Source organism: Ranitomeya variabilis, chromosome 2 (genome assembly GCF_051348905.1).
Source record: "Ranitomeya variabilis isolate aRanVar5 chromosome 2, aRanVar5.hap1, whole genome shotgun sequence".
In the NCBI taxonomy this organism is placed as follows: Eukaryota; Metazoa; Chordata; class Amphibia; order Anura; family Dendrobatidae; genus Ranitomeya; species Ranitomeya variabilis.
The window spans coordinates 234,883,479-234,955,567 of NC_135233.1; the positions used below are offsets into that span (position 1 = coordinate 234,883,479).

The 72,089-nt window shown below is 46.6% G+C and overlaps 2 protein-coding genes and 1 pseudogene across 2 annotated transcripts; all 3 read left to right on the plus strand.

The window, feature by feature from the left end:
• Positions 1–21,968: 21,968 nt before the first annotated feature.
• Positions 21,969–30,677, plus strand: LOC143809286 (immunoglobulin lambda-1 light chain-like). The gene is made up of 4 exons (XM_077292387.1): positions 21,969–22,181; positions 27,952–28,080; positions 29,257–29,610; positions 30,203–30,677. Exons 2-4 carry the CDS (start codon positions 28,032–28,034, stop codon positions 30,529–30,531), a joined length of 732 nt encoding a protein of 243 aa, XP_077148502.1. The 5' UTR covers positions 21,969–22,181; positions 27,952–28,031; the 3' UTR covers positions 30,532–30,677.
• On the plus strand, positions 25,339–26,059 carry LOC143809285 (NADH dehydrogenase [ubiquinone] 1 alpha subcomplex assembly factor 4 pseudogene; annotated as a pseudogene).
• A 4,067-nt stretch (positions 30,678–34,744) lies between the features above and the next one.
• Positions 34,745–38,030, plus strand: LOC143809287 (endonuclease domain-containing 1 protein-like). Its single transcript, XM_077292388.1, has 2 exons — positions 34,745–35,098; positions 37,411–38,030. Exons 1-2 carry the CDS (start codon positions 34,805–34,807, stop codon positions 37,972–37,974), a joined length of 858 nt encoding a protein of 285 aa, XP_077148503.1. The 5' UTR covers positions 34,745–34,804; the 3' UTR covers positions 37,975–38,030.
• The last annotated feature ends 34,059 nt before the right edge of the window (positions 38,031–72,089 follow it).

Below are 72,089 nucleotides of genomic sequence, written 5' to 3' on the forward strand. Positions count from 1 at the left end.
ATTTCTGTTAATGTTGATGATTATGGCTTACAGCCAGTGAAATCCCAAAAGTCATTACCTCATTAAATTAGAATACTTTATAACACCAGCTTGAAAAATGATGGTAAAATCTGAAATGTTGACCTACTGAAATGTATGTTCAGTAAATGCACTCAATACTTGGTCAGGGCTCCTTTTGCATCAATTACTGCATCAATGAGGCGTGGCATGGAGGTGATCAGCCTGTAGCACTGCTGAGGTGTTATAGAAGCCCAGGTTGCTTTGATAGCAGCCTTCAGCTCATCTGCATTGTTGGGTCTGGTGTCTCTCATCTTCCTCTTCACAATACTCCATAGATTCTCTATGGGGTTAAGGTCAGGTGAGTTTGCTGGCCTATCAAGCACAGTGATACTGTTGTTTGTAAAAGAGGTATTGGTACTTTTGGCAGTGTGGACAGGTGCCAAGTCCTGCTGGAGAATGAAATTTCCATCTCCAAAAAGCTTGTCGGCAGAGGGAAGCATGAAGTGATCTAAAATTTCCTAGTAGACGGCTGCGCTGAATTTGGTCTTGAAAAAACACAGTGGACCTACACAAGCAGATGACATGGCTCCCCAAACCGTCACTGATTGTGGAAACTTCACACCAGACCTCAAGCAGCTTGTATTGTGGCCTCTCCACTCTTCCTCCAGACTCTGGGACCTTGATTTCCAAATGAAATGCAAAATTTACATTCATCTGACAAGAACACCTTGGACCACTAAGCAACAGTCCAGATCTTTTTCTCCTTGGCCCAGGTAAGACGCTTCTGGCGTTGTCTGTTGGTCATGAGTGGCTTGACACAAGGAATGTGACACTTGTAGCCCATGTCCTGGATACGTCTGTGTGTGGAGGCCCTTGAAGCAATGTCTACAGCAGCAGTCCACTCCTTGTGAATCTCTCCAAAATGTTTGAATGACCTTTTCTTAACAATCCTTTCAAGGCTGTGGTTATCCTGGTTGCTTATGCACCTTTTTCTACCACACTTTTTCCCTCCACTAAACTCTCCATTAACCCCTTTACCCCCAAGGGTCGTTAATGACCAGGCCAATTTTTACAATTCTGACCACTGTCCCTTTATGAGGTTATAACTCTGGAACGCTTCAACGGATCCCGGTGATTCTGACACTGTTTTCTCGTGACATATTGTACTTCATGATAGCGGTAAAATTTCTTTGATATTACCTGCGTTTATTTGTGAAAAAAATGGAAATTTGGTGAAAATTTCGAAAATTTTGCAATTTTACAACTTTGATTTTTTATGCAATTAAATCACAGAGATATGTCACACAAAATACTTAATAAGTAACATTTCCCACATGTCTACTTTACATCAGCACAATTTTGGAACCAAAATTTTTTTTTGTGAGGGAGTTATAAGGGTTAACAGTTGACCAGCAATTTCTCATTTTTACAACACCATTTTTTTTTTAGGGACCACATCTCATTTGAAGTCATTTTGAGGGGTCTATATGATAGAAAATAACCAAGTGTGACACCATTCTAAAAACTGCACCCCTCAAGGTGCTCAAAACCACATTCAAGAAGTTTATTAACCCTTCAGGTGTTTCACAGGAATTTTTGGAATGTTTAAATAAAAATGAACATTTAACTTTTTTCACAAAAAAATTAGTTCAGCTCCAATTTGTTTTATTTTCCCAAGGGTGACAGGAGAAAATGGACCCCAAAAGTTGATGTACAATTTGTCCTGAGTACGCCGATACCCCATATGTGGGGGTAAACCACTGTTTGGGCGCATGGCAGAGCTCGGAAGTGAAGGAGCGCCGTTTGACTTTTCAATGCAAAATTGACTGGAATTGAGATGGGATGCCATGTTGCGTTTGGAGAGCCACTGATGTGCCTAAACATTGAAACCCCCCATAAGTGACACCATTTTGGAAAGTAGACCCCCTAAGGAACTTATCTAGATGTGTGGTGAGCACTTTGACCCACCAAGTGCTTCACAGAAGTTTATAATGCAGAACCGTAAAAATAAAAAATCATATTTTTTCACAAAAATGATCTTTTCGCCCCCAATTTTTTATTTTCCCAACAGTAAGAGAAGAAATTGGACTGCAAAAGTTGTTGTACAATTTGTCCTAAGTACGCTGATACCCCATATGTGGGGGTAAACCACTGTTTGGTTTGGGCGCATGGCAGAGCTCAGAAGGGAAGGAGCACCATTTGACTTTTCAATGCAAAATTGACAGGAATTGAGATGGGACGCCATGTTGCGTTTGGAGAGCCCCTGATGTGCCTAAACAGTGGAAACCCCCCAATTATAACTGAAACCCTAATCCAAACACACACCTAACCCTAATCCCAACGGAAACCCTAACCACACCCCTAACCCTGACACACCCCTAACCCTAATCCCAACCATATTCCCAACCGTAAATGTAATCCAAACCCTAACCCTAATTTTAGCCCCAACCCTAACTGTAGCCTTAACCCTAACCCTAGCCCTAACCCTAGCCCTAACCCTAGCCCTAACCCTAATGGAAAAATGGAAATAAATACATTTTTTTTAATTTTTCCCTAACTAAGGGGGTGATGAAGGGGGGTTTGATTTACTTTTAGAGCGGGTTTTTCAGCGGATTTTTATGATTGGCAGCCGTCACACACTAAAAGACGCTTTTTATTGCAAAAAATATTTTTTGCGTTACCACATTTTGAGAGCTATAATTTTTCCATATTTTGTTCCACAGAGTCATATGAGGTCTTGTTTTTTGCAGGACGAGTTGACGTTTTTATTGGTAACATTTTCGGGTACGTGACATATTTTGATCGCTTTTTATTCCGATTTTTGTGAGGCAGAATTACCAAAAACCAGCTATTCATGAATTTCTTTTGGGGGGGCGTTTATACCGTTCCGCGTTTGGTAAAATGGATAAAGCCGTGTTGTTCTTCGGGTCGGTATGATTACAGCAATACCTCATTTATATCATTTTTTATGTTTTGGCACTGTTCTGCCTTCCTCCACGTAGGATGCTGTGTGGATTCCAACATACGGCTAAACCTTCATCCACATCCCAGTAAACAGACTGTATTGAAGCTCAAGTCTTATTTATTAGGGTGATAACATAAACTATAACGTTGAACGACAATGGTGGATAGTATTCATAGTAGATGATCGAATAGTGAATGATGTTGATGTACAAAGTAGATGTTCAGTGAATAATCATAGTGGATGACTGGTGAAAAACTGTAAAGAATAACAGCATATCAGTATATGCACATACAGGGTGCAATCATATAAATAACTGGGACATTACAGCAAGAATTGTACAGAGTGCATTACACAGTAATTCTAACAGCACTGCCCTATTCTATACAAAGATGCATCTGTCTACATGCAGAGTAAACATACATTAACCTAACTGCAAGCTGCAGAGCACAATCTGCCTAACTATATCAGACTATAGGAGCTGCATAAGGCTCAGATACTAACACAAACATAAGATGCATTTAACCCTTTATAAACGTACCGAGATCCGTTAGGACAGGGGTAGGAAAGTAAGTGAGACAGGAGCACGTGTGTCTCTCATCAGACCTGAGGAGAAATGGCTACTGAAGCTCATCTTCAACAAGAAGAATGAGGGCGGAACTTACCCAGAAGACACTGCTCTTCTGGGGAAAGAGTTGGTAAACAACATGAAAAGTAGGCAACTGATGACCTCCAGTGGCCACAACTTGAATAACATGACAATTAACTTATTGCACATTAAGATGGGCAGAACATTCCCCGCTTGGCGTCAACAGATGCCACAATTAGGTTCCTTTGGGGGAAATAATAATACAAGCTCGGTAACGGGCCTGAGGAACAGTTTGTTCTCCCCAAGGTTGCACACTCTGACCTCTACTTTCCCATCTTTGCTGGGAAGGGTCTTGATGACTAGGACGAGTGGCCACTCGTTCCGATGTGACTGACTGTCTTTGACGAGTACAACATCGCCAGATTGAATGTTTGGGTGGTCTTTCTGCCACTTTGTCCTGGTTTGCAGAGTGGAGAGATACTGTTTCCTCCATCTATCCCAGAAGACGTTGGATACTCTTTGTACTTGCCTCCATCGTCGTCTGTAGAGGTCTTTGTCATTGAATTCTCCTAGTGGAGCTTTCGGGACACAGGTTTTCTGTGTGAGTAACATCGCCAGAGTAAGGATGGATGGATCTCCGGAATCACTAGAAAGTGCTGTCAGTGGCCTGGCATTCATGATGGCTGAGACCTCTGCCAAGAACGTGGTTAAACTCTCTTGTGTAAGTCTGGTGTTAGTTTGCAAGAAGATAGAGTCTAGTATTTTGCGTGCTATCCCTATCATCCTTTCCCACGCACCTCCCATGTGTGAAGAGTGTGGTAGATTGAAAGTCCTTGCTCACCTAGATACCTTTCCACATTAGCGATGTCCAGATTGGAAGGGATTTGGAGTTCTCTTGCCGCTCCGACGAAATTCGTACCTCGGTCAGAACGAATATGCTTCACAGGACCTCTGATTGCGATGAAGCGTCGAAGTGCGTTTATAAAACTTGATGTGTCCATCGATTCGATTACCTCAATATGAACGGCTCTGATGGACAGACACATGAATAGAACTGCCCAACACTTTGCTTCTGTAAGTATTTTCCTAGTCCGTCGTGTAGCCACAGACCAAGGACCGAATACATCTAGTCCAACGTTGGTGAAGGAGGGTTCAGTACTGAGTCTGTCGGGTGGAAGATTGGCCATCTTCGGATTTTGGAATGTGCCCCGGAGTTTGCGACACTTAACACAGTCGTAGATGAGTTTGCTCACACTTCTCTTTGCTCCAACTATCCATAGTCCAGCCGCCCGTAGGTTTCCTTCAGTAAACAAACGGCCTTGGTGTCTCACTAAGACATGATGATGTTGAATCAGCAGAGTTGTTACGTGATGACGTCCAGGAATTATTATCGGGTGCTTCTCTGAAACTTCTACCTCAGCTTCTTGAAGACGGCCACCGACTCTCAGCAGCCCATCCTGATCGACAATCGGATCGAGCTTCCTCAGCCCACTGACTTCAGGGATGGGTTGTCCCTTGTTGAGGTTGTCTATTTCTCTGCCATAGGTTTCTCTTTGTACGACACGAAGTATTATAACCTTGGCTCTTTCCAGGTCGGGAGCAGTAAACGCAAGCCTGCAGTGATGCCAACCTTTACAAGGTCTCGGGCTATCAGGTAGTGTTGACTTGTAGGACTGGGTTACATGAAATAGACAAGCTATAGCTTGAACAAGTGACTTCCAGGTGGAGAACCTGCTGAACCAGTGAGATTCGAGGTGACAGCTTGAAGTCTCTGTATGTAGAGCAGACACTTGAGGTCGGATCTCTTCATCTGTCTCTGGACCCACTAGTTCGAAAGTATCAGGCCTGCTGATGTGGGGCATCGAACGGTACAAAGAGGGAGGACCTGTGAACCATGTAGTGTCCTTCAGATAACTGGGTGCAATGGATCTAGTCTCGTGGTCCGCAGGATTGTGGTGAGTAGGTACGTAGTGCCACTGATTAGGGCCGGTGGATCTTCTTATCCGAAGTACCCGGTTGCTGACGTAGACGTAGAAGCATCGCGTCTCCTTACAGATGTACCCCAGTACCACCTTGCTATCGGTGTAGAACTCTGCATCCTTCTTCAGACTCATCGCATCCGAGATCAGTTCGGTCAACTCAACTGCAAGGACAGCAGCACAGAGTTCCAGTCTGGGTATCGTGTGTTCACGAAGTGGCGCCAATTTCGTCCGGCTTATAACAAACCCGATATGGCATTTTTCGCTTACGTCTGTGGTTTTGAGGTACACTACTGCTGCAATCGATTTGAGTGATGCATCACAGAAAATACAAAGTCTTTGCGTTTTGACCTCTGTGGATGGCACAGGAGCATACGGTCGTTTCACACGAAGGTTTGTCAGGGCTTCAAGAGACTTCTGAAGCTTGTGTCTTAGGAAGATGAATCTGCTGTAGACCAATTCCCTGTTGTTGGGTAGGCGTCTCCTCTGAGGTAGAAATGGTAGAGTTGCGACCCAACTATTCGACGTATCCTTGACTATTTGTTCATCCATGATGTCCAAGAACATCTTGTCTTCTATAGACATCGCTACCTTGTTGTCTTCCTTCGTCCTGTGGAAGACTGTACATCCTATGTGGTCTTGTTCACCTTCACAGGCGTGGTCTTCGTTGATAGGAACTGAGAAAGGGCAAGGTAGGGGAATGCTGCTCGGTAGTTCCTTTACCAGCAGACTATTGTGACACGGCTGGAAGAGAGATGGACGTCCATTTTCTAGTGTGCTGGTAAGCATACTGTTGACTGAGACCGGCTTGTGTGCTCCTCCTAGGCAGACATCTCCTACAATGACCCATCCAAGGTCTTGCCTCTGGGCGTATGGAGCATTCCGGGAGCCGTTGATGTATTCTCTAGTCTTGTGGACTCGTAGTATATCTCTTCCCAGAAGTAAAGCTATTGGGGCTTCTGGTTCCAACTCAGGTATCAGGGGGGCTATACGCTTCAGGTGGGGGTGATATGTTGCCACCTCTGGTGAAGGTATCTCAGACCTGTTGTCGGGAATCTGGTTGCACTCCAGGATGGTCGGTAGTGACAGGCAGGTCTGGCCATCTATGGACTCCACTTTGTATCCGGTTGCTTTCCTCCCCGCCATCTCAACGGTACCTGAACATGTCCTAAGGGAGTAGGGAGAACCGGGGCCTACAATGTTGAAGTTGTCAAAGAAGATGGACCTGGCTAAAGACCTATTACTTTGGTCATCCAGGATTGCATATATCTTGAGCGCTTTGTCTCTGTGGCCTGCTGGATTGACTCGGACAAGGCAGATTTTTGAACAGGATTTTCCTCCTGTGAGTCCCTTACAGATCTCCGTACATTGAGCGATAACCGCAGGGGTGTCTTCGTCGGTGTTCTTCTGCTTCTCATCGTGCTCCTCTGCCTGTGACAACACTCGTGGAGGTGGTCCAGGGTGCAAGGCTGTATTGTGATCCGTGCTGCTGCATTCTGCACATTTCACGCTGGCTTCACAGTTCCTGGCGAGGTGAGAGGTTGTAGCACAGCATTTGAAGCAGATGTTGTTTTCCTTGAGGAAACCTTTGCGATCCTCTAAAGTCTTCTCCCTGAGGGCTCTGCACTTTAGTAGAGGATGTGGTTTCCTGTGTAGAGGACACTGCTTACTGACATCCTGAGGTTTGCTCTCTTCCGTAGGGGGCTTAGTTGTCTTGTGAGGAGGACCTGTGGAATCAATATTAGTTTTATGGACTGCCACGGGTGTCTTACTGGGTTTGACACCAGGGGTAGTGGAACATGACGGAGTGAAATCAAAACTAGGGTCATTTCTGATCCTGGCTTGCTGGGTGACAAACTCAACAAATACAGTAAAAGGAGGGAATGGTACATTATGAATTTGTTTATACCGTGAACCATGTATAACCCACCTTTCTTGAAGATTGTAAGGAAGTTTTTGTACTATTGGATTGACACCCCTAGCAGTGTCTAAGAATGCCAATCCGGGCAAGTGACCTTCCTTCTGAGCGACCTGTAACTCTATCAATAAATCACCCAATTCTCTAAGCCTTTGATAACCTTTGGGCCCTATCTTAGGGAAATCATCAATTCTTTTGAATAAAGCATTCTCTATTACTTATACGGACCCATAGCATTCATCAAGTCTTTCCCACACTTTACGTAGACCTATGTGTGGGTGTTCTATGTTAATGTCTCTTAAGGTACCTTCACACGAAGCGACGCTGCAGCGATAGCGACAACGATGTCGATCGCTGCAGCGTCGCTGTTTGGTCGCTGGAGAGCTGTCACACAGACCGCTCTCCAGCGATCAACTATGCCGAGGTCCCCTGGTAACCAGGGTAAACATCGGGTAACTAAGCGCAGGGCCGCGCTTAGTAACCCGATGTTTACCCTGGTTACCAGCGTAAAATCTAAAAAAAACAAACAGCACATACTTACATTCACGTCCCCCTGCGTCCACTTCCTGACTGACTGAGCGCCGTACAGTGAGAGCAGAGCGGTGACGTCACCGCTGTGCTGCTTTCACTTTCACTTTGCGGCGCTGAGTCAGAGGAGGAAGCAGACTGCAGGGGACGCAATGTGAGTATGTGCTGTTTGTTTTTTTTACATTTTACGCTAGTAACCAGGGTAAACATCGGGTAACTAAGCGCGGCCCTGCGCTTAGTAACCCGATGTTTACCCTGGTTACCAGTGTAAAATATCGCTGGTATCGTTGCTTTTGCTTTCAAACACAACGATACACAGCGATCGGACGACCAAATAAAGTTCTGGACTTTATTCAGCGACCAGCGACATCACAGCAGGATCCTGATCGCTGCTGCGTGTCAAACGAAACGATATCGCTAGCGAGGACGCTGCAACGTCACGGATTGCTAGCGATATCGTTATAATGTCGTTTCGTGTGAAGGTACCTTTAGTCTTTTAGCATGCTCGACCGATTCAGTTCCAAGCCACATTACCAGGAGATCTAACTCCTCACTACTAGAAAGGTCCAGTCCCTGAATGGCGTTCTGGAACAAAGCTCGCCATGACCTATAGTTTTCGGCTTTGTCAGTGAACTTTACAAGTCCTTTTGTTACCAGTTCTCGGCGGGCAAAGAACTTTGCCAAGTCTATGGTGGCTTGATCAGTGTTGGTACGAGCCGGTATGTTATAGTCATGTCTAGTGTGTGGTGCATCACCATACCTGTGAGACGCTCTTGGCTTCGGACAGTCTGCATAGTACCTTTCTGGTGAAGATGTCTCTTTAAGGTGAGGTGGGAGCTGTACCTTCTTCTCAGTGGAACGGTAGCTGTGGTCGACATCTCTGTGCTGGACGTCTTCTTGTTTGTAGTAGCGAAGTTCGGGGTTGGATCGATGATAATCGGTGTAGGCTGATCGATGTAGTCTGTCGAGGGTGTTGTCCATGCTGGAGTGTCGATGGACGTACTCTGCAACGCGCTGAGCTGGATCTTGCTGCTCTAGATCTGTTCCAAGAACGTTGCTGCGTCTCTCATAATCAGGATCCTTCATGGCTTCCAAGTACTCTGCCTTAGCTATTGCAGCTGCTGTCTCTTTGTCTGCCATAAGTCTTTCTAGAGACAGTTGCAGGCGCGCACTTTCTGCCTCTTGCTCTGCCTTCATCCACATCCCAGTAAACAGACTGTATTGAAGCTCAAGTCTTATTTATTAGGGTGATGATAACATAAACTATAACGTTGAACAACAATGGTGGATAGTATTCATAGTAGATGATCGAATAGTGAATGATGTTGATGTACAAAGTAGATGTTCAGTGAATAATCATAGTGGATGACTGGTGAAAAACTGTAAAGAATAACAGCATATCAGTATATGCACATACAGGGTGCAATCATATAAATAACTGGGACATTACAGCAAGAATTGTACAGAGTGCATTACACAGTAATTCTAACAGCACTGCCCTATTCTATACAAAGATGCATCTGTCTACATGCAGAGTAAACATACATTAACCTAACTGCAAGCTGCAGAGCACAATCTGCCTAACTATATCAGACTATAGGAGCTGCATAAGGCTCAGATACCAACACAAACATAAGATGCATTTAACCCTTTATAAACGTACCGAGATCCGTTAGGACAGGGGTAGGAAAGTAAGTGAGACAGGAGCACGTGTGTCTCTCATCAGACCTGGGGAGAAATGGCTACTGAAGCTCATCTTCAACAAGAAGAATGAGGGCGGAACTTACCCAGAAGACACTGCTCTTCTGGGGAAAGAGTTGGTAAACAACATGAAAAGTAGGCAACTGATGACCTCCAGTGTCCACAACTTGAATAAAATGACAATTAACTTATTGCACATTAAGATGGGCAGAACAGGCACTTTTATACGATAAAAACTATTTTATAGAAAAAATAATTATTTTTGCATCGCTTTATTCTGAGGACTATAACTTTTTTATTTTTTTGCTGATGATGCTGTATGGCAGCTCGTTTTTTGCGGGACAAGATGACGTTTTCAGCGGTACCATGGTTATTTATATCCATCTTTTTGATCGCGTGTTATTCCACTTTTTGTTTGGCGGTATGAAAATAAAGCGTTGTTTTTTGCCACATTTTTTTTTAACGGTGTTCACTGAAGGGGTTAACTAGTGGGTGTCACGCTTGCGCCCAGACTGGTTGGCGTGGGCGTGCGGGGGTGTGGCCCCACTGGACCACAGACCAAACTTCCCTGGAAGGGGCGTAACTAAGTAGCTTCCTAGGTGTTCGCTGGTGCCTCTGATGGTCAGACTTGTGCAATAGGAAGCTACCAGATACCACTCCAGGGTGGTGTCTGGCTGTGGCTGCTGATCCCACCGGGGAACGGAACATAGACAGGCAAGCGGGCACGGCTGGCACTCAGGCAGACAGGCGGGCACGGCTGGGACACAGGCAGGCAGATGGGTACAACAGAGACAAGGTGCAGGCAGGCGGGCATGGCTGGCTCTCTGGTGGGCAGGCAGGTACGGCTGGCTCTCTGGCAGGACAGGCGGACAAGACTGGAACACTGGAAGAACCGGTTGGGACCGGTCTGCAGGCAGGCATGTAAAACAGGTAAGAACCTGTTCAGACAGGAGGACTTAAGGATAGGTAGAGAAAGACCACAAGAGCGATTGCAGAGCGAAAGCACAGGAGCTAGAGCCAAGAACAGAAACGCAGGAGGCGCAGCCAAGAGCTGTAGGCGGAGCCAAGTGCATAAACGCAGGAGGCGGAGCCAAGAGCTGGAGGCAGAGCCAAGTGCAGAAACGCAGGAGGTGGAGCCAAGAGCGGGAGAAGTAGAACCGCAAGGAGCGATGCCAGGAAGAACCGCAAGGAGCGGAGCAAGGTAGAACCACAAGAAGCGGAGCCGCAGAGCGAGAGCTGAGCGGAGCCGCAGAGCAGGGCCACAGAGTGCAGAGTAAAGTCAGAGTACAGAGCAAAGTGCAGAGTGCAGAGCCGAGAGCAAAACCACAGAGTGCAGAGCAAGGTCACAGAATGCAGAGCAAGGAGCAAAGCAAGGTTGCAGAGAGCGGAGCCAAAAGCAGAGCAAAGCAAGACACAGAGGGCAGAGCAGGGCAAAGCAAGACACAGAGTACACACAGCAGGGAAAGGAAACCAAGGCAGGGATATAAACGGACATAGGAGCAAGACTAGGCTAAGACAAAGTCAGGAACCGGACAAGACACAATGACATGGACACAAGCCAGGGTACGACGCCCCTCTGGGTGGCAGACATAGGCCAGGGTACAAAGCCCCGCTGGGTGGCTACACAAGGACATAGACCAGGGTACTAAGCCCCTCTGGGTGGCTACACAGGACACAGAGTAAGCGAGACAGGGCCTGGCACCTCAGCAGCAAGAACTGACTGAGGGAGTAAGTTGTACAGGCCCCCACTGTTGTGAATTCTGCTCTTGGGCTCCCTCCGGTGGTTGTTAGTGGTAGTGCAGTGGTTTCTGGATTATATGCCAGGGAAGGTGTTTCTGCTTATTGCAGCTCTATTAGGTATTTAGGTTTGTAGGATCCATCAATCCCTGCCAGTTGTCCATTGTATCTTGGAGGGATTGCATCCCTGTCTGGCTCCACTGCCCTGCTGTCATTTCAGCTAAGATAAGTGCCTTGTTTTGGTTCTCTGTAGCACGCATGCAGTGTGCTTTTATGTGCAGTGCAATCTATTGTGTTTTTGTCCAGCTTGACTTGTTTGGATTTTTCTGTCATGCTGGTTTCTCTGGAGAGGCAGATATACATCCTATGTCTTTAGTTAGATGTAGTATATAGTATTTTCTGCTGTGGAATTTTCTAGTGTTTTAATACTGACCGCTTAGAACTCTGTCCTATCCTTTCTATCTAGCTAGTAGGGCCTCTTTTGCTAAACTCTGTTTTTTCTGCCTGTGTACGTATTTCCTCTTAAACTCACAGTCAATATTTGTGGGGGCTGCCTATCCTTTGGGGCTCTGCTCTGAGGCAAGATAGGATTTCCCATTTCCATCTTTAGGGGTATTTAGTCCTCCGGCTGTGTCGAGGTGTCTAGGCCTGGTTAGGTACATCCCACGGCTACTTCTAGTTGCGGTGTCAGTATTAGGATTGCGGTCAGTACAGGTACCACCTACTCCGGAGATAGTCTCATGCGGCTCCAGGGTCACCGGATCATAACACCCCACCAATGGGTGGGAATGTCTTAATTACAGGAAGCCTCATGGCGATTGGCCAGGGACACCTTAGCAAGGTGCACACAGTCACTATAAGAAACAGGAGTTGCCGACGCCCCCCCTATGCACACAGACAGAGCATGCACAGAGCAAACAGCAGACATGAGGCACACAGCATGGATCTGGCAGCAGAGAGAAGTCACAACAAGGCCCAAAGAAGTAAGTGAGTTTGAGTGTAATGCAGGTGGGGGATGGGAGGCCATGCAGTGATGCCAGCAGAGTTGTTACAGTGGGACAGTTTTATAGGTCGGGTCGTTATATATGCGGCGATACTAAATATGTGTACTTTTATTGTTATTTTTTATTTAGATAAAGAAATGTGTTTATGGGAACAATATATATATTGTATATACAGTATATTTTTTTAGGAATTTTTTAATTTTTTTTTACACATGTGAATGCAGCGCCCCAGAGTCCTGGTCGTTGCAGTACTGTGGCTCCGCCACTATGGGGAGCCATGGTGCGTCCGATGGCACTGAAGGAGTTCATCTGATCAGGTATCACAGACACCAATACATTTCACAGCCGGGCCTCCGGGGGGAGCTAAGGGTTCTATTCATTAGGCCACTCCCCACCATAGTGGGTAAACTGGGGGTCAGGCAGGAAGTTAGATCAGAAAGCTGACTGGATTGGACGAAGCAACACCTAGTGGCAGAGGGTGTTGTGGAGGAAGAGACAGTAGGGTCTCTGTCAGGGGTGGGATCCTGACAGAGGCTTGGCATTGGAAAGAACGTAACGGGTCCGCGCCAGCTCCGGGAAGCGGCGGAGCCCAAGAAAGGACTAGAAGCGAGATAGATTGTGCTGAGTGAGAAACGAGATCAAGCGATAGGAGAATTCCAGTAGGGGTCGTGCTGTAAGACCGGAGCAACACCCTACTGAGGCGCACTACCGGTGGCCGGAACGCCGAGGGAGTATTATAACATTCAGCTTCAAGCAATACTCTAAACAGCGGCAGGACAGTCAGTCTAAGGCGGGCTGTCTAACACATATCACCTATGAAGTCTTGGGAGGCAATTGCGGGAGAGGGGCGTCTCTAGGGTCCCGGAAGAACTCCAGGCCTACCCGACAAACGGGTGCCGTTCTAACTGTAACATCGGGAAGGGACGGACGATTAGAAGAACATCATTTAATCGAGTTGTGAGGGAACTTAAGAAACAGACACAACGGTTGTGGGGTACTTTCCGTAAGCACAGCAGGGAAGGACTACAACACATAGCGCTAAGAAGGAAGGCACCGATTTCCACCTGTGAAGTGAACTCTGGAAGTGCCATTGGACCGGCCGGACTTGCGCAGCCTGGTGAACCGTATTCTGGACTGAGGACTCAGAGATCTCCAGTAAAGAGGTAAAGAGACTGCAACTTGGTGTCCTCGTTATTTACCGCGACCTGCACCCCACAACCGCACCGTTACAACACCAACATCCACACCTATCATTCACTGTGCGCCCCACGGCAGGGTCACGGACCGGGGCCTAGCCGCCGTGACAACCCCCAGAAGCAGAGACTCGTAGGCCCGGTACCGGGTACCCCTCGGCCCTGCGGCGGTGGGGGCGCTACAACTTGGCGTCACGAACAGGATCTACTTAAGCCTGAAGAATCAGGTCATGTGTGCCTTGGAACTGTGATTTACTGTGCTTGGACTGTATTATGTTGCAAAGACTGTGTCCCGACATTCCCCGCCAAAACCGCCGCCATTATAACACTATGTGGCGCGCAGGGAGCATGGGGCGTGTCCTCGTGGGCGTAGCTTGGAAGAGTGGCGCGAAAATGGAGCCCGCCCCTCACCGTTATTACTATGTCCAGAGAATGTGCCCATCAAGGAGAAGGGCCCGCCTCCTAGTGTGGGATGGTGGAGGAGAGAAAGGCCGCCCTCCGGACGGGGAGGGGCAAGAACTGCTGGAGACCACGAGGAAGAATCCGATTGGCAGCATGGAGCGCGGAAGCCATCCCGGAGAGGGAGAGGAGACCTGTGCCAGGTTCTACCAATGGGAGCCGGCGGAGTCTTTACCAGGCTGCATCACTAATCAGGAAATCCTCGGGGCAGAAGTGGAAGAGCTGTGCCGGCAGTTCCGGAGTCTGTGCCAGCGAGCAACCATCCCTGGCGAGGAGCCGCACCAGGCATCGCTCTCACCATCGACTACAGAGGAGACCGACACCGGAGATGCGGCGGGAGCAGGTAACGGCGCCGACCCGGGCGTGGCGATTGAGGAGCCCCTATTGGTGGATGTAGACTCGCCCCCACCACGACCACCCGGACGGGTGTGTAGCCGCATTGAATGCGAGAGGCCCTGGGAAACTCTGCAGACGGCCGATCGCCCCCTACAGCCCATTAAACAACCCACGCAGCTCCAGGGAGAATGGGTAACCTTCAAATGGACCCGCGCGGCCACTACCAATCTGATGGGGTTCCCAGGGGATGCCCAGGAGGAGGGGGAGAGTGTCGAGGTCATCCGCCAGAGGGAATACCGCCGATGGCTGCGGCAGCAAGAAGAGGAGTGGGCCCGCAAGAAAGAGCTCCGACGTCAGGCTGAGCGGGAGAAAGACCTTCAGAAGAAAGCCCAAGTCAGGCAGGCTACTGAGGAGAATTGGGGTCCGCAGCGATATGGCGTGGTCAACACCTTCCGGATGCAGGGAGGTTGGGGCTTTATTAAGGAGCCCGGTCTCGCCTTGGAAGTGTTTGTAAACCGGCGGGATGTAGAGGCGCTTCTCATTGAGGGACACCCAGGCCGGGATCTCTATCCAGGAGACCGAGTTAAATATACCCGCCACTGGGGGGATAAAGGGTGGTATGCCTTGCATGTACGTAAATACAAGCCGGAAGTGACACTACCACCCCCTGATGATTCCCCAAGACCTGCGGCCATTCCCCCGATCTCCCTGTGTGCCAAGTGTCTGCGGACCATCACTCCGAGGAGAACCGTGAGTACTCAGACCCCTATCCAGGGTGCAGATGCCCTTTATGTGGTGGCGGGAGGAGGGCAGTACTCACGGAGACCGCCCCCAGACTTGGAAGAATAAACCTCGATACCATGAATCTGTAAATAGTTACTGTTTTCTGTTGGGCTGCTAAACCCGTTCAGGGTAAACTCTTAAAGGGATCCCTTTGTTGACCCGGGATCCCTATTGTTTGTTTTTTTTGTTACCAAAAGTTTTGCACAAGTTTTAAAAACTGCTGAATCATGAACTATGCATGATCCGAACTCTTTTGTATATAGTTTGCACCTTATTAAAGGCGCTCCCTACTGGTTTTACTTAAACAAGGACTCTTTGCGAAGATACCGCACTGGAACCTTTGATGAGTATGGACTGGTAGCTTGAGAAGATGTGCTACCTCACAGAGATTTGGTCCCCTCTTAAAGGGGATGTTCATTTGTTGCACGTAAATGGTGATATTGCTTTAAGACCGGTAGCAATAATGTCAATGGAAGAAAATGATGATAATATTTACATGTAAAAGTTATATGTATGCCATTAGTTAATTGTAAAGGAATGCTGATAATGTTCTCTGAAAGAAAAAGTAAAAGGAAGTAATGAGAAAGTTTAATATTGTGAAAAGAAGATAGTTGATAATGTTGATAAGAAAAGGGGGGGGGGGATAGAAGGTAAACCCTGCGTTCCCCATCGAAAGTTAGTAATGTGTTACTAAGGACAGAAAGTGAACCCGTAAGGGTTAGTGGGTGAGTCCTTATAGGAGCCAAGTAGAGCCGGCTCAGTGTTCTCAAACTGAAAGAAAAGTTATGTTCTATACTGTGTATAGTAGTTGAAAAGGCAGTAGGCCCTGGCTGAACGGGGCGGTCCTGTAACAGAAAGGAGAGGCAGTAGGTCTGGTGCCGATAGGACAGGCGGTCCTGCAGATCCAAAGTAGGAGAATGAAAAAGTTAAAATACCTTGTAATGTGATTATAGGAAGGTCTTTAGCGGATTAAGAGTGTATATCCTTAAAGGCAAAGTTAAATTATTGGTTAATAATGTTTGCACTTAGTAGAATACCCGGTTGGGTAAGAAAAGTTAATTATAGCATGTTGCTATGATATTTTTGCCATGTTTGTAACGTTCAAGTGTCCTTACCTCCCATAAAGGGAAGCCTGTTCAAGTATACTTATTGTCATTGCACTCAACAAAATTGTATGTCTTTTTGCTAACTTGTATTGTTGTTTTCTTCCCAGTCCCGGAGTACTGTGTTTAACCAGGGGGGAGTGCAGCGCCCCAGAGTCCTGGTCGTTGCAGTACTGTGGCTCCGCCACTATGGGGAGCCATGGTGCGTCCGATGGCACTGAAGGAGTTCATCTGATCAGGTATCACAGACACCAATACATTTCACAGCCGGGCCTCCGGGGGGAGCTAAGGGTTCTATTCATTAGGCCACTCCCCACCATAGTGGGTAAACTGGGGGTCAGGCAGGAAGTTAGATCAGAAAGCTGACTGGATTGGACGAAGCAACACCTAGTGGCAGAGGGTGTTGTGGAGGAAGAGACAGTAGGGTCTCTGTCAGGGGTGGGATCCTGACAGAGGCTTGGCATTGGAAAGAACGTAACGGGTCCGCGCCAGCTCCGGGAAGCGGCGGGGCCCAAGAAAGGACTAGAAGCGAGATAGATTGTGCTGAGTGAGAAACGAGATCAAGCGATAGGAGAATTCCAGTAGGGGTCGTGCTGTAAGACCGGAGCAACACCCTACTGAGGCGCACTACCGGTGGCCGGAACGCCAAGGGAGTATTATAACATTCAGCTTCAAGCAATACTCTAAACAGCGGCAGGACAGTCAGTCTAAGGCGGGCTGTCTAACACATATCACCTATGAAGTCTTGGGAGGCAATTGCGGGAGAGGGGCGTCTCTAGGGTCCCGGAAGAACTCCAGGCCTACCCGACAAACGGGTGCCGTTCTAACTGTAACATCGGGAAGGGACGGACGATTAGAAGAACATCATTTAATCGAGTTGTGAGGGAACTTAAGAAACAGACACAACGGTTGTGGGGTACTTTCCGTAAGCACAGCAGGGAAGGACTACAACACATAGCGCTAAGAAGGAAGGCACCGATTTCCACCTGTGAAGTGAACTCTGGAAGTGCCATTGGACCGGCCGGACTTGCGCAGCCTGGTGAACCGTATTCTGGACTGAGGACTCAGAGATCTCCAGTAAAGAGGTAAAGAGACTGCAACTTGGTGTCCTCGTTATTTACCGCGACCTGCACCCCACAACCGCACCGTTACAACACCAACATCCACACCTATCATTCACTGTGCGCCCCACGGCAGGGTCACGGACCGGGGCCTAGCCGCCGTGACAACCCCCAGAAGCAGAGACTCGTAGGCCCGGTACCGGGTACCCCTCGGCCCTGCGGCGGTGGGGGCGCTACATGAATATTCTTTTTTTTACACTATAACATTGCCCCGGGGGGGCATCATGTTATAGTGTAAGATCGCTGATCTGACACTTTGCTGTGCACTGTGTCAGATCAGCGATCTGACTTACAGTGCTGCAGGCTTACCAGTGCCTGCTCTGAGCAGGCGCTTGGTAAGCCACCTCCCTGCAGGACCCGGATGCAGCCCCGCGGCCATTTTGGATCCGGGGCCTGCAGGGAGGAGGAGGTAAGAGACCCTCGGAGCAACGCTATCACATCGCGTTGCTCCAGGGGTCTCAGTGAAGCACGCAGGGAGCCCCCTCTATGCGCGATGCTGCGCGATGCTGCACGATGCTTCCTTATACCGCCGGAACACTGCGATCATGTTTGATCGCAGTGTGCCGGGGGTTAATGTGCCGGGGCGGTCCGTGACCGCTTCTGGCACATAGTGCCGGATGTCAGCTGCGATAGTCAGCTGACACCCGGCCGCGCTCCCCCCGAGAGAGCGGCCGATCGCATATGACATACTATCCCGTCGGTGGTCATATGGGCCCACCCCACCTCGGCGGGATAGTACGTCATATGTCAGAAAAGGGTTAATATGCTTGGATACAGCACTCTGTGAACAGCCAGCTTCTTTAGCAATGACCTTTTGTGGCTTACTCTCCTTGTGGAGTGTGTCAATGACTGCCTTCTGGACATCTGTCAAGTCAGCAATCTTCCCCCATGATTGTGGAGCCTACTGAAACACACTAAGGGACATTTTTAAACGCTTAGGAAGCCTTTCCAGGTGTTTTTTTATTAATCACGGTATTCTGATTTACTGAGATAATGACTTTTGGGCTTTCATTGGCTGTAAGCCATAATCATCAACATTAACAGAAATAAACACTTGAAATAGATCACTCTGATTGTAATGACTCTATATAATATATGAGTTTCACTTTTTGTATTGAAGCACTTCTATGCAGGGAACTTCCCTGTAATAGATGCCGTCTTGATGGAGCAGATTTTGCTATATTTCCTCTATATAACGCTTAGAATTGATAGTGTCTTTCATATGTGAGCTGTGCTTGCCACTGCCAATAATGCAGCCCGGACCATCAGAGATGCAGAACTGTGCGCTGGATGCTCCTTCTCCTCCTGAGTTTGCATCACGTGGCTTCCTTGGTTTCATAAAGAGTTTCAGATTTTGTTTCCTCCAGCCTCATAACAGTTTTCCATTTTTTCTCCATCCATTATAAAAGGAAGACGGCAGCGTTTATGGATTGTGCTGATATCCTGCTTCCTCTTTGCATGATGGAGTTTTTAATGGAACCTGACAGCATGTATGGGATATCGGCTGTATGATTTCAGCCAAATATTGACTCTTTTCAGAGAAAAACATACTTAAAAGGCCTCCAGGAACCGAGCTGCCCGGGAGACTAGTCAGAAAGGAGGGTCCCTATCATCTTCTCCCCACCCACTCCCCTTGAGTGACAGGTCTCTCTGGGTGTATATATAGGAAAATGCCTTTCAGTCACTGTCAGTGGTCCGGGAGAAGCTGCCGCGGACTCTCCACTATTCACCAGTGCGGCTCGGTCCCCAGCTGCATTTCAAGTTGTTTTTTTTAAGTGCCGCAGTGTTTCATAGTGAACCATACCGGGCTGATATCATGCAGCCAGTGTCTGATACATGTTACCCATGGATTGGGCAGAATGTAGCAGCGGTCAGGTTCCTTTTTCCATTTGTGGATTGCCCAGCCAACTGTGTGCACAGACAATGATTTCTGGAAGTATTCCTGAGCCCGTGCAGTGATTTCCATGACTGGTATTAATGCAGCTTCGCCTGATGGCCCGGAAATCACGAGCATCCAATATTCAAGGATTTCTCCAGATTTTCTGAATCTTGTGAATAATGTTCTGTACTTGGAGGATATTCAAAGTCTTTACCATTTTACATTGAGGAACATTTTTCTGAAATGAGTGAACAGTTTACACAGCTTGGTGACCTCTGACCATCTTTGCTTCGGAGAGACTCTGCCTCTCTGATGTGCTCTTTTATACACAGTCATGTGAGGTAGCTGACAATTAACCCTCTGGCTGTTTTTCATTAGTACCACTGAGTTTTCCAGACTTCTGTTAACCCTGTCCCAACTGTTCGGAGATGTGTCGCCGCCGTCCGTTTCTAAATTAGTTAATTTTTTCACAACGAATGTAAAAATGTCCAACGTTCCACTTGTGATCTGTCCTGTGTTCTGCATTTAACACAGCGTGCAACCTTTATTGCAATCGGGGTTGTATGAGGTGTATGACGATACCTTATATATTTCATTATATGAGACTAGCTATTGAACCCGTTCTACGCCCGGGTGGCGAGCATTTATATTGGAATATGGTCTCCATCCTGGTATGTGCTGCTCCTATCCTGTCATATGCTGCTCCATCCTGTGCCCCCATCCTGTCATGTGCTGCTCCACCGTGTCATGTGCTGCTCCATCCTGCGCCCCCATCCTGTCATGTGCTGCTCCACCGTGTCATGTGCTGCTCCATCCTGCATCCCCATCCTGTCATGTGCTGCTCCACCGTGTCATGTGCTGCTCCATCCTCATCCCCATCCTGTCATGTGCTCCCATCCTGCGCCCCCATCCTATCACGTGCTGCTCCATCCTGCGCCCCCATCAGTGCGGGCGGCTGTGCTGAGTGCGGGCGGCTGTGCTGAGTGCGGGCGGCTGTATGTGACGTGGCTGTGCTGGGTGCAGGCGGCTGTGCTGGGTGCGGCAGCTGTGGACGGCTGTGCTGGGTGCGGTGGCTGTGCTGGGTGCAGCGGCTGTGCTGGGTGCAGCGGCTGTGCGTGGCTGTAGGCGGCTGTGCGTGGCTGTGGGAGGCTGTGCTGGGTGCGGCGGCTGTGCGTGGCTGTGGGCGGCTGTGCTGGGTGCGGCGGCTGTGCTGGGTGCGGTGGCTGTGCTGGGTGCGGCGGCTGTCCGTGGCTGTCCGTGGCTGTAGGCGGCTGTGCTGGGTGCGGAGGCTGTGCATGGCTGTGGCGGCTGTGCGTGGCTGTGCTGGGTGCGGCGGCTGTGCTGGGTGCGGCGGATGTGCTGGGTGCGGCGGCTGTGCTGGGTGCGGCGGCTGTGGGTGGCTGTGCTGGGTGCAGCGGTTGTGCGTGGCTGTGGGCGGCTGTGCTGGGTGCGGCGGCTGTGGGCGGCTGTGGGCGGCTGTGCTGGGTGCGGCGGCTGTGCTGGGTGCGGCGGCTGTCCGTGGCTGTGGGCGGCTGTGCGTGGCTGTGGGAGGCTGTGCGTGGCTGTAGGCGGCTGTGCGTGGCTGTGCATGGCTGTGCTGGGTGCGGCGGATGTGCTGGGTGCGGCGGCTGTGCTGGGTGCGGCGGCTGTGGGTGGCTGTGCTGGGTGCGGCGGCTGTGCGTGGCTGTGGGCTGTGCGTGGCTGTGGGCGGCTGTGCTGGGTGCGGCGGCTGTGGTCGGCTGTGCTGGGTGCGGCGGCTGTGCATGGCTATGGGTGGCTGTACGTGGCTGTGGGCGGCTGTGCTGGGTGCGGCGGCTGTGCGTGGCTGTGGTCGGCTGTGCTGGGTGCGGCTGTGGGCGGCTGTGCGTGGCTGTGGGCGGCTGTGCTGGGTGCGGCGGCTGTGGTCGGCTGTGCTGGGTGCGGCGGCTGTGCGTGGCTGTGGGCGGCTGTGCTGGGTGCGGCGGCTGTGCGTGGCTGTGGTTGGCTGTGCTGGGTGCGGCGGCTGTGCGTGGCTATGGGTGGCTGTGCGTGGCTGTGGGCAGCTGTGCTGGGTGCGGCGGCTGTGCGTGGCTGTGGGCGCCTGTGCGTGGCTGTGGGCGGCTATGGTCGGCTGTGCTGGGTGCGGCGGCTGTGCGTTGCTGTGGGTGGCTGTGCTGGGCGCGGCGGCTGTGCTGGGTGCGGCCATTTTCTTGGTCCTGCTCCCGGAGTCGGCGCCTGCGCAGTCCGCGCTTTCCGGCGCCATTTTCTTGAAGACACTGCAATGTGTCTTCAAGAAAATGGCGCCGGAAAGCGCGGACTGCGCAGGCGCCGATTCCGGGAGCAGGGGGACAGTCACGGCCCGGAAGCGCGTCGGTGGAACGGGTCAGGTAAGTATACTCACCCTCCGCCTCCTGGCTCGTCCCTGCTTGTCCGGTGGAGATCGCGGTGTGCGTTCAGCGCTTACGCATACCGCGATCTCCTGGGAGCGTCGCTCTGTGCGGTCCAGACTGCGCCGGCGCTTGCGCTTGCGCAGTCTATAGAGGCTTCGGACAGAGTGACGCTCCCAGCGTTATATTATAGATCCTATTTAGCAGCCGCGTCCCTCTGTTATTACGGCACATATATGATATTATACGGCATTTTCTTACATTCGGGAGATGTCAGAGCGATATTATAGTGAAGCAGTTAACCCTTAGATGACAGTTGGAGCTTTGGCAGAAAATAACCTATTTTGCTCTTATTCTTGTTGTTTTCATCTTCTGCATATAAATATCCCATCATAAGAAGAAAACAAGTAACTGTCGTGTGACCGCAGCTGCAGACATGGCCCCTTCCTCCTGCCGGGCTGCATGGGAAAGAGGCATTTGTCTACCAAGGACGTGGCCCTGACACATCAATGTGAAGGCTCAGGTGAGTAGTAACCAACCCCTACACTGACGCACCGCTCTCACCATCAGTGGCACACGGATACGATTAGATACATGGCTGAGCAGAGAGTATCACAGAGGAGAGGATTAGATACACGGCTCAGCAGACAGTATCACACAGGATAGGATAAGACACATGGCTCAGCAGACAGTATCACTCTGGATAGGAATAGATACAAAGCTCAACAGACAATATCACACAGGATAGGATTAGATACACATCTCAGCAGGTGGAATTATACAGGATAAGATTAGATACATGGCTCAGCAGACAGTATCACACAGGATAGGATGAGATACACATCTCAGCAGACAGTATCACACAGGATGGGATTAGATACACAACTCAGCAGACAGTATCACACAGGATGGGATTAGATACACAACCCAGCAGCCGGTATCACACAGGATAGGATTAGATACATGGCTCAGCAGACAGTATCACACAGGATAGGATTAGATACACATCTCAGCAGCCAGTATCACTCCGGATGGGATTAGAATCATAGAATCATAGAAAGGTAGAGTTGGAAGGGACCTCTATGGACGGAGAGCTCACCACCTCTCGTGGCAGCCTGTTCCACTCATTGATCACCCTCACTGTTAAAAAGTGTTTTCTAATATCTAATCTGTGTCTCCTCCCATTCAGTGTCATCCCATTGCTTCTAGTCTTTCCTTGTGCAAATGAGAATAAATATGATCCTTCTACAATGTAACAGCCCTTGAGATATTTGCAGACAGCTATTAAGTCTCCTCTCAGTCTTCTTTTTTGCAAGCTAAACATTCCCAAATCCTGTAGCTGTTCCTCATAGGACATGGTTTGCAGACCGGTCACAATTCTGGTCGCTCTTCTCTGAACTTGCTCCAGTTTGTTGATGTCTTTTTTTAAAATGTGGTGCCCAAAACTGGACACAGTATTCCAGGTGAGGTCTAACCATAGAGGAGTAGAGGGCAATAATGACTTCACGTGATCTAGACTGTATGCTTCTGTTAATACATACCAGAATTGTATTTGCCCTTTTTGCTGCTGCATCACACTGTTGACTTATGTTCAGTTTATGATCTATTAGTATACCCAAGTCTTTTTCACATGTGCTGTTGCTTAGCCCTATTCCTCCCATTCTGTATATGCTTTTTTAAATTTTTATTGCCCAGATGTAGTACTTTGCATTTTTCCTTGTTAAAAACCATTTTGTTAGTTGCTGCCCACTGCTCCAGTTTATTTATATTTTTTTGAATCCTCTCTCTCTTCTCTAGTATTAGCTATCCCTCCTAGCTTTGTGTCATCAGGAAATTTAATCAGTGTACCCTCAATTCCTTCATCTAAATCATTGATAAAGATGTTGAACAATACAGGGCCCAGGACAGAACCCTGTGGTACCCCACTTGAGACATTCTTCCAACTGGATGTGCAGCCATTTACAACCACTCTTTGGGCCCGATCACTAAGCCAGTTATGAATCCACCTAACAATTGCCTTGTCCATTCCATACTTGGTCATTTTTTCAATAGGGATTGTGTGAGATACTTTGTCAAATGCTTTGCTGAAGTCAAGATATATTATATCTACAGCATTTCCCTGATCCACCCAGTCAGTGATTCTGTCATAGAAGGAAATTAAGTTAGTCTGACATGACTTATTAGTTACAAACCCATGCTGACTCTGGTTAATCACTTCATTCTTATCCAGGTACTTACATACATGTTGTTTAATAATTTGTTCAAAGATCTTTCCTGGTATGGAAGTCAGACTCACCGGCCTATAGTTCCCTGGGTCCACCTTCTTCTCCTTTTTGAAAATAGGAACAACATTTGCTCTTCTCCAGTCCTCTGGGACTTCTCCTGTTCTCCAAGAATTTTCAAAGATTATGGAGAGTGATAGAAACTTGATTCCAGCTCACCCAGTTGCTCCATGTTCATCCACCTGGGGCTCAGACACCAGCCTCAAAATAGAAAAAAATGGAGTCCGCCTCAACAGGACTGGATTTTCCTTTTCTTTTTATTTTTCAAAAGAAAATATAGTGCATACATAAGAAAAATTTGCATGGTTGACATGACCCAGTTGACGTGTTTAGACTGCACAAGGCAGTCTTATATTTTCTTTCGAAAAAGAAAAAGAAAAAGAAAAGAAAATTTCAGTCCTGTTGAGCCAGACTCCATTTTTTTCTATTTTCCATTATGGAGAGTAGTTCAAAAATTTCTTCTGCTATCTCCTTCAGTACTCTGGGTGTAATTCATCTGGACCTGGAGATTTGAATTAATTTATGTTAGCTAAGTGTTTCCTCACTATCTTTCTGTTTATAGATATCCTGGATTCTTCTATTCCCTTAATAGGACAGTGAAAATCAGTTGATGTTAAATTTCTTTTCTGAGAGAAAACAGATGCAAAATGGAATTTAAAAGTTTGGCCTTCTCAACATCCATTCTTACCATTTCATCATTTTCATCATGTAAAAATCCTATAGCATCTTTGACTTTTCTTTTACTTTTGACATATCCCCAAAATCATTTTTTATTGCTTTTGACGTCTCTTGCAAGCCTTAACTTAATTCATTGTCAGCTGTAACTAATCTAATTTATGCCCTGCAGGTTCTGCAGACAGCATTATATTCTTCTTTAGATATGCCTCCCTCTTTCCACTTGATAAACATTTCTTTCTTCCTTTTTAGCATGTGTTTAAGTTCTGTGTTATTCCATTCTGGTTTCCTTAAATGCTTCATATTCTTCCCTCTTTTTGGAATTGTTAATGATTGTGCTTTGAGAATCTAATTTTTCAAGACTTCCTATCCTACCTGGACATTTTTGTCCTTAAGGATAGCCAGCCATTGGATCCCTCCAATTCTCTTTCTGAGTCCCTTAAAATTTGCCTTTCTGAAATCTAATCTTCCTCCTCTAGTTATCCAAAATTCTAAAATAGCATGGTCGCTATCTCCTAGGGTCCCAGCCACTCTTACCTCCTCAACCATTGCCTCCCTGTTCATAACGATTAGATCCAAGGTAGCAGATCCCCTTGTTTTCTCCCCTACCTTTTGGAAGATAAAATTGTCATTAAACTATAATTCAGAATGATTCAGCCGGCGCCAGTGCGCTGCTGTGTGTGTGCACGGTGTGTGGCATGCGGCGCTCGGGTCTTTGCAGACATGGGAGGAAACCTCGTCTGCGCATTCAGGAACTTCAATGTGGAAAGTCGGGCACACTGACTGCTCGCCAAGGACAAGCCCAGCGTGGCGCCCAAGCACCCGGGCACTGAGGAGGCCACACAGACTGCCGTCTCTAATCACCCTGACTTTCAGGATAAAACTTACAAAAAAGATGATCAGCTTTTATCACGGTTGAAAGATGTATATGTTGACTCCACAGATCCGTCTCCCCAGGTAAAAGCTGAAGTTCCCTTACCTAAGCAAGAGGATTTGAGACTTCCAAAGCATATGATGAGGAATGAGACTTTTGGAATCTCATTGGACAACATTCCCAAGGGAAAGATTTCTATTGTTGAGGCACTGACTATTTTAAGCAATCACAAAAATTCTCCCACTACATGGACTGCAGAGAAAATAGCTGGAGATTACAGTCTAGACATAAAGGACACCAAAGGCATGTTGGACTTTTTCATACCTTTTGAAGTAAAGATCGCATCAAAGGATGAGGAGAAAATTGCTAAAGAGTAGGACTGCTAGACTCAATCTATTGAGCACTGGGGTTGAATTTATGATCTTTAATTCAAGTTCTGAAAATTTGTATTTTAAAGTAAATATATGTTGTAATCTGTCTGATCAGTACTGGCAAGTCAGAATGTCTTAAAAGAAAGATGACATCCAATATACAATGCAATAACAGAGTTATCAGCATTCTTCCATGTATATGACATAGTCAGGACATAGTCAGGAAGTTATTTGTACAGAGACTTATCACCACATTTTGGAAGATTTAATTTAACTTCACGTGAAATGTTTATGCAGTTTTGATTTCATACAATGGAGACAAAATATAGTTTGAGAAAGATAAAATTCTCAGCAAGAGAAGATAAGAATTTGCTTGACCTGTTTTACCTGAGAGAGATTCCCAACAAATGTCTGGATAGTTGAAATCTGCCATGACAACTATGTCATATTTTTTGGAGAACTTGGCCATTTGATGCATACAGAGTTCATCCATGTCTTCAGCTTGCACAGGCGGCCTGTAGTAAATGCCTACAATGGTGTCCTTTCCATTGTTCTGTCCTTGTATTCTTACCCAAACAGTTTCCACAGAACTCCCAGTCTCTGAAGCTTCAATCTCTGTGCAGATATACGCTTTTCTAACATACAATGCAACACCTCCTCGTTTACCAAGTCTGTTTCTTGCAAATAAGTTGTATCCTTCTAGCCTTGTATTCCAATCATGTGTATCGTCCCACCAAGTTTCAGTGATTCCAATGACATCATATTTTCCTGCGTTAGTAGTTCCAATTCTCCTTGTTTGTTGCCATGCTTTGTGCATTCGTATAGAAACATTTTAGTTTGTGGTTGGTTTCTCTTCCTCCAATATTTTTATTATTTAGACTTTTTTGTCTTTGTTCTTCTTTTCCACTTCTAATAGCAGAGTTCTCCATAGTAGTTGTCAGGTGTATGGCTTTTTCTGGCCTTTTGCTTCCTTCCCACAATGTTCTAGTTTAAAGATCTCCTGATGAGCGTAGCAAGGCGACTTCCGAATACATGTTTTCCAGTCTTCGTAAGGTGCACCCCATCTCTAGCAAGCAGTCCATCGTATAGGTGGATTTGATACACAGCTCAGGAGGCAGTATCACACAAGATAGAATTAGATACACGGCTCAGCAGACAGTATCACACAGGATAGGATTAGATACACATCTCAGCAGACCGTATCACACAGGCTAGATACACAGCTCAGCAGAGAGTATCACACAAGATAGGATTAGATACACAGCTCAGCAGAGAGTATCACACAAGATAGGATTAAATACACAGCACAGCAGAAAGTATCACACAAGATAGGATTAGATACACAGCACAGCAGAGAGTATCACACAGGATAAGATTAGAAACACAGCTCAGTAGACAGTATCACACCGGATAGGATTAGATACACCGCTCAGCAAACAGTATCATATAGGATAGGATTAGATACACCGCTCAGCAGACAGTATCATATAGGATACGATTAGATACACAGCTCAGCAGACAGTATCACACAGGATGAGATTAGATACACGGCTCAGCAGACAGTATCACACAGGATAGGATTAGATACACAGCTCAGCAGACAGTATCACACAGGATAGGATTAGATACATGGCTCAGCAGACAGTATCACACAAGATAGAATTAGATAGTCAGCTCAGCAGATAGTATCACACAGGATGGGATTAGATACAGCAGACAGTATCACACATGAAAGGCTTAGATACACAGCTCAGCAGACAGTATCACACATTGTTTACTTTCTGTTTTCTAGTTTTACGTCTTCATTATTTCCCAGGGGTGTGAAGTTTTTTTTCTACCAGACTGGTGTCTGTGTTCCTGTTCTGTGGCTCGGGGACCAGTCATAGTCCACAGCACCCTACCTGCTTTCCCTGCAGGATCTCATAGCCCAAGTGTGTGCATTGGGTGAATGGGGCCAACTAGATCCTGATACTTTCTATGAGCCTCATTAAATATGGCAGATTAAATCTGAATTCATGCTGTTATTCTCTGGAATCAGCTGACGTGATGTCCAGATCTCCTCTATGATCACTACTTATATTGCTTTTATAGGTTTTCTTAAATCTACACTCCATATTTACATATCTGCCCTAGAAAATTAACTAGGAAGCTACTCCATCCAGCCCCTGATCATGAGGTCGGCTGCCGTAACCTTTCTCCTGTTGTGTCTATTCTTATCTGGTAAGTATTAAACAGTAGTAATAAGTGCTCTCTAATATTAATGAAATGACTGCTGATCCTGCTCTCTAATATTAAGGAAATGACTCTGCTGACCCTGCTCTCTAATATTAATGAGAAGACTCTGCTGACCCTGCTCTCTAATATTAATGAGATGACTCTGCTGATCCTGCTCTCTAATATTAAGGAAATGACTCTGCTGACCCTGCTCTCTAATATTAATGCGATGACTGCTGACCATGTTCTCTAATATTAATGAGATGACTCTGCTGACCTTGTTCTCTAATATTAATGAGATGACTCTGCTGACATTACTCGCTAATATAATGAGACAACTCTGCTGACCCTGCTCTGTAATTTTAATTTGGATAACTATGCTGACCCTGCTCTCTAATATGAATGAGAAGACTCTGCTGACTTTGTTCTCTAATATTAATGAGATGACTCTGCTGACTTGGTTCTCTAATATTAATGAGATTATTCTGCTGACCCTGCTCTCTAATATTAAAGATTTGACTCTGCTGACCCTGCTTTCTAATATTAATGAGATGACTCTGCTGACCCTGTTCTATAATATTAATGAGATTACTCTGTTGACCCTGCTCTCTAAAATGAATGAGATGACTCTGCTGACCTTACCCTCTAATACTAATTAGATGACTCTGCTGACCCTGCTCTCTAATATGTGATGACTCTGCTGACCTTGCTCTCTAATAATAATGAGATGATTTTGCTGACCTTGCTGTCTAATATTAATGAGATGACTCTGCTGACCCTGCTTTCTAATATTAATGAGATGACTCTACTGATCCTGCTCTCATATTAATTAGATGACTCTGCTGACTCTGATCTCTAATATGAATGAGATGACTGCTTACCCTGCTCTCTATTATTAATGAGATGACTCTGCTCACCCTGCTCTTTAATATTAATGAGATGACTCTGCTGACCCTGCCCTCCATTGATACTGAGGTGATGCTGCTGACCTTGCCCTCTAATGACTATGAGATGATTCTGTTGACAATTACGTTAATGATAATGAGATGACTCCGTTGACTTTGCCTTGGTCTATGCAGTAAAATATTTCAATTTTTTTCAAATGATATATATTCCTTTCAATGTTATAATAATGATTGCAATTACATTATTTCTATTACTGTTCTTAATTGTAATTTGAAGGCTCGACACAGATCGAGGTTCACCAGTACAAGCAAGTCTCTGTGTCTGAAGGCACCACGGCAGAATTGGGATGTCTAGTAGATGGCGGAGATATTCAGGATTTCAGTATTCAATGGTTTAAGCAATTGCCAAATACTGCACCATTATTTTTACTTTTTCATAAAAATGACTCGAGCATCCATTGGTCTGATGCATCTCCAGGACACTATCAGCCAATCAGGAACAACAGCCACACCCATTTCTTGCATGTCACAAATGTCACGGTGCAGGACAGTGCCTTGTACTGGTGCCTACTTACAAGGAATGGTTCCTATCCAGTGTGGGGAGATGGAACACAGCTCAGTGTATACGGTGGTAAGTCTTAATGATTTCTAAAAGTATCATACATTATAGACTTAGATATGAAGCGATGGCCTGGGGACCACCACGGTGCAGGAAGACTATCGTACACAAGATGGGGTGCAAACAACAAAGGGTAGATTTATTGGAAGGCAAGGAATGAAGTGGATGAGGAAGATGCAAACAGGGGTATGCAATGGCAAAAGATAATTTACAAGAATTATATTCTTTAGCTTGTCCATAAAATAGCACGGTGCTCCAACTGTTACAGACTCAATATATGTCACACAAGTAAATGCAAACAATAAACAAAGAATGATGCTACTCAACGTATAACCTCCCTGGCCTTTACTAAGCAGGCCACACGGCTGCCGTGTTCTGTCTGTTGAAGCCTACACTAGGCCCTGACATGTGCACAAAACTGGAACAAACTCATAGTGATGTTGAGGACTCAGATCCAGTCACGGGGGCCCCCATCAGTCTAGTACGGTGGTGCGCACCAACTCAGCAATGCAGTATCACACACGATAAGGTTAGATACACCATCTACCAGATGTGCTGTTCTTTATGGATATTCACTTACAAAATATATTCTGATTTATTGCAGGTAAAGCTGTTCAGGTCCCGACTGTTTCTCTCTTCAGTAGTCGCCACTCTGTGGATGACCCCGGATATCTCTATGCTGTCTGTTTGGCCACTGGTTTTTATCCTTCAGTAATACAGATTACATGGAAGTTTGACGGTGACCTATCCCCAGAAAACATTATTACAGGACCCTTTTTAGAAGAAGAGGACAATGTCTACACTATACTCAGTATCCTAGAGCTCTCCAAACAAAACATAGTAAACCTCTCATCAGTTTCTTGTGAAGTACGTCATGATTCCTCAAGGACTCTTATCAACAAGGATCTCCAACACTGTTACAAAGGGGTATAGAATAATAAAATAGGGATAATATCATGAAGAACAAGCTATGCTACACATCTGACTTTGATTTTTTACCTTGATTATTCTCCGATATGACTAAAATCAGCCTTTGCATTAATTACTAAGTTTAATAACTTATAACAGAGCACTGGATACATACACTCACTGGCCACTTTATTAGGTACACCTGTCCAACTTCTTGTTAACACTTAATTTCTAATCAGCCAATCACATGGCGGCAACTCAGTGCATTTAGGCATGTAGACATGGTCAAGACAATCTCCTGCAGTTCAAACCGAGCATCAGTATGGGGAAGAAAGGTGATTTGAGTGCCTTTGAACGTGACATGGTTGTTGGTGCCAGAAGGGCTGGTCTGAGTATTTCAGAAACTGCTGATCTACTGGGATTTTCACGCACAACCATCTCTAGGGTTTACAGAGAATGGTCCGAAAAAGAAAAAAAATCCAGTGAGCGGCAGTTCTGTGGGCGGAAATGCCTTGTTGATGCCAGAGGTCAGAGGAGAATGGGCAGACTGGTTCGAGCTGATAGAAAGGCAACAGTGACTCAAATCGCCACCCGTTACAACCAAGGTAGGCCTAAGAGCATCTCTGAACGCACAGTGCGTCGAACTTTGAGGCAGATGGGCTACAGCAGCAGAAGACCACACCGGGTACCACTCCTTTCAGCTAAGAACAGGAAACTGAGGCTACAATTTGCACAAGCTCATCGAAATTGGACAGTAGAAGATTGGAAAAACGTTGCTTGGTCTGATGAGTCTCGATTTCTGCTGCGACATTCGGATGGTAGGGTCAGAATTTGGCGTAAACAACATGAAAGCATGGATCCATCCTGCCTTGTATCAACGGTTCAGGGATGTGCAGCCGACAAATCTGCGGCAACTGTGTGATGCCATCATGTCAATATGGACCAAAATCTCTGAGGAATGCTTCCAGCACCTTGTTGAATCTATGCCACGAAGAATTGAGGCAGTTCTGAAGGCAAAAGGGGGTCCAACCCGTTACTAGCATGGTGTACCTAATAAAGTGGCCAGTGAGTGTACATTGGCTTGTAAAATACAACATACGTTTAGGGTATGTCAATGGGATCCACCATGACCCCTAACAATAAAGCTACATTAAAATAAAGTTTTCTTACCTTTATAAGGTGAATTGATTTTTTCCTTCTACATTTGGGTGACAGGAGCAGACCAACACTTCCTCCTGGTCTATTATCCAATCTTGGGGTATGAGAGAAGTGTAGTCCACTATAAGAAAGAGCAGCAGCGGTGGAGTCTGACTGCTGGATCCAGGTTTCAGTACGAGCCAAGAGGTTAAGAGAATTAGAAAGGAAAAAGTCATGGATGAAGGAGAGTTTCTTACACACTGAGCAAGAATTCCAAAGGGCACAATTGAAAGAGACAGAAGGCATGCAGGCATTATTAATAAGCTTAGAGGGGTTTCTGAGTGTAGCAATTGGGGGGTTTCACTTGCTATAACATGGGGTGCCAGGATTGGGAGAGATATCTCCTGTGACTAGGAGAAGGAGGATAGAAAGAGTGAGCAGATGGTTAAGTGATTTGTGAGAGCATCTCTTGTGTTGGATGGTGGGATTGAATGGATCTGTGCAATTTAGCAATGTGAAAAGAGCATGAGTGCTGTACATAGGAGAGGAGAGGAGTGAGGGGCCAATATGAATGAAGTGTAAAGAGTTAGTGCAAGTTCGGTGGATGTGAGTGAATGCAGCAGCCAGGATATAAATTATACAAATGCATATGATTAATATTTGGTGTAGTCCAAATGTACTGAGAGTAGGTTTGTTTAAGTGTCTTACCTGTCTCCTGCCCTGTCTAACTGCCATGGTATAACTGCCGGAACTTTGATAAAATGTACTTAGATTAAATGTGCATAAATGCTAACCCCTGCATAAATGCCTCCCTAGGCTATGTCTCAATATATAGGATAGTTCTAAGATCTCTCACAATATTACCTCGTTAGCAATCAATCAAACTAAGTTGAGGCAGCAGGACACAATAAATGTAGTGAACAGAAAAACAAGTGTCGAGGCCTACATGGATCATAAACCACTTTTTAAAAAGTTACTTGACCTCACAGCATTAGGGGACAAGCAGAGTAAGTTGAAATAGCTATATATCATAACATAAGCTTGCTAAGATGGCTAGCAGTGGCTGGATACATTCAGGATTCAGTTGCAATAGATTGAATGAGTTAAATACCTGTATGAAGATAATAGAGATGATTGTTAGGTTGTGCCATGGTATAACTGCCGGTACTTTGATAAAATGTACTTAGATTAAATGTGCATAAATGCTAACCACTGCATATTTTCTATATCTCCACTTGTGAAAAGTTTTGATTTTTAATGTAATGCTCCTGGGCCCCAGTGCAAAAAATGTAGCAATGCCCTCAATCTACCATGTTCTATTGATAATACTTCAGTCTTATCATGTCGCAAAGGGACTTTGTATGCCCTCAGACAAGTGTAACTCCTTTCTATGCACCCTTACAGCTACCCCCTATGATTATCAATTTATATATATATTTTTTTGTTTAATATTTTTTAACAGAAAATTATTTACATGGTCCAGTAAACACAGTAAATTAAAGGTACTGCTATGGGTCCTACTATAACCCCTCAATGAACCACCAGCTTTGTATAGAACTTAGAACAATAAGATATTGTTTAATTGAATGAAAAGCATACTAGTGAAGATATCTTAGTTAATTATGGACTACTGCACCGTAGATGTAGACGATAAAGCTCACTATGAGGACTTCTCCCTAATCTTTCGACACATATTTTCTTTATTTAATACCATTTCATGGTTATTACCAGTCATATAAAAGTATGATAATTTGAACAAACTGCTCATGGTGCAACCATTATTGTATTGATGATTGTGCAAGATTTCAAGGTCTGTAAAGCTAAATTTTAACTTACAAATATATTTTATTTCATTATGCCACAGGAATGGAAAATGAATTGTATATAACAATTTGGATGCACATTGCATGTTACATATTCTATAAGGAAATATGAAGGTCCAATAGTCAAAGACAGAGATGTAACTATGCCTTCTTTTACTCGGGGCAAGAGTCAGTTGGCTGCCCTAGCCCGCTATCTAAATTCCCTGGCTAAGGATACTGTCATGTAGTGACAAGTGACTGTGGGCACTTACCCAATCCCTTGAACTAGGAGTGCCCTAGTCTATCCCTGTACCCTGGATTACCTCGGATGGTGGAAACGTCAAGGTTTCATACCTTACTATGCTCCTAACTTAACTCTTATCTGATCTCTTCCCCACACAGGAAGGTGAGAAGCTAAAGTGTATAGGAAAACACTAACCAAACAGATGAGTATACAGGGATTAAAGAAAACTACTATCATACAAATACTCTCAAAAAATAACAGAGTGGGAAACAGAGGATGTATAGGAAAGGATATGTGACAGGATAAGGGTAAATAAGGATAAGGGCAAATGTGAGAGGATAAGAGTAACACACAAACCAACTCCAGTCAGCAAACTAAAAAAAACGCTCCAACTGCAAACTCCAAACACTGAACTTTCTCCTTCACCACCAAACCAGGAATTAAAACTATCACTGGCAACCCATAAGTGCTAGTGATGATCATATATACCAGAGAGGAGTGGCCAACACCAAACAGCTGAGACAATTTAGGATGGAGAGCTCCAGGAGATCGACTGAATTGAATAACCTCTGCAATGACAGAGCAAGGAAAAACCTGCACTGTTTGATAGGCTGGTGAAGCAGTTGTAATAAGTGCAGAAGTTCGTGTAACCAGATCTTCTGGCCCCTTTCTGTCACAGCATCCTCATGACAGAAACATTGCATATTAGCCTTCTTTCTTTGAACACAGCACTTTAACCCCCAGCTACAACTCTGGGTGGAAGTCAATTGTAGCTGAAAGTGCAAAATTATACACTCAAAAACCCTAGTGTGACAAAGCAAATTAAAAGTGATGCTGAAGAAGAACTTCATAAGCCTATTACTACTTTGCAAGCAATATTTTGAAGCCTATTTTTATACAGTAACTTTATGCAGAATGATGAGAATGCCCCAGGTGTCCACACATTACCGACCTTCAAGAGTCCAATTTTACTCAGCTGATTGTAGTTCCAATAATATACTATATGGAATATATAACATACATTCACCTTAGCTGTGTGAATCATTACAAGATTTTGTTCTGAAGGCTCAAGCACAAGGCTTTGTAGATTCACAGAGCACTGTGTTCTACCAGCATGGATTTCCGTTTCTTTGTAGTGTTGGCCCTGACTCATGCAGTCTTGGCCAAAGTAAGTCCAAGTTTCAGCGACTGTCGTGGCCAGTTCTATGCTAGCACACCCCCTGTAGGGTTTGATAGCTTATCCAGTTCCCTTACGCCAATCTGCCAGATGTATGAGACCTACAACAATCCTTTTTTTGCATCACTCTATCACAAAGGAAACAGATATGGTTTATATTCAGCCTATGTTCTAGACACACGACCTGGGGATACGACAGGAGCTGATCAGACATTCCGATTGGAACCACAGGTAAGAGGAGCTTAGTATATAACACATAAATAATGAGCTTTTGGCAACTAAATAGTATACTGCATTTGACAAGTAGAGATGTATTAGTGGCTGCATCATAAACTTTAGGTACCGCTAGGGCGCTAGGGGTACTATGAACTATATGCTCTCTCTTAAATCTACACTTTAAGAGACAAGAAAATGTACATCAATTTTGGTTATTATAATGGACACAGGTATAAATCATGAATTGATTTATATGATTTTTGTTGAAATGTACTTTTTAAAAGATAAAAAAAATATATAAATATATAAAATTTGGGTACTGCTGTGGGCACGAATATCATGCCTGTGTTCTTATGCCTTAAACATTCACTAAACATTAAGACATATTCAACACAATATACTCTTAATCATCTCAAGCAGCAGGTGATATGAGATGAATGACCACGATCAATTTAATTAAAAAGGTACAGAAATATTTATAGTAATATTCGTCTTATCTTAGATTTTCTTTTATAGCATTCTTTACTTGCTAGGTTTGATGGTAATTTACATCTTCATAGTATACTGTAGGTTTTCAGAACATGGGGGCTTTATATATATATATATATATGTATATATATATATATATATATACAGTTATATGAAAAAGTTTGGGCACCCCTATTAATCTTAAGCTTAATGTTTTCTAAAAAATTTTTTTTTGCAACAGCTATTTCAGTTTCATACATCTAATAACTGTTGGACACAGTAATGTTTCTGCCTTGAAATGAGGTTTATTGTACTAACAGAAAATGTGCAATCTGCATTCAAACAAAATTTGACAGGTGCATAAGTATGGGCACCTCACCAGAAAAGTGACATTAATATTTAGTAGATCCTCCTTTTGCAAAAATTACAGCCTCTAGTCGCTTCCTGTAGCTTTTAATGAGTTCCTGGATCCTGGATGAAGGTATTTTTGACCATTTCTCTTTACAAAACAATTCCAGTTCAGTTAAGTTTGATGGTCGCCAAGCATGGACAGCACTCTTCAAATGATCCCACAGATGTTCAATGATATTCAGGTCTGGGGACTGGGATGGCCACTCCAGAACAGTGTAATTGTTCCTCTGCATGAATGCCTGAGTAGATTTGGAGCGGTGTTTTGGATCATTGTCTTGCTGAAAGATCCATCCCCTGCGTAACTTCAACTTTGTCACTGAATCATGAACATTGTTGTCAAGAATCTGCTGATACTGATAGGAATCCATGTGTCCCTCAACTTTAACAAGATGCCTGGTGCCGGCATTGGCCACACAGCCCCAAAGCATGATTGAACCTCCACCAAATTTTACTGTGGGTAGCTGTGGGTACTGTTTGTGGCGTGCTTGCAGAAATGGCTTCTTTCGCATCACTCTCCCATACAGCTTCTCCTTGTGCAAAGTGCATTGTATAGTTGACCGATGCACAGTGACACCATCTGCAGCAAGTTGATGCTGCAGATCTCTGGAGGTGGTCTGAGGATTGTCCTTGACTGATCTCACCATTCTTCTCTGCCTTTCTGATGTTTTTCTTGGCCTGCCACTTCTGGCCTTAACAAGAACTGTACCTGTGTTCTTCCATTTCCTTACTATGTTCCTCACAGTGGAAATTGACAGGTTAAATCTCTGAGACAGATTTTTGTATCCTTCCCCTGAACAACTATGTTGAGTAATCTTTGTTTTCAGATCATTTAAAAGTTGTTTTGATGAGCCCATGATGCCACTCTTCAGAGGAGATTCAAACAGGAGAACAACTTGTAAGTGGCCACTTTAAGTAGCTTTTCTCATGATTGCATACACCTGGCTATGAAGTTCAAAGCTCAATGAGGTTACAAAACCAAAAAAAGTGCTTTAGTAATTCAGTAAAAAGTAGGTAGGAGTATTTAAAACAAGAAAATGATAAGGGTGCCCATACTTATGCACCTGTCAAATTTTGTTTGAATGCAGATTGCACATTTTCTGTTAGTACAATAAACCTCATTTCAAGGCAGAAACATTACTGTGTCCAACAGTTATTAGATATATGAAACTGAAATAGCTGTTGCAAAAAAAACAAAATTTTTATAAAACATTAAGCTTAAGATTAATAGGGGTGCCCAAACTTTTTCATATAACTGTATATATATATATATATATATATATATATATATATATACATAGAATACATGAATCAGTTATGAAAAAGAGACAAGAATATACAGAGTGTGAAAGAAACCACTATATGTTGCAACTGTTCTCTATCTTGACGCAATAGGAGAAATGTAATGTTTAGAAATCACTGGATATTCTGCTCCTATTTTCCTATTTCAGTTGGTGGACACCAGACTTCCCGAAGAAATGACTCTCCAGCCTGCAACAGAAACAGCAATCCGAAATATTGGTCTTTCAGGTAGCCCAGCTGACCTCATTAAGCAAACTCAAGCCATCAACTCTGACTATACAGGAAGCAACTACCACAAGGGCCACCTTAACCCAAATGCTGACCATCCTGATGGAGCAGGACAGAAAGCTACCTACACCCTCACCAACGTGGCCCCCATGTATGGAGCCTTGAACAGTGGAGCTTGGAGAAACAATGAAATGAAAGTGAGAAGCATTGCCGCTACTTGCGGAAAGATGTTCGTCATTACCGGAGTTGTACCAGGCAACAACTGGATTTCGGTCAGTGGGGTGCAAAGAATCAATATTCCTAGCCACGTGTGGAGCGCCTTCTGCTGCCTGAACAACAACAATCAGCCAATCAGAGCTGAAGGATCATTGGCACCAAATAATGCCAACACAGTCCAGTCTGGTCTCAGCATTGCCAGCCTTCAAAGTCAACTAAAATCCCTGTTGGGAGTTACTGTCACACTGTTCAGCAATAATTGTAGTTAAAGTGGGCAACAAAGGGTTAATAAATAATGTGATATATGCTGCAATATTGTATCTGTTTAATTATTGACTGATGATTATATGCAGAGTTGGACTGGAGTGTCTGGGACCCACCAGGGGAATGGACTCTCGGTGCCCACCCTACAACTATATGCAAATATCTGTCATTATAGCAGAGCATCAGCTGTAAAACACAGGCGGCTGCTGCACGTCTACTGTGTGCCCCCATAACTGGGATGTATAATCACGATAGTTTACATTAATGGGGTTCTTGGTTAAAACAAGTTATCACCGATCCATGGGCTCAACAGGATAGGTGATCGCTTAGGTCCAACCATTAGAAACTGCACCGATCGGAAGAATGGGGAAGTTTTATCCCTGACAGGACACTTTTATCCCTATTTTAAAATGCAGCGGCAGTTGGGATGTCTGACCGCAGCTCCATTTATTCTCTTTGGGGCTTACAGAAAAAAATAAGTGCAGCCACAGAGTGAATGAATGGATCAGTGATCTAGTTGGACATGCCACTACAGTCTAATGGGGATAAAAAGTTCCACATATTGCTGAATGGGTCCAAGCAGTCAGACCCCCCCCCACTAATCAATATGTTATCACTTATCCTGTGGAGAGGTGATTACTTTTTTCCACAGGATACCCCCTGTAAGTGCATCTCCGCCGCTGTGTACAAAGCATTAAAACTCTAATGGAAGTAAAGAATCTTCTCCTAATTAATATCAGAGAGAACAAATGACCGCCATATACAACACAATCCACTATACCAAGACCAATATTACCACATACAGGAAGAAATACCACCACACCATGACCAGACCACATAGTGACCAAATAATACTACATACAAGGGACAAATACCACCACACCATGACCAGATCATATATTACTACCACATAGTGGCCGAATAATATGATATATTAGGGCAGCACGGTTCAGAGGTTAGCACTACAGCCTTGCAGCGCTGGGGTCCTGGGTTCAAATCCCACCAAGGACAACATCTGCAAATGGGTTTGTATGTCCTCCCCGTGTTTGCGTTGGTTTCCTCCAGGTACTCTGGTTTCCTCCCACATTTATAAAGACATACTGCGAGGGAATCTAGATTGTGAGCCCCATCGGGGACAGTGGCAATAATGTCTGTAAAGCACTGTGAAATTAATAGCGCTATATAAATGAGTAAAAATAAATAAAAATAAATATTACCAGCATATAGGGACCAAATGATACCACATACAAGGAGAAATACTGCCCCACCATGACCAGACCACAAATTACCAACACATAGTGCCCGAATACTACAATATTGATTATGAATACAAACCACAATACTAACAACACTGTTATTACCACCAGTGACAATATACACAGTACCTCTGTATATAGTGTCAGTGTACAGGTAATACAGTGACCACCAGTGACATTATACACAGGAGTACACAGGAGCTCTGTATATAGTGTCAGTGTACAGGTAATACAGTGATCACCAATGACATTATACACAGGAGTTCTGTATATAGTGTACAAGTAATACAGTGATCACCAATGACATTATACACAGGAGCTCTGTATATAGTGTACAGGTAATACAGTGATCACTGGTGACATACACAGGAGCTCTGTATATAGTGTATAGTGTACAGGCAATACAGTGATCACCAATGACATTATACACAGGAGCTCTGTATATGGTGTATAGTGTACAGGTAATACTGGGATCACTGGTGACATTATACACAGGAGCTCTGTATATAGTGTCAGTGTACAGGTAATACAGGGATCACCAGTGACATTATACACAAGAGCTCTGTATATAGTGTCAGTGTACACATAATACAGTGATCACCAGTGACAATATACAAAGGAGCTCTGTACACAGTATACAGTATATAGTGTATGCAACACACTGACTCACCAGTGACATCTGTAGTTGAAGTCTTTTTTCTTCATCCAGTGCAGACCGCCATTACTTCTTCCAGCAAAGACTCCTATCTGCAGAAAATAACACAGTTAACTATAGCTGATCGCTTCCAGAGCACATTCCCCACTATTTTTCTCGACTTCTATACTATGTCAGATGAAGAAAAAAAAGACATAGTGCTACCCTGCACAGTAGCAGGACCCCCTTTTGTTCTCCCCATGGAAGACAGTAAGCTCAAAAGTAAATTACAGCAGTAATAATGTCCCCTGATTGGCCCCTACAGTAATTATGTCCCCAGTTGCCACCATAAATCAATAATGTATGTTCCTCATCCTGACCTCAATAAGGTAATTATGTCACCCCTTTATTTAATAAGGTGCCAGATCCTTGGCCCCTTTATTCAATGTCTCCATCTTGGACCCCAATGTCCACCTTAATAAGGCCCGTATCCTGGGCCCCTTCCAGTAATAAATGTCCTCATCCTGGGCCCCTTTATGTAATGTACCCTCCCTGGGCCCCTATGTCTGTCCCTATGGCCACTACCTTGCCCAAATACAGAGGGAGGGATTCTTCTCCCCTTCTTGCGCTCCCCGGCATCCTCTTGTGGCTTCATATTTGGTGTGGTCATTACAATGGCTGCCGACTGCAGCTGTGACAGGGCGCTCTGCTCTGTGACAGGCCACGTGGTGACGTCACATAGCAGTAACATTGAAAGGCCGCTGGCCTATCAAAGGCTGCAGGAGTCATTTAACAAAACTGCTATGTGACTTCAACACACAGCCTGTCACAGAGGCAGAGCGCCCTGTCACAGCTGCAGCCAGCATTCATCTTGATGTGCGTTAACGCCAGGGTCGGCTCCAGGTTTTCATGGGCCTCGGGCGAAAGAGTATCAGTGGGCCCCTTTAATACATGCCACAATTCCTGATGCACAGATAAAAAAAACAGATATAGTACAATATTGTATATAGGCACCACACAGTGCGATATACAGTATTATGGTCAACACATAGTGCTCCATACAGTATTACGGGCACCTCATAGTCCTCCATACAGTATTATGGTCAACACATAGTCTGCCATACAGTATTACGGGCACCTCATAATCCTCCATACAGTATTATGGTCAACACATTGTGCTCCATACTGTATTACGGGCACCTCATAGTACTCCATACAGTATTATGGGCAACCACACAGTGCTCGATACTGTATTACGGGCACCTCATAGTCCTCCATACAGTATTATGGCCAACCACATAGTCTGCCATACAGTATTATTGCCCCATATAATGCTCCTCCATGCAGTATTATTGGCCCCATATAATGCTTTTCATACAGTATTATGAGCACCTCATAGTCCTCCATACAGTATTATGGCCAACCACATAGTCCTCCATAAAGTATTATGGGCCCCATATAATGCTCCTCCATACAGCACATCATGGGCCCCCTGCTCCTACATACAGTATTGTGTGCCCCGTGCTCCTCCACACAGTATTATGCCCCCCAGCTCCTCCACAAAGTATTATGGGACCCCGCTTCTCCATACAGTATTATGCATCCTCACTCCTACATACAGTATTATGCCCCCCGCTCCTCCATACAGTATTATGGGACCCTGTTCCCCCACACAGTATTATGGGACCCTGCTACTCCATACAGTATTATGCATTCCCGCTCCTCCATACAGTATTATGCATCCCCACTCCTCCATACAGTATTATGCCCCCCTCTGCTCCTCCATACAGTATTATGCCCCCCCCCCTGGCTCCTCCATACAGTATTATGCCCCCCGATCCTCAATACAGTATTATGCATCCCCACTCCTCCACACAGTATTATGGAACCTTGTTCCTCCACACAGTTTTATGCCCCCCCTCTGCTCCTCCATACAGTATTATGCCCCCCGCTCCTCCATACAGTATTATGGGACCCAGCTCCTGCATATCGTATTATGCCCCCCGCTCCTCCACACAGTATTATGCCCCCCCACTCGTCCACACAGTATTATGCCCCCCGCTCCTCCATACAGTATTATGCCCCCCCGCTCCTCCATACAGTATCATGCCCCCCCGTTCCTCCATACAGTATTATTCCCCCCGCTCCTCAACACAGTATTATGCCCCCCGCTCCTCCATACAGCATCATGCCCCCGCTCCTCCATACAGTATTATGGGCCCACCGCTCCTTCAAACAGTATTATGCCCCCTCAGCTCCTCCACACAGTATTATGGCCCCCCCGCTCCTTCAAACAGTATTATGCCCCGCACTCCTCCATACAGTATCATGGGAGCCCACTCCTCCACACAGTATCATGGGATCCCCGCTCCCCCATACAGTATTATGTCCCCCCCGCTCCTGCACACAGTATTACGGGACGCCACTCCTCCACACAGTATTATGGCCCCCCCGCTCCTCCACACAGTATTATGCCCCCCAGCTCCTCCACACAGTATTATGCCCCCCAGCTCCTCCACACAGTATTACGCCCCCCAGTTCCTCCACACAGTATTATGGGTCCCTCGCTCCTCCACACAGTATTACGCCCCCCAGCTCCTCCACACAGTATTATGCCCCCAGCACCTCCACACAGTATTACGCCCCCCCAGCTCCTCCACACAGTATTATGCCCCTCAGCTCCTCCACACAGTATTACGCCCCCCAGCTCCTCCACACAGTATTATGCCCCCCAGCTCCTCAACACAGTATTACCCCCCCAGCTCCTCCACACAGTATTATGGGCCCCCAGCTCCTCCACACAGTATTACCCCCCCACTCCTCCATACAGTATTATGGGCAACCCCGCTCCTCCAACAGTATTATGCCCCCCCAGCTCCTCCACACAGTATTATGGGCCCCCTGCTCGTCCACACAGTATTAAGCCCCCCAGCTCCTCCACACAGTATTAAGCCCCACAGCTCCTCCACACAGTATTATGCCCCCAAGCTCCTCCACACAATATTACGCCCCCCAGCTCCTCCACACAGTATTATGGGCCCCCCAGCTCCTCCACACAGTATTACCCCCCCAGCTCCTCCACACAGTATTATGCCCCCCCAGCTCCTCCACACAGTATTATGGGCCCCCTGCTCGTCCACACAGTATTAAGCCCCCCAGCTCCTCCACACAGTATTAAGCCCCACAGCTCCTCCACACAGTATTACGCCCCCCAGCTCCTCCACACAGAGTCAGAGGGCGCTGACGTCTGCAGCTGCCGCCGGAACGAGGAGAGGTGAGTATTAGAAGGGGGACCCGATGCCAGTGCTGTCACCGGGGGGGCCGCTGGTCGTGGCGGCGGTCGGCGCCGCCCAAAGATTTAAAGGGCCCTCGTCCTTTTTTTTATTCCTTCCTCCTTCTCCTCCTTCTCCTCTCTCAGGCGGGGCCCATCGGGCATTTCCCCTGTATCCCAGTGGGCCAGTCCAACCCTGATTATATGGGTTACTGAACACATACTGTTTACTGGATAAGTTCCCTGCCAACATCATGTAGCCAGTATACTCAGTATTACCATACAGCTTAGACACCACCACGATATGATCAGTAATATCAAATTTATCACGCAGAGAAGTATTCAGTTTGCCCCCCCCCCACCTCAAGCAGTTTGAGTAGTCATCATGTGACCAATCATTCATTTCCGATTTACACACGTAGGCACGTCCAAACTGCTCTCCCTAATTCTGTCAATGTTCAGTAAAAAGACTGAGAGAAGCAGTAGAGAAGCTCGTTGGCACTTGACCATAAGTATGAAAATCACCTAAGAGTGTAATGGTCATACAGCTTAGACACCACCACGATATGATCAGTAATATCAAATTCATCACGCAGAGAAGTATTCAGTTTGCCCCCCCCCCCACCTCAAGCAGTTTGAGTAGTCATCATGTGACCAATGATTCATTTGCGATTTACACACTTAGGCACATCCAAACTGCTCTCCCTAATTCCTTCAATGTTCAGTAAAAAGACTGAGAGAAGCAGTAGAGAAGCTTGTTGGCACTTGACCATAAGTATGAAAATCACCTATGAGTGAAGTGGTCATGTGATGACTGATGGAACCTGCAGAGCTGAATCCTGACAGTGAGGATATTACACGCTGTAAGGATTGGCTGCAGGGCTTCATTTTATCATTAAAGGGCTCCTCCAGGTTTGAGATGAAAGTCTGAAGTTATTCTATGTGATTACAGGCTTCTGAATTCTCACAGCACACGAACTGCACACTTTTAGGATTCCCCCTTGACCAGTGACAAGAGTGGACATTCCGACTAGTTGTGTCCAGCATTGCTCAATTCTTTTTCATTGAGTAAGGCCATGCATGTCTATTTGGCACATGACTGCATGCATCCAAATTGCATACTTGCGGCTTTGTGACCTCCCACTCTCGCCGCTGTCACCAGAGACTCCTGACAGCTTGTAGTAGGTGCAGTGAGAATTCAGAAATCTGCAGTCACAAAGAATGACTACAGACTCATCACAAACTTGGACAACCCATTTAATGCTACTAGCATAAATAAAAACATAGTGACCCTTAACTTGTTAGACACTTGTCTGACACTTTATTAATATAGCCATGGGCACCCCTGGTCAAAATGACTGTTATTGTGAACAGATAAGCAAGTTGAACATGAAATGATCTCTAAAAGCCCTATGTCAAGATGTCATGTCGGACGCTGTTCACACTAGGGCGTCCGATAGACAGCAGTAATTCCACTTACGTCCACTATACGCTCAGTGGCGTCGGCTAGATTTTATCCAGCTTGCTCGGGGTTAATCTAGCTGGTAATCAGGTTGGAGGCTGGGTCACGCCCATGGCCTTTAAATAGTCGCGCTGGACTTTGGGCGTCGCCGATTATAGCTTGTGCTTTATGCCTAGTGGTTCCGGTCTGGAGTGGTTGGTCTTGTTGTAGGAATATCGTATCTGGTGGTGTATTATCCTTTGTCATATTCCTCCTTCCTATTTGTATTTGTTTTGCCCTGTGCACATTATAGTGTATTCCTGTGTGTCTGCGGCGTGGTGCGTTTTTCAGTTTTCCCTGTCTGTGCTTTCTGTGGAGATTGGTGTGTGGTCTCTTCACTGGGTGGCGGGTCATGGTTTCAGCTTAGGGCTGAAACAGGAGTCAGGGTCAGGCCTGGCGGCCCAGACATGCACACCTTTAGTGTAACTTCTGGGAAAGGGACAGACAGGGTTTCCCTAGCCTGAGGGATTTCGCAGGGGCCCGGGTAACCAACCTTAGTCTACCCAGTTCCCCCGTTACATTATAGTCGGCCCAAAAGAAAAAAAAATATATATATTTTTTTTTGCATGCCATGGAGCCCATGACTTCCATAAACCGCCAGTTGAGGGCGCTGTTCTTACAGGTCACTGAATTGAAGGGGGCAGTTCAGCAACAGGGTCTTGTGGTATCTAATGTGCAAGTGGAAACTGCAGGTAGAGTTGCAGAGCCAAAAATCCCTTTACCTGAGAGGTTTGCTGGGGAACGCAGTAAATTTGTTGTTTTCCGTGAAGCTTGCAAATTGTAGTTTCAGGTAATGAGGCTCAGCGTGTAGGCTTGGTTTTGTTATTACTGAACGGAGACCCCCAAGCATGGGCGTTTTCATTACCTTCTGATTCAACTGCATTTAACTCAGTAGAGAGTTTTTTTTCTGCTCTTGGACTCATATATGATGATCCTGACAGATTGGCAGAATCTAAAATATGCGCTCTCCGCCAGGGGGAGCGAATGGCGGAGGATTACTGTTCTGAATTTTGCCGCTGGGCGGTGGACACACAATGGAATGACCCGGCGCTGCGGAGTCAGTTTGTATGTGGGGTTTTGGGAAGGGTTAAACAAGCCCTTCTGATGTATGAGACTCCTGCTTCTCTAGAGTCTGCCATGAATCTTGTTGTCCGGGGGCGCTAGAGACGCCGCCTATGGGGGAGGTTGTAGGTGCACGTGAGGTTGCTGCAGGTGAGTCCACGGAGCCTATGCAAATCACAGGGGTGTCGCGTCATCAAGCCCCCTTGCTCAGGAAGCAGGGACTCTGTTTTTGCTGTGGTAAAAAGGGGCATTATGTAAATGCTTGTCCTCTGTTTTCTAAAAAAAAGCGCAACGGCGGAAAACTACTAAGCTCAGAGGGTGTGGAGGAGGCCAATCTGAGCTTATGCATATCCTCCATGGTGGTCTCTCAATGTATGCTCCCTGCCAGAGTTATGGTCGCTGGCAGAGAGCTGCCAATCACTGATTTTGTGGATAGTGGTTCGGCCACTAATCTCATTGATGAGGAGTTTGCGCACACGGCCGGGTTCACGGTCGAAAAATTGCCTCATCCTATCTGGGTGGTCACCATCTATGCTACCCCTCTCCCAGAGGGGGAGATTACTGAGTTTGTGGCTGAGGTTAAACTCCACATTGGGGTCCTACATTCTGAGCAGGTTACATGTAGGGTGCTCAGTAATCTTCCTGCACAAATGGTTCTGGGTTTTCCATGGTTATCTATGCACAACCCGGTTATTGACAGGAAAACTCAGGACATAATTCAGTGGAGCGGATTTTGCCAGGAGAATTGCCTGGCCACATGTGTGTCCGCTGTGACTCCAAGCATTCCTGAGTCACTGCTGGATTTCGCGGATGTGTTCTCAGAGAAGGGTTGCTCAGAATTCCCACCACATCGCCCCTATGACTGTACTATTAGGTTTAAACCAGGGGCTAAATTGCCGAAAGCAAGGATGTTCAACATCTCTGGTCCTGAGAGGCAAGCTTTAAAAGATTACATTGCTGAGTCTGAGCAAAGGGTACATCAGGCCTTCGTCCTCGCCGGTGGCAGCGGGGTTCTTCTTCATTAAAAAGAAAGATGGCGGACTACGCCCGTGTCTGGATTTCAGGGAGTTAAACCAGATTACGGTTCGTGATCCATACCCTATGCCACTGATACCTGATTTGTTCAACCAGGTGGCTGGTGCTAAGTGGTTTTCCAAGCTTGACCTCAGGGGGGCTTACAACCTCATAAGAGTCCGTCAAAGTGATGAGTGGAAGACGGCTTTTAATACTCCTGAGGGTCATTTTGAAAATTTGGTGATGCCATTTGGGTTGACAAACGCGCCTGCAGTTTTCAACATTTCATAAATGATGTATTCTCGCATGTTCTGGGGAAATTCGTTATTGTGTACCTAGATGACATTGTCATTTATTCATGCGACCGTGATACTCATTTAGCGCATGTGAGGCAGGTGTTACAGCTTCTCAGGGAAAATAAGCTCTATGCAAAACTTGAGAAATGTGTATTTTCGGTGCAGGAGTTGCCTTTCTTAGGTTATATTGTGTCTGCTTCAGGGTTTAAAATAGACGCCGCTAAGGTGCAAGCGGTGCTGCATTGGGAACGGCCTGATAACCTAAAAGCACTCCAGCGATCTTTGGGTTTTCCAACTATTATAGAAAGTTTATCAAAGATTTTTCTACCATTGCTAAACCGCTTACTGACATGACGAAAAAGAGTACCAATTTCTCTGCCTGGCCTCAGGCTGCTGTGCGCGCATTTGAATTTCTGAAGAACAGTTTTGCTTCGGCCCCCATTCTGGTGCAACCGGACGCATCAAAACCATTTACCGTGGAAGTCGATGCGTCTGAGGTTGGAGTGGGGGCGGTGCTGTCACAAGGCTCATCCTTGGGCGAGTTGCATCCTTGCACCTACTTTTCCAAGAAGCTGTCGTCTGCTGAACGTAATTTTCCGGGGGGAGAACCTCGGGAAGATCCGGTACCCATCCTCCAAAAGGGTGTAGTGGCCTCGGCTCTCACGACCGAGGTTGAGGCTGAGATTGCCGAGGCTCAGGAGGAGGTACCACCAGAGCTTCCCATTAACAAATCGTTTGTACTGCTCCATCTTCGCCTAAAGGTGTTGGGTGAGCATCATGATGCTGTCCTGGCTGGCCATCCAGGGGTTAGGGGTACCTTGGAGTTGGTGTCACGTCGGTTTTGGTGCCCCAAATTCGCTGTGGACAAAGAGCACCATGCGTGCTCGAAACGCGTTCAGCTAACTTATGGCTTCTTTTCTGAAATAGTTGTGCAGTTACTTGCAAGCAGCTTTTTCCGAATTTTAAATATGTGGAAATAAAATTGATGACTTTTACTCCGGAGCTGGATTTTTTTTTCTTACTGGCCCAAAATCCGACAGGATGTGGTCTCGTACGTATCAGCATGTACCATGTGCGCTAGGGCTAAGACGTCCCGCTCTCGTTCTGCTGGCACACTACATCCTCTCGGGGTACCCAGTAGGCCATGGACGGAGATTTCCATGGATTTTATCACAGATTTGCCCTCCTCTGCTGGGAACACGGTCATTCTGGTGGTTATTGATCGGTTCTCAAAGATGTCGCACTTTGTGTCTTTGCCTTCGTTGCCTAACGCTAAGACTCTGGCTCAGGTATTTGTGCAGGAGGTGGTCAGACTTCACGGGGTCCCGTCTGACATCGTGTCTGATAGGGGTACTCACTTTGTGGCAAAATTTTGGAAAGCTTTTTGCTCATGGCTGGGGATCAAGTTGTCGCATTCTTCTGCGTTTCATCCTCAGTCAAATGGTCAGACCGAGAGTATGAACCAGAATTTGGAGCAGTACTTACACTGTTTTGTTTCTGACAATCAGGAGGAGTGGTCGACGTTCCTTCCTTTGGCTGAGTTCGCTATAAATAATCACCGTCAGGAATCGTCTGGGGAGTTCCCGTTCTTTTGTGTTTACCGGCTCCATCCTCAGTTTTGTACTCTGCGTCAGGGGGGCTCTACTGGTGTCCCGGAGGAGGACCAGTTAGGAGCACAACTGTCATCCGTTTGGAGGAGAGTGAAACAGCGCTTGCTAAGCGTAGGTGCAAGGTACAAATGAGTGGCTGACAGTAAACGTTTGACAGGTCCGGACCTGAGTGTGGGTGACTGGGTGTGGTTGTCCACCAAAAACATAAAACTCAAGATTCCATCCTTAAAATTGGGTCCAAGGTTTATTGGTCCATTTAGGGTTGCCGCCATCATTAACCCGGTAGCCTACCGTTTGGCGCTCCCTACGGTATATAAAATACACAACGTGTTCCACAGATCTTTATTAAAAAAGGTGGTGGGTTCTGTGGACATGGCGCCTATGCCACCTCCAGTCTTGGAGTTTGAAGTCTCCAAGGTGGTTGACTCTCGAGTAGTGCACCGCACATTACAGTACCTGGTACACTGGCGGGCTTATGGGCCAGAAGAGAGGTCCTTGGTACCAGCCTCGGACATACATGCGGACCGGCTGGTCAGTATGTTTCACCGCCGCCATCCGGACAAGCCGGGTCCTATAAGTCGTGAGGGCCCTGGGGTCCCTCGTAGAAGGCGGGGTACTGTCATGTCGGACGCTGTTCACACTAGGGCGTCCGATAGACAGCAGTAATTCCACTTACGTCCACTACACGCTCAGTGGCATTGGCTAGATTTTATCCAGCTTGCTCGGGGTTAATCTAGCTGGTAATCAGGTTGGAGGCTGGGTCACGCCCACGGCCTTTAAATAGTCGCGCTGGACTTTGGGCGTCGCCGATTATAGCTTGTGCTTTATGCCTAGTGTTTCCGGTCTGGAGTGGTGGTCTTGTTGTAGGAATATCGTATCTGGTGGTGTATTATCCTTTGTCATATTCCTCCATCCTATTTGTATTTGTTTTGCCCTGTGCACATTATAGTGTATTCCTGTGTGTCTGCGGCGTGGTGCGTTTTTCAGTTTTCCCTGTCTGTGCTTTCTGTGGGGATTGGTGTGTGGTCTCTTCACTGGGTGGTGGGTGGTGGTTTCAGCTTTGGGCTGAAACAGGAGTCAGGGTCAGGCCTGGCGGCCCAGACATGCACACCTTTAGTGTAACTTCTGGGAAAGGGACAGACAGGGTTTCCCTAGCCTGAGGGATATCGCAGGGGCCCGGGTAACCAACCTTAGTCTACCCAGTTCCCCCGTTACACAAGACTCCCGGGTATTGCTGCTGTGGGGAGAGCTGCGCGCCACAACATGGGAGCTGAGAGCGATGCGGTGGGGAACTCACCGGGTAGCAAACAGGACCTGAACTACGTGACAGGGTAGGAGATGGTCAAGCACGGCGCCAGACACCGGGGTGCAGAGGAGACGATATACACTGGAGAACAGTTAAATGTGCTGAGATCAAAACCAGGATATAATGAGGATACTGAGGGGTGAGGTGGAGGGATAAATAGGAAGGGAGCCAAAGGTCAGAAAGCCAAATGAAAAAACAAGCAGAGTAAAGCATGGAGAGCAAAACAAGCAAGTGCAAACCGAGCACAAACTCAAGGGGTCAGACACACAGACTGAACGAAAGTATAGCTGACAGGGAATCCTAGTCTGGAGTGTGTATAAATACCCCTCCCAGATCCAAAGAGAGGCCAGCAATATTAACCCTGAGAGAGCAGGACATGTACCATGTTCTATACCATGACAGGCTAAAGTTACAGATGTCACATTTTCAATGTATTTTAGGCAAAAAGCATATCACAAAAAGCAAAATGGTCAGATGCAAATGTTTGGGCATCCTGCATGGTTAGTACCTAGTAGCACCCCCATTTGCAAGTATCACAGCTTGTAAATCCTTTTTGTGGTCAGACAATAGTCTTTCATTTCTTGTTTGCAGGATTTTCATCCACTCGCCCTTGGATAATTCTTTCAGTCCTGTGAGATTCCTGGGTAGTATTGCATCCTCTGCTATTTTGAGGTCTAGTTACAGATTTCCAATGATGTTCAGATCAGGGGACTGTGAGGGCCATTGTAAATCCTTCAGCTTGTGCCCTTTGAGGTAATCTATTGTGGGTTTTGACGTGTGTTTGGGATCAATATCTATTTGTACAAGCCATCCTCTATTCAACTTCAGCTTTTTTACAGATGGTGTTATGTTTGCAGTAAGAAATTATTGAAATTTAATTGAATCGATTCTTCCCTCTATCCATGATCGGTTTCCTTATGCCATTGACAGCAATGCAACCACAAAGCATGATTCATCCACCCCCATGCTTAATGGTTGGTTAGATGTTCTTTTCCTGAAATTCCTTTGCCCTTTTTTCTCCTCACATACCTGATCATTGTGGCTTAAGAGTTCTATTTTATCCTCATTGGTCCACAGGACTTGTTTCTAGAAAGCAACAGGCTTGTTTAGATGCCTTTGCAAACCTCTAACCAGGGGTGTCTGGGGCCCACAGCAGGACTTGACCCTAGGGGCCACCCTACAGCCATATGTAAATACCTGTCAGCTGCTATCCCCATTATAGTGGAGGATCCACTGTAAAACACAGGCGGCTCCTGCACATCTACTGTATGCCACCATAACTGGGATGAACAATTGTGATAGCTTGCAATAAAGGGTTCTTTGGTTAAAAAAAATTATCACCGATCCATGGGCTTTACAGGACAGGTGATAACTTAGTGATCGATGAGGTCCAACCACTGAAAACTGCACCAATTGGAAGAATTGGGAAGTTTTATCCCTGAAAAGGCACTTTAATTCCCATTTGAAAATGATAGGATGTCTGACCTTGTACAGTACTGGCCCCCATGTTTCTTTTGTGGCCCATAAGTTTAATTTATTCTCTTTGGGTGCTTCCAGAAAAAAACAAGAGCAGCGCTCTCAGCCACTGAGGGAATTAATGGATCAATGGTCAAGTTGTACATGCCGCTCCAGTGTAACGAGGATAAAAGTCCCACATTCTGCTGATTTGTGGGGGTCCCAGCAGTCAGACCTCACCAATCAATAACTTATCACTTATTCTGTGGAGAGTTGTTTACTTGCTTTCACCGGAGAACCCCTATAAGGGTACCGTTACACTAAACGATTTACCAACGAAACGGATATGTCTATGTGTGGGCCACATGGACACATGGTCCGTGGAAACACATTGATATCTACACAACAACATAGTTTTCAATGTGTCTACATGTGTAAGTGTCTCCTGTACGTGTGAAAACTGTCACCACACTTACCTGACACACCGACGTGTGAAACCAGCCTAAGGTCCATGAAGACCTCATGGCCTGGTATAAAAACTGTAAGAACAAGAACTTAAAATGTTTTATCAGTAAATGTGCTATATGAGAAGGACATGCAGACCACATGGTGGTGCCTTCAAAACCTTCACAGATTATTTCAGATTATATACTGTATTTAACAGAAATCAATGAAAAATAAAGATTTTGATGGACAAAAACGCTTTGTCTTTCACCTCATCTTTCTTATTTTTTCTTATTTTTCTAATTGCTAAGGTATTTACCAAATGTTGTAGAATGCTGGCATTCATGGATACTATGGATTTATTCTGACCAACTTCTTTTCATATACCTGCATCATTTCATGTACTTTGCTACCTTCATTTATGGATGGCCTTATGTTGAGGAATGCCAAGTATAGTATCTTCTGATGGAGCCCCTCAATCTATATATATAATTGTCTAAGGTCCACTTCCGTCTTTCTGTCTGTCCTTCTGTCTGTCTGTCTGTCTTTCTTTCTGTCATGGAAATCCCAAGTCACTGATTGGTCGCGGCAAAAAAGCCACGACCAATCAGCGACGGGCACAGTCCGGCGGCAAAATGGCCGCTCCTTACTCCCCGCAGTCAGTGCCCGCAGTCCATACTCCCCTCCAGTCAGCGCTCACACAGGGTTAATGGCAGCGTTAACAGACTGCGTTATGCTGCGGTGTAACGCAGTCCGTTAATGCTTCAATTAACCCTGCGTGACCAACTTTTTACTATTGATGCTGCTTATGCGGCATCAATAGTAAAAAGATCTAATGTTAAAAATAATAAAAAAAATAAAAAATCATTATATACTCACCTTCCGTGGGCCCCCGGATCCAGCCGAGGACTTTCCCGCTCCTCGCGAAGTTCCGGTGACCGGTCGCGAGACCGCAATGCACTTTTGGGACCGGAGCGTCGCGAGGAGCATCGGTAAACGCCTCGGATGGATCCAGGGGCTCCGGAAGGTGAGTATATAACTATTTTTTATTTTATTTTAATTCTTTTTTTTAACAGGGATATGGTGCCCACATTGCTATATACTACGTGGGCTGTGTTACATACAGCATGGGCTGTGTTATATACTACATCTCTGTGCTATATACTATATAGGCTGTGCATTTATACTATGTGGCTGTGGTATATATTACGTGGTGGGCAATATACTACATCGCTGTGCTCTATACTATGTGGCCTGGGTTATATACTGCATGGGCAGTGTTATATACTATGTCTCTGTGCTTTATACTATGTGGCTGTGCTATATACGTGGGCTGTGCTATATATTACGTGGGCAGTGTTATATACTACGTGTCTGCTATATACTACGTGGCTGGGCAATATACTTCGTGGCTGTGCTATATACTACGTGGGCTGTGCTATATACTTCGTGGCTGTAAACTACATACATATTCTAGAATACCCGATGCGTTAGAATCGGGCCATCATCTAGTATGATATATTGCCTTTCAGTATAACCATGCCAAACAATGCCTAATTAGATGTTCCATATATTATACTATGTAAACAACAAAGACTTATATTGATAAAATAACATACCCATACTATTCCACCATCCTTTGCAAAAACAATATATTGCACAGTGTCTAATTGCCAGTGCTACACAGTGCCTAAGTATACCAATACATCTCCATACGGTGCTCAAATAATATCAACATGCGGTGACCAAAGCACTCCAGAGCTAAAATAGTCTAATAACTGCGCTATAAAATGAATATGATTGTACAAGATTTGTGGTGGTCCTTCCCAATCCTTAGAAGCCAAGCCATCTGTAATGTTCTTATTAACTATAGCAACTGATGTACACACAAGTAGCACACCTCTAGGAAAATTATGCCTTGATGTATCTAAAGACATCCAAAATATGGTCTTAAAGGTTCCCATTTAGAAAGGTTTATGGAAGTCACTAGATGGCAGCCCGATTCTAAAGAATCGGGAGTCTAGAATCCATATATACTTTATTTATTCAAATGTAAGAATAATTTGGTGGGCGGGGACCCTCGGCCTCCGATTTGGTTGGCGGGGCCCCACGGCCTCCGATTTGGTGGGCGGGGTCCCTCTGCCTCCGCTTTGGTGGGCGGGGCCGCTCGGCCTTCGATTTGGTGGGCGGGGCTCCTCGGCCTCCGATTTGGTTGGTGGGGCCCCTCGGCCTGCGATTTGGTAGGCGGGGCCCCTTATCCTCCGATTTGGTGGGCGGGGACCCTCGGCCTCCGATTTGGTGGGCGGGGCCCCTCGGCCTCCGATTTGGTGGGCGGGGCCCCTCGGCCTCCGATTTGGTTGGCGGGGACCCTCGGCCTCCGATTTGGTGGGCAGGGACCCTCGGCCTCCGATTTGGTGGGCGGGGCCCCTCGGCCTCCGATTTGGTTGGTGGGGACCCTCGGCCTCCGATTTGGTGGGCGGGGACCCTCGGCCTCCAATTTGGTGGGCGGGGACCCTCGGCCTCTGATTTGGTGGGCGGGGACCCTCGGCCCCGATTTGGTGGGTGGGGACCCTCGGCCTCCGATTTGGTGGGCGGGGACCCTCGGCCTCCGATTTGGTGGGCGGGGACCCTCGACCTCCGATTTGGTGGGCGGGGACCATCGGCCTCCGCTTTGGTGGGCGGGGCCCCTCGGCCTCCGATTTGGTGGGCGGGGTCCCTCTGCCTCCGATTTGGTGGGCGGGGACCCTCGGCCTCCGCTTTGGTTGGCGGGGCCCCACGGCCTCCGATTTGGTGGGCGGGGTCCCTCTGCCTCCGTTTTGGTGGGCGGGGCCGCTCGGCCTTCGATTTGGTGGGCGGGGCTCCTCGGCCTCCGATTTGGTTGGTGGGGCCCCTCGGCCTCCGATTTGGTGGGCGGGGCCCCTTATCCTCCGATTTGGTGGGCGGGGACCCTCGGCCTCCGATTTGGTGGGCGGGGCCCCTCGGCCTCCGATTTGGTGGGCGGGGCCCCTCGGCCTCCAATTTGGTTGGCGGGGCCCCTCGGCCTCCGATTTGGTTGGCGGGGCCCCTCGGCCTCCAATTTGGTTGGCGGGGCCCCTCGGCCTCCGATTTGGTGGGCGGGGACCCTCGGCCTCCGATTTGGTGGGCGGGTCCCCTCGGCCTCCGATTTGGTTGGTGGGGCCCCTCGGCCTCCGATTTGGTGGGCGGGGACCCTCGGCCTCCGATTTGGTGGGCGGGGACCCTCGGCCTCCAATTTGGTGGGCGGGGACCCTCGGCCTCCGATTTGGTGGGCGGGGACCCTCGGCCTCCGATTTGGTGGGCGGGGACCCTCGGCCTCCGATTTGGTGGGCGGGGCCCCTCGGGCTCCGATGTGGTGGGCGGGGCCCCTCGGCCTCCGCTTTGGTGGGCGGGGCCAGGCCCCTCGGCCTCCGCTTTGGTGGGCGGGGCCGCTCGGCCTTCGATTTGGTGGGCGGGGCTCGTCGGCCTCCGATTTGGTTGGCGAAGCCCCTCGGCCTCCGATTTGGTTGGCGAAGCCCCTCGGCCTCCGATTTGGTGGGCGGGGACCCTCGGCCTCCGATTTGGTGGGCGGGGACCCTCGGCCTCCGATTTGGTGGGCGGGGACCCTCGGCCTCCGCTTTGGTGGGTGGGGCCCGTCGGCCTCCGATTTGGATGGTGTGGACCCTCGGCCTCCGATTTGGATGGTGTGGACCCTCGGCCTCCGATTTGGTGGGCGGGGACCCTCGGCCTCCAATTTGGTGGGCGGGGACCCTCGGCCTCCGATTTGGTGGGCGGGGCCCCTCGGCCTCCGATGTGGTGGGCGGGGCCCCTCGGCCTCTGATTTGGAGGGCGGGGACCCCCGGCCTCCGATTTGGTAGGCGGGGCCCCTCAGCCTCCGATTTGGTGGGCGGGGACCCTCGGCCTCCAATTTGGTGGGCGGGGACCCTCGGCCTCCGATTTGGTGGGCGGGGCCCCTCGGCCTCCGATGTGGTGGGCGGGGCCCCTCGGCCTCCGATTTGGAGGGCGGGGACCCCCAGCCTCCGATTTGGTAGGCGGGGCCCCTCGGCCTCCGATTTGGTGGGCGGGGACCCTCGGCCTCCAATTTGGTGGGCGGGGACCCTCGGCCTCCGATTTGGTGGGCGGGGACCCTCGGCCTCCGATTTGGTGGGCGGGGACCCTCGGCCTCCGCTTTGGTGGGCGGGGCCGCTCGGCCTTCGATTTGGTGGGCGGGGCTCCTCCGCCTCCGATTTGGTTGGCGAAGCCCCTCGGCCTCCGATTTGGATGGTGTGGACCCTCGGCCTCCGATTTGGTGGGCGGGGACCCTCGGCCTCCGATTTGGTGGGCGGGGACCCTCGGCCTCCGATTTGGTGGGCAGGGCCCCTCGGCCTCCGATGTGGTGGGCGGGGCCCCTCGGCCTCCGATTTGGAGGGCGGGGACCCCCGGCCTCCGATTTGGTAGGCGGGGCCCCTCGGCCTCCGATTTGGTGGGCGGGGACCCTCGGCCTCCAATTTGGTGGGCGGGGACCCTCAGCCTCCGATTTGGTGGGCGGGGACCCTCGGCCTCCGATTTGGTGGGCGGGGCCCCTCGGCCTCCGATGTGGTGGTCGGGGCCTCTCGGCCTCCGCTTTGGTGGGCGGGGCCGGGCCCCTCGGCCTCCGCTTTGGTGGGCGGGGCCGCTCGGCCTTCGATTTGGTGGGCGGGGCTCCTCGGCCTCCGATTTGGTTGGCGGGGCCCCTCGGCCTCCGATTTGGTTGGCGGGGCCCCTCGGCCTCCGATTTGGTGTGTGCTCTGCCTGGGGCCACTGTGCTCTGCCTGGGGCCCCATATGCTGCCTGGGGCCCCTGTGATCTGCCTGGGGCCCCATATGCTGCCTGGGGCCCCTGTGCTCTGCCTGGGGCCCCATGTTCTGCCTGGGGCCACTGTGCTCTGCCTGGGGCCCCATAAGCTGCCTGGGGCCCCTGTGCTCTGCCTGGGACCACTGTGCTCTGCCTGGGGCCCCATATGCTGCCTGGGGCCCCTGTGCTCTGCCTGGGGCCACTGTGCTCTGCCTGGGGCCCCATATGCTGCCTGGGGCCACTGTGCTCTGCCTGGGGCCCCATATGCTGCCTGGGGCCCCTGTGCTCTGCCTGGGGCCCCATATGCTGCCTGGGGCCCCTGTGCTCTGCCTGGGGCCCCTGTGCTCTGCCTGGGGCCCCATGTTCTGCCTGGGGCCCCTGTGCTCTGCCTGGGGCCACTGTGCTCTGCCTGGGGCCCCATATGCTGCCTGGGGCCCCTGTGCTCTGCCTGGGGCCCCATATGCTGCCTGGGGCCCCTGTGCTCTGCCTGGGGCCCCATGTTCTGCCTGGGGCCCCTGTGCTCTGCCTGGGGCCACTGTGCTCTGCCTGGGGCCCCATATGCTGCCTGGGGCCCCTGTGCTCTGCCTGGGGCCCCTGTGCTCTGCCTGGGGCCCCATGTTCTGCCTGGGGCCCCTGTGCTCTGCCTGGGGCCACTGTGCTCTGCCTGGGGCCCCATATGCTGCCTGGGGCCCCTGTGCTCTGCCTGGGGCCCCATATGCTGCCTGGGGCCCCTGTGCTCTGCCTGGGGCCCCATATGCTGCCTGGGGCCCCTGTGCTCTGCCTGCGGCCACTGTGCTCTGCCTGGGACCACTGTGCTCTGCCTGGGGCCCCATATGCTGCCTGGGGCCCCTGTGCTCTGCCTGGGGCCACTGTGCTCTGCCTGGGGCCCCATATGCTGCCTGGGGCCCCTGTGCTCTGCCTGGGTGTAGGACACTGGTGACGTCACTTATCTCCGGACATTAGCTCCGGACATTAGCTCCGGACATTATCTCCGGACATTAGCTCCGGACAAAGCCACGGAAGTTGGCACAAATTGCAGGAAGTAGTATTCTAGGCAATTATATATTAGATACACTACAAACTACTACTGATGAGTGGTAAGAGTCTGAAGCTCAGGTTGGTACCACCTTCCTCCTTGCCACAGGCATGAGACCCTGTGCAACACTAGTAAATGAGAGTGAATGAAACTGAAGATCATGCCAACCTTTCCCCTCACAAGGGGTGGGTATGAATGCATAAGCAGCTGCTATGGCTAACACCATTTATAACTATAAAGACGGTTCATGTGTTGAAGGTCAAGACCCAGCTGAGGTAGACTGAATTTCTTTGAGGTTCTTCCATTGTGGCAGACAGCTTATCCCTATTCAAGTACTCCATTATCATTAGAACAGTATAAAATAATTAATATTGGAGTAAAAAATTACTTTTTACATATATATTATCCATAAAGATCACAAAATGATGCAAATAAAAATCCGTGCAATAAACTTTTCAGAGACATCGGTGAATCATTTTTTAGCATTAATTTTATTTATTTTCTTATTTTGTGTGGATTTTATCATTAATCAAAATGTTTATCAATTAAAACTTAGACCCATGCCAAAAACTGATAATAAAAAAAAAACAAGTGTGACCTTACATAGTTTTCCCGATGTGAAAAGAAAAGAAAATATTGCTAAAAGAATTTCGAGAGAGTTTGAGAATTTTTGTTACAATAAATGTCTTTAAATTATTCTGATGGCATATTCAATTATAGAAATATTTCTCTATAATATAATAATACGCATATGTAAAAGAATAAAATATCCAAATAATGAGTTCATATTGTCTATAAAGTGATATCAACACTTAGGAAAAACGTTAATTACAAACTTCTGGAAATTGCATTGCATCTGAATTAAGAAAATATTTAAAAATTGTATCAGGCACATAAATTAATGAGAGTTACATTTTTAGTTTTCATCATTTATTTTATGTGTTTTCTTAATGCCAAAAGTCAGAAAAAACTGTTAAAAAAAGGAAAGTAATAGAAAATGAAGAAAAGAAACACATGGTAATTTTGGGGAAGTTTGAATATAGAGTTTTATATTTATAATCTCAGGGGGAGCTTTGGCAGCTGGAAATGGCCACATTGAGGATTACAGTTGCCTGTAAATAGTGAACCATGACCACAAAACCACACAAGGGTTGGAAGAGGAAGTTTAAAATAGATTAGAAAAGTAAAATGTCTTATTCCCCAATAAATTACATGACAAGCTACAGCCAATCATTGGCTTCAAAGGTGAAAATGACCACTGAGTCCAGTGATTGGTTGGAGAAGTCAGCTGACTGCTATGGGCCACCAAAATATGAGTGCCAAAGTATTGGAGTATTCAACTTGTAGGTATAGAATATTTCTTTAGTACAGATCATCCCTACTCGTTAGTCAATTTTAAAAAGTCCCGGAAAATGTCTTTAATAAAAACATAACATCACAAATAAGAATATCTAATATATAAAGCTGAATGTGTGTGTGTATGTCCGAGATTGGCATCTGCACCGTCACAGCTATAGCCACAAAATTTAGCACAGTCAAATGTCTGGACCCCGAGAGCGTCATAGGCTATGTTGTGAGGTGAAATTTTAACCCCGCGCATTCCAAGTCACCAAACATTTTTGCCCCTATCTACATAATGGGGAAAAAGTGAAAGGAAAAGTGTTGGAGGCAAATTGACAGCTGCCAGATGTGAACAAGGGGGACTTAAAGAATTAGAGCGATGGCGCCAAATAGTATATACCGTACAGTCGCTAAAGTGGGGCCCCAACATGGGATACTCACCACACATGGGGATATGAACACACACACAAAATGCGCCACACACTACCACGTGCTTGAACACATATACCACCCTCAGCACACATTTCACCACACATACACCAATCTCGCCACATAAAAGTGGAAACACAAAAGTCGCCACTCAAAACTCGCCACGCGCAAAATTCGCCACATGCAAAACTCGCCACATGCAAAACTCGGCTCACGCAAAACTAGCCACACGTGCAAAACTCACCTCATGGAAAACTCGCCACACGCAAAACTTGCACACGTGGAAAAATTGCCACATGCACAAAAGTTGCAACACATGCAAAAGTTGCCTCACACAAAACTTGCACATACTCAAAACGCACCACACATAAAATTCGCCACGCGCAAAACTTGCCATGCGCAAAACTTGCTGCACACAACTTGCTACACTAACCTGTCACATGCAACTCAACACACAAAAAGTTGCTACACGCATGTCGCCACACAAAACTCATCTCACAAAAGTCGCTACATGCATGTCGCCACATGCAACTCAACACACATAACTTGACACATGAAACTCGCCCTAAAACACGCACAAATCTGGTATTATCCTTCAAAAATAAAAATCTGATTAATAAACAGACAGACTACAAGAGCAACAAATGTAATAGGAAATACGGCAGCTGTCAATCACATGACCTGTCTATGTGTGAGCTAATATAAACTGCCAGGGGGGAGGGCTTCCTGTTGGTTGGGGATTTATCAGGCTGCCAATAGCAACCAATCACAGCTCAGCTTCTATTTTGCGAAAGTTAATTAATCTGAGCTCTGATTGGTTAATATAGGTAACAAAGGACATTTTCAGTATAACAAAGCTTGTGTGAGGGTTATAGCATGTCAGTTAGGGTGTGTTGGTGGAAAGGCTGATGTCAGTCACATTACCTCTATGTGAGAGGATATAGAAACTGCCAGTTACAGACTATTTTTACCACAATAATGCCTCATAAGAAAAGGAATTCCTTGGCACGAATGTCAGCTGATGTGAAAAGAAAATCTGCATTACGGGCCAATGAAAAATGTGAAGACTGAGAAACAAGGCTGACACACATGAGAATAGCAGCTGCTTCCTCAAGAGCCAATGAACTTTCTGAGCAGAGGGAAGTGAGGCTTGCAGACAAGAGAACAAGAGCTGCTTCCTCAAGAGCCAATTAACTTTCTGAGGAGAGGGAAGCGAGGCTTGCAGACATGAAAACAAGAGCTCCTTCCTCAAGAGCCAATTAACTTTCTGAGTAGAGGGAAGTAAGGCTTGCAGACATGAAAACAAGAGCTGCTTCCTCAAGGGCCAATGAACTTTCTGAAGAGAGGGAAGTGAGACTTGCAGACATGAAAACGAGCTGCTTCCTCAAGGGCCAATGAACTTTCTGAGGAGAGGGAAGACAGTCCTTGAAAGTAGTTGGAATCGATTTACAATCTCCATGCTTTTCTCATGGTCAACTTTATGTGGCCTGTTGAAGAGTTGGAACAGCCAAAAATCTGTTCGTCTTTGCACCTGTTGTTTATCAAAAGGCTCTCAAATAAGTAGTAGAAGATTACTTCACATTACTTGGCCAATTTAGGTAAATCTGTGTGGAATATCTCCGGTGTTGAAATATATGTTGTGAAATGCTTCTATTAGCTTAGTTTTTGCCTTTTAATAATTACATTTCTATCTATTTGTTTTGTAGTTTTTGTGTGCAGAATACATTTTTGTTAACACATTCTATTTTGCTAACAGCAGTTATTAACCGGGGTGAAGCCGGATAGTACAGCTAGTGTTGAAATAAAATGGAATGCTTAGGTTCAATTTTATAGATTAAAGCTTGATAAAAATTCTTCAATTTTATAAATTAATGCTTGACATAAATTTTTGAACAGTTCTGCTTCATATATTAAGAAATTATATGAATTGTTCTGTCAATAGTATGAAAATTGAAAAATTAGATATCCATTATTTAAACAATTCAAAGCAAATTTGCACGTTTTTTTCCATTAAATATATTTCCTATTTTAGGCCCCAAAATTCCAAGTAATGTATCTTTACTAACAGCTTTGTCGTTGACCGGTCTAAAAAAAAACTTTCAGAAACTAAGTCTTATAAAAATTAGTCTGTTTGATTATCTCATCATGCATGGGAAGAATTTACAGACTAATTGCATCTCATCATGTTATTCAGAGCTCGTATAACTTGATGGTTCCTCAGACTGTAAATGATGGGATTCAGCATGGGAGTAAATGTAGAGTAGATAATGGAAACAGCCAAGTCCAACCATTGAGGCGAATTATCATTGGATAAAAGATACATAAAAATTAGCCCCCCAAAGTAGAAGACGACGACGGTGATGTGTGCTGTACAGGTGGAGAAGGTTTTATGTCTATTGCTTTTACTTGGCATCTTCATAATCACCAGTAGGATTAATATATAGGACATAAGGATGAAAAGGAGACAACTGACTCCAAACACGGCTGCTGACAGGGTGGCAAGTATATCGCTTAGATAGGTACTGGTGCAGGAGAGACGTATCAAAGGCTGGACTTCACAGTAAAGACGGTCTATAGAAGTTGACCCACAGAAATTTAGATTGGAAGTGACCGTGGTATTGATGGTTGAGTTTAGTATCCCACTCAACCAGGCAAATATGGCAAAATATGCGCATACCATCCTATTGATTATAACCGTATAACGCAAGGGTTGACAGATTGCCACGTAGCGGTCACAAGCCATGGCAGCCAGCAGGATGCATTCTGCAGTGGCGCATAATGTAAACAGATAGACTTGAGCAATGCAACCTGAAAAGGAAATGGCGCCACTTTCCCGTATAATCCCAGACAGGATGTTAGGTATTGTAATGGATGTATAGCAAAGTTCGACAAAGGAGAGGTTTGATAGTAAAAAGTACATGGGGGTGTGAAGAGAAATGTTGAGTCTCACCACCAAAATGATGAGACTGTTTCCTATGACAGTCATGAGGAAGACTATCAAAAAGACTGTAAAAATAAGTGATTTCCAATGAGAGACATAGCCGATCCCAAGAAGGGTAAATTCCATAATCTGGGACTGATTGTCTAATTTAATGGATATCATGAACAATGTGGACCGTGCTGAGGTGTAAAAGTGGACTAGTAAGGGGGCTGGTTTAGCAACATGTCATTGTTTTAAAGATAACATAGAAGTGATGAATCCTACCATGTAGAGAACCTATAGTCCTACTTATCCTCATCTTTCTGCATTAAAACTAGAATGCCAACACGCCAATATGAAGAGTTACCACTTTTATCCGGCTAATAAACTATAATGTAATCCTTGTCATCACCAAAATATTCCAATATTTCCAAATACCTCCTGTGCTGCACCTCTACTGTCGAATGGTCTTCTCCATGCCTACTCAAAGAACATCTAAGGGAACTACCTAACACAACCTTCTGATTTTAAGACCTCTTCTTTTATGCCGTTACTGTTAATGGAACTACCACTCTTTGTTGCATTATTTCCCTACTCTAGGCCTTTCTTCTCAGTCCTTTCCACACTAGTGTTTATTCTCTACAAAACTTGATCAGAGTGTACAACTCTGGCAAAAATTAAGATAGCACTGCAAAATTTTCAGTTTCTCTTATTTTTCTCTGTGGCTTGTATGCCTCTCCAGGTCTCCGTCTAACCATTGGACGACCAGGTGTTGACTTGGGGATGCTTCAGCAAGGCTGTAATTGAGCAGGTTGTTCTTTGCAAAGGACGTATGAATCAAGCCGCATACAAGGTTATCCTGGAAAAACAGTTGATGCCTTCTGCTCAGGCAATGTTCCCCAACTCTGTGGACTGATTTTTCCAGCAGGACAATGCGCCATGCCACACAGCTAGGTCAATCAAGGTGTGGATGAAGGACCACCACATCAAATCCCTGTCATCGCCAGCCCAATCTCCAGAGCTGAACCCCATTGAAAACCTCTGGAATGTAATCAAGAGGAAGATGGATAGTCACAAGCCATCAAACAACGAAAAATTGCTTACATTTTTGTACCAGGAGTGGCATAAGGTCACCCAAAAGAAGTGTGAAAGACTGGTGGAAAGCATGCCAATAAGCATGAAAGCTGTGATTAAAATTCATGGTTATTCCACAAATTATTGATTTCTGAACTCTTCCTGACTTAAAACATTAGTATTGTTATTTCTAAATAATTATGAACTTGTTTTTTTGCATTATTTGAGGTCTGCAAGCAATGCGTTTTTTTGTTATTTTGACTATTTCTCATTTTCAGAAAATAAATACAAAATGTATTGCTTGGAAATTCGGAGACATGTTGTCAGAAGTTTATAGAATAAAATAATAATTTACATTTTACTCAAAAATATAACTATAAAGAGAAAAATCAGACAAACTGAAAATTTTGCAGTGGTCTCTTAATTTTTTGCAGAGCTGTGTATAAGATATGGAAAAATTCTATACAACTTGAAAAAATGTGGCACATTTTACAATTCCTCCTATACGGGCCCTTTTCTTGCCTTTTCAAAATGTTCTAACAATTTTTGAGGTAGGCAAGCTTTCTTCCATTTTGGTTAGAAATTGGAATTTGAAATTTTCTCCTCAAAATCGATCATTTTGAAAGTTTTTGTTTAAGAAACTCTGATAAATATATTAGTGTTATAGAAATAAAATGCAATAATTATCATAATTGTTTGTATATGCAAGACATTTACTAAAGAGCCAATGTTTAATACAGAACCTGCAGTGTCCAATATTTGTCCTGCATGAAGTGTCACCAGTAGCACACAAACTTAAAACCTGGTCTGGTAGGGAATTGTAGGCATATATACTATATTTTTATGTGCAGCATCTTACCTGTGAGCAATAGTCACAATATGTCCCTCAATAAGCCCCTAGCTCTCCCTTTTATTTACAATACCTGTACACTGAATGCTAGAAACAGGCTCCCTATAGACCATAGAGTCCCTGTTGTATGGAAATTAATTCAAATTTTGTAACTCTAAATATCCCATTATTTCACGACTCAAAAAATAAAACTACTACTACAATAATGGGATACATAACCAAAAGATTTCGAAATCTTAAATATAATCTTTATTCAATGCAAATAAATATAACAAGTGAGAAATGCCATAACGGACGTAATTAAAATCATCCAAAAATGGTGAGACGAATATTTGTAGAAAGCGAATCCTACATCATGCACATACTGTATCTATAATGTCACAAGTGGCAAATGGAGAAAAATAGAAATCCATTGAGCTAGCGTAGTTTTCTTTAGAAATATATTATATGTAATTCATGGTATCAAATACAGAGAAGGTGCACCAGTGAATATATAATGTGTTTAAATATCAGTGTGGCAGAAGTTGTAAACATGCAATATGTTGGATATAATGTTACAGACAGATATATCAAGAAAGTACATTAGTGTTATCAGTGAGATGAAGTATTTACTCTGAAGAAGTATAATAATAAGAAAATAGTGTGACAACATATTGGGCATGCAGACATTAATTGGTATCAATGTGGAATATAGAGAATAAAATGTACAGTGACATTTATACAGAGCATGATGTATAGTATATGGCATTACCTGCCTTGTTTTTTGGAAGTGCATTGAACAGCAAGGTGGATTGCTGCTGAGGGGAAAAAGAAAAAAAAAATCTTTAAATCTTCAGCTTAGCGAGTGTGAACGAGCTGAGTGTGACCTGAGCGTAAGTGTGACTTGTGATTCAGTGACTTTGGATTCAGGTAGTTTCCAAGGGAGGAATTACTGAATTGCTGTCTGTATTTTATTAATACTTTGCATATGTTTTTGTTTTTTGTTTTTTTATTTGACGTTTCTGTCTGGTGCAATCCCCATTAGGAAATGTGCTCCACTATTGTTAATGCCATCCAGTGCACATCTTGCCACATGTATGCAGTCCTTGATCAGCCGGTCGAGGGTGCATACTGCTGTGCGAGATGTGACAACGTTGAGCACTTGGAAGCCCAGATTCTGGATCTAAATGTGCAGCTGGCAACACTGAGATCCATAGACAATATGGAGAGGAGTCTTCTGCTCACTGAGCAGACGCTCAATGGGATAGATGAGGGGGGATGGTAGGATGGAGCTGCAGGACAGTGAAGCAGCTATCTGGGTAATCGTTAGAAGGCCGGGTAGATGGAAGAGTGCCAGGGAGGCTAGTCCTGATCTGGCACACCCCAATAAGTTTGCTAAGTTGGCAGATGAGGGGGGTGCCAGTACAGGGGTAGCACTGCTGCAGCCAGGCATGTCCTCTGAAAGCCGGAGGAGTGACTGCTCCAGAAGGAGGGAAATAGGAGAGCAGGGCAGGCCAGACAAGTGCTGGTAGTGGGGGACTCAATTATTAGGGGAACAGATAGGGCAATCTGTCACAAAGACAGGGATCGTCGAACAGTGTGCTGCCTACCTGGCGCTCGAGTCCGACACATCGCTGATAGGGTGGACAGATTACTGGGAGGACCCAGCGGTCATGGCGCACACTGGCACAAATGACAAAGTTAGAGGTAGGTGGAAGGTCCTTAAAGATGATTTCAGGGAATTAGGCTGCAAGCTGAAAGCAAGGACCTCCAACGTGGTATTTTCCGAAAATACTGCCTGTACCATGTGCCACTCCAGAGAGGCAACAGGAGATTAGGGAGGTTAATAAGTGGCTCAAGAATTGGTGTAGGAAGGAGGGGTTTGGGTTCCTGCAGAACTGCACCGACTTCTCAGTTGGCTACAGGCTCTACGCTAGGGACGGGCTGCACCTCAATGGGGAAGGTGCAGCTGTGCTGGGGGAGAAAATGGCTAGAAGGTTGGAGGAGTGTTTAAACTAGGGAATGGGGGGAGGGTATTCATTTTATAGGAGGGGAAGACAGTGCAGATAGAGACCTGGGCACAAATAAGGAAGTTGGGGGTGGCGGTGGCATGGGGGGTGGGGTTAGAACAGTTAATAATTTTAGTAAGAATAGAGGTACAGAGAGGAACATCAAGTGCATGTATACTAATGCCAGAAGCCTCACCAACAAAATGGACGAATTAGAATTAATGTTGTTGGAGCATAATTATGACATGGTGGGGGTATCTGAGACGTGGCTGGATGAGAGCCATGACTGGGCTGTTAACTTGCAGTGCTATAGCTGTCCTTGAGGACGTGTCTGTCAGCAGCCGAGATCCGCCTCCTGATCCTCAATGGTGGGCAGAGACAGAGAAAACGGAACCGCCCATGAAGGAGAGAGCGGGAAAAGGACCAGGAAGAAGAAGTCAGCGACATGGAGGACGCCATGGCCAGCCGCCCGGAGCCGGAGCGTGGGGTCGGAGCCGAGGACTCCCCCAGCTACCCGGAGGGGCACCGCAGCCAGACCTCCACAGTTGACGCAGACCTCCTGCAGACCGGAGCGGACGAGCTGATCCACCAACTCCTGCAGACGCAGCTGAGCACTGAGGCCGGGTGGTAGAAGACCATCATCGGGAGCCTCACCAGACGTCTGCCGGCAGCCTCGTCTGGTCCGGAGCAGGAAAGAAGTTCCAGCGCTCCAACGCCAGAAAGCAAGGCCCTGCCGGAAAGCGAGATGCTGCAAACGGAGATGACAACGCCGCAGTGCAAGGCCCTGCAGCCAGCGTTCCAGATCCCAGCGGAGACGGAGCAGATTGGCACCGGAGGGACCGCATCTGAAGCAGGTATGAAGGACGACCCTGCCCTGATGACTGACACCACTCCCGCGACTGCTAGTGCCACAGCTGCTGACTCCGTTCCAGTGACTGATCTTGCAGCAGCCGCTACCTCTGCTGCAGCAACTGCCCCTACTCAAGCTGCGCTGACCTAACCGTACATGAAAGACGGATTAACGGCGTTTGTCCAGCACTGGGTGCGACCCTGGACTTCACCCTTCCCGGGCCAAGAGGGTTAAGTGCCAGGTACAGCCCTGGAAGCCGTCCAACTAAACCTCGGAAACCTGAAACTGTACATAGTTAACTGTTTGTTCCCTGCTTTTTGCTACTAAGACCCATCCAGGGTTAACTCTTAAAGGGATCCCTTTGTTGACCCGGGATCCCTATTGCTTTTTGGTTGTTTTTCCACTTTTTGTTTCCTGTTGAAAAGAACTGCTGGAATCATGAACAGTGCATGATACAAACTGCTTGTAAATAGTTTGCACCTTCTTAAAGGTGCACCCTACTGGTTTTACTTAAAGAAGGACTCTTTGCGAAGATACCGCACCGGAGCCTTTGCTGAGTATGGACTGGTAGCTTGAGAAGATGCGCTACCTCCTAAAGACTTGGTCCCCTCTTAAAGGGGATGTTCACCTGTGTACTTACGAGTAATACTGCCTTAAAACAGTAAAGTGCTAATGATGTCTTAAAAGAGAAAGTTAATGATGCTGCTGATATGTACAAGATATATGCAACTAACTCGTTGAAAGAAAGAAATGTTTAATAATGTGTATTGAAGTAAGGTAACTATTGGAAAGGTGCAGTAGACCCGTAGGGGTAGACGTGAAGTCCTGCATAAGTGAAAGTTAGAAGAAAGATGCAGCAGACCCGTAGGGGTAGACATAGCGTCCTGCATACATGTTAGTAAGAAAAGTAATGATGGAAGTTTAATGTTTGATAATGTTGATAGAAAAATGAGGACAGAAAGTGAACCCGTAGGGGTTAGTGGCGAGTCCTCCTTAGAGCCATATAGAGATGGCTCAGTGATTTCAAACTGAAAGTAATGTTATGTTCTATACTGTGTAAAGTAGTTGAAAAGGCAGTAGGCCCGGGCTGAAAGGGGCGGTACTGTAAAGAAAGGAGAGGCAGCAGGCCTGGAGCCGTTAGGACAGGCGGTCCTGCAGATTTAAAGAAGGAGAATGCATAAAAGTTGATTAGCCTTATATGTGATATAAGAAGGTCTTTAGTGGATTTAGAGTGTACATCCTTAAAGGCAATGTTAAATTATTGTTCAAAAATTTTGCACTTAGTAGAATACCCGGTCGGGTAACAGGAGTTATTTATAGCCTGTAATTTATAATGTTTAACTACCGTATTTTTTGGCATATAAGACGCACTTTTTCCCCCCAAAAAAAGGGGGGAAAATGGGGGGTGCGTCTTATATGCGCAATGCAGGCTTACCGTGGACCGTGGCGGCAGAGGTGCGGCGGCAGAGGTGCGGCGGCAGAGGTGTGGCGGCAGAGGTGTGGAGATGAGGAGGCGCAGTGAGCGGGGTCCCTTTCCCCGGTGAGGTGATGCAGCAGCCCCGGTAATGCAGCAGGGCCGGGTGAATCCTGTTGTTATCGGTGCGCGCGGCCATCTTCCTGAGGCCGCGCGTTCGCAGATGGAGCTCTGCTGCCCGGGGCTTCAGGAAAATGGCCGCGGGATGCTGCGCGTGCGCAGATGGGGATCGCGGCGGCCATTTTCCTGAAGCCCCGGGCAGCAGAGCTCCATCTGCGAACGCGCGGCCTCAGGAAGATGGCCGCGCGCACCGATAACAACAGGATTCACCCGGCCCTGCTGCATTACCGGGGCTGCTGCATCACCTCACCGGGGAAAGGGACCCCGCTCACTGCGCCTCCTCATCTCCACACCTCTGCCTCTACGGTAACCACAGGATTCACCCGGCTCTGCTGCATCACCTCACCGGGGAAAGGGACCCCTCTAACGCCATACCTCTCACTGTGCCTCCTCATCCCAACACCTCTGCCGGTAACCACTGCTGCCACCCTCCCATGGACACCAGGCCGTGGCGTCGCCCACCTAAGCAGGAAGGGACCCTGCTCAGGTGCACGCCGTACCGCCTCACCCCACCTCTGCCGACACCATGCCTCCTGTGACCCTGCTCTGCCACCGCCAGCCCACAGGTAAGATACTGTAAATTCGGACAATAAGACGGACCCCCATCTTATAAAAAATCTTTTTTTCTGCAATTTTCACCCCAAATTTGGGGTGCGTCTTATGGTCCGGTGCGTCTTATAGTCCGCGAAATACGGTATGTTTGTAACGTTCAAGTGTCCTTACCTCCCATAAAGGGAAGCCTTGTTCAAAACTTGCTTATTGTTATTGCACTCACAAAAATTGTATGTCTTTTTGCTAACCTGTATTGTTGTTTTCTTCCCAGTCCCGGAGTACTGGATTTAACCGGGGGGGAGTGCAGCGCCCCAGAGTCTTGGTCGTTGCAGTACTGTGGCTCCGCCACTAAGGGGAGCCATGGTACGTCTGATGGCACCGAAGGAGTTCATCTGACCAGGTATCACAGACACCAATACATTTTCACAGCCGGGCCTCCAGGGGGAGCTAAGGGTTCTATTCATTAGGCCACTCCTCACATACTGGTAAAACTGGGGGTCAGGCAGGAAGTTAGAGAGAAAGCTGACTGGGTTGGAACCAGGCAACACCTTGTGGCAGAGGGTGTTGTGGGAGAAGATTCGGTAGGGTCCCTGTCAGGGGTGGGATCCTGACAGAGGCCTGGCTACAGGAAAGAGCGTAACGGGACCGTGCCTGCTCAGTATAGCGGCGGTGCCCAAGGAAGGATTAGAAGCGAGATAGATTGTGCTGAGTGAGAAACGAGATCAAAGCAACAAGGAGAATACCAGTAGGAGTCGTGCTGTAAGACCGAGGCAACATCCTACTGAGGCGCAAACTACCGGTGGCCGGAACGCCGAGGAAGTATTTCTATATACAGCTTCAGGCAATACTTCAAACCTACGGCAGGACAGTCAGTCTCAGGCGGGCTGTCTCACCTAAATCACCTATGCAGTCTTGGGGGGCAACTTGTGGAGAGGGGCGACTCTAGGGTCCCGGAAGAGCTCCGAGCCTACCCGTCAAACGGGTGCCGTCCTAACCGTAACATCAGGGAGGGACGGAGGATTAGCAGAACATCATCTAATCGAGTTGTGAGGGAACTTAAGAAACAGACACAACAGTTGTGGGGACTTTCCGTAAGCACAGCAGGGAAGGACCGCAACACATAGCGCTAGCAGGAAGGCACAGATTTCCACCTGCAAGGAGAACTCTGGAGGTGCCATCGGACCGGCCAGACTTGCGCAGCCTGGTGAACCGTATTCCGGACTGAGGACCCAGAGACCTTCAGTAAAGAGGTAAAGAGACTGCAACCTGGTGTCCTCGTTATTTACTGCACCGCACCACCACCACCATCCACATCCATTATTCACTGTATGCCCCTCGGCAGGGTCACGGACCGGGCCTAGCCACCGAGACAACCCCAGAGCAGAGACTCAAGAGGCCCGGTACCAGGTACCCCTCGGCCCTGCGGCGGTGGGGGCGTTGCATAGCCTTTTCAGAAATGACCGTACAGATAAGCGAGGGGGAGGGGTGTGTCTGTATGTAAAATCGTCTTTAAAACCCATCCGGCGTGATAATATAGGTGAATTTAATGAAAATGCAGAGTCCCTGTGGGTGGAGGATAAGGGGAGGGGGAAAAATAATAAATTACTGATAGAGGTTTGTTATAAATCTCCAAAAATAATGGAAGCAATGGAGAATATCCTCATAAAGCAAATAGATGAAGCTGCGACTCAAGGAGAAGTCATTATTATGGGGGACTTCAACTACCCTGAAATAGATTGAGAAACAGAAACCTGCAGTTCCAGCAAAGGTAATCGGTTTTTGACAACTATGAGAGACAATTACCTTTCACAACTGGTTCAGGACCCAACAAGAAGGGTGGCACTGCTAGACCTAATATTAACCAACTGGCCAGACAGCATAGCAAATATAAGGGTTGGGGGTCACTTGGGGAATAGTGATCACAAAATAATAAGTTTTCATGTCTCCTTTAATAAGATGGGTAGTAGGAGGGTTACAAGGACACTAAACTTCAGGAGGGCAAATTTCCAACGGATGAGAGAGGATCTTGGTGCAATTAACTGACGATATCCTGAGACATAAAAATACACAAAGAAAATGGGAGACGTTTATTAGCATCCTGGATAGGACCTGTGCACAGTATATACCGTATGGGAATAAACATACTAGAAATAGGAGGAAACCAATATGGCTAAACAGAGCTGTAAGGGGTGCAATAAGTGACAAAAAGAAAGCATTTAGAGAATTAAAGGAAGTAGGTAGTGATGAGGCATTAAATAAATACAGAAAATTAAATAAATTCTGTAAAAAGCAAATCAAGGCAGCAAAGATTGAGACAGAGAGACTCATTGCCAGAGAGAGTAAAAATAATCCCAAAATATTCTTTAACTATTTATGTAAATAGTAAGAAACTAAGAAATGATATTGTTGGCCCCCTAAAAAATAGTCTGGGTGAAATGGTGGATGAGTACCGGCGTATAGCAAATGTGGTGCCAATATTCAAAAAGGGGACAAAAACTGAACTCAGTAATTATAGGCCAGTAAGCTTAACCTCTACTGTAGGTAAAATCCTGGAGGGCATTCTAAGGGATGCTATACTGGAGTATCTGATGAGGAATAACCTCATGACCCAGTATCAGCACGGGTTTATTAGGGACCGTTCCTGTCAGACTAATTTGATCAGCTTCTATGAAGAGGTAAGTTCCGGACTGGACCAAGTGAACCCAGTGGACGTAGTGTATATGGACTGTTCCAAAGCTTTTGATACGGTGCCACACAAAAGGTTGATACATAAAATGAGAATAATGGGGATAGGGGAAAATATGTGTAAG

What these genes read in the sequence shown, in the direction of transcription:
- LOC143809286 (XM_077292387.1), top strand. Translation starts at nt 28,032, where the DNA reads ATGAGGTCGGCTGCCGTAACCTTTCTCCTGTTGTGTCTATTCTTATCT. An exon ending in GTTGTGTCTATTCTTATCTG is followed by an intron (nt 28,081 to 29,256) that starts GTAAGTATTAAA and finishes TGTAATTTGAAG; the next exon opens with GCTCGACACAGATCGAGGTT. An exon ending in ACAGCTCAGTGTATACGGTG is followed by an intron (nt 29,611 to 30,202) that starts GTAAGTCTTAAT and finishes GATTTATTGCAG; the next exon opens with GTAAAGCTGTTCAGGTCCCG.
- LOC143809287 (XM_077292388.1), top strand. Translation starts at nt 34,805, where the DNA reads ATGGATTTCCGTTTCTTTGTAGTGTTGGCCCTGACTCATGCAGTCTTG. An exon ending in CATTCCGATTGGAACCACAG is followed by an intron (nt 35,099 to 37,410) that starts GTAAGAGGAGCT and finishes TTCCTATTTCAG; the next exon opens with TTGGTGGACACCAGACTTCC.